The sequence below is a fragment of the Panthera onca genome (genome assembly GCF_046562875.1).
Source record: "Panthera onca isolate mPanOnc1 chromosome E1 unlocalized genomic scaffold, mPanOnc1 haplotype 2 h2.Chr16_ul_3, whole genome shotgun sequence".
NCBI lineage: Eukaryota > Metazoa > Chordata > Mammalia > Carnivora > Felidae > Panthera > Panthera onca.
Window position 1 is genome coordinate 119926 of NW_027675817.1, and position 60948 is coordinate 180873.

The 60948-nt window shown below is 42.6% G+C and overlaps 1 protein-coding gene and 1 pseudogene across 2 annotated transcripts; one reads left to right on the forward strand and one right to left on the reverse strand.

Moving 5' to 3' along the window:
• Positions 1-26264: 26264 nt before the first annotated feature.
• On the forward strand, positions 26265-49868 carry LOC144615419 (integrin beta-3-like). Of its 2 annotated transcripts, none has more exons than XR_013553798.2 (9): positions 26265-26380; positions 26806-26895; positions 27599-27733; positions 29180-29609; positions 35558-35780; positions 36945-37045; positions 39466-39585; positions 42727-42950; positions 45251-45314. XR_013553798.2 is itself a non-coding variant. In XM_078442371.2 (9 exons), exons 1-9 carry the CDS (start codon positions 26306-26308, stop codon positions 46814-46816), a joined length of 1407 nt encoding a protein of 468 aa, XP_078298497.1. In that variant the 5' UTR covers positions 26265-26305; the 3' UTR covers positions 46817-49868. The 2 variants fall into 2 exon arrangements, 1 of the variants encoding a protein (XP_078298497.1); XM_078442371.2 differs by lacking the exon at positions 42727-42950 and adding an exon at positions 46751-49868 and having other exon boundaries at positions 45251-45417.
• LOC144615420 (U2 spliceosomal RNA) lies at positions 38515-38669 on the reverse strand (annotated as a pseudogene).
• Positions 49869-60948: the final 11080 nt, after the last annotated feature.

Genomic DNA, 60948 nt, shown 5'->3' on the forward strand with positions numbered 1-60948 from the left:
GCCATCTGGACATAGTCCCTTCTCTCTGAGAAAATTTCCAATGCTTAATTTTCTTGTGTGTTACAACACTATTCAGATTTTCTGTTTCTTTTTTATTCCATTTTGGCAGCTTGTGTCCATTTTGGAATCTATTTCATGTAAGTTGTTTAATTTCTGGCATAAAGTTGTTCACAGTATTCCCTCTTTAGCCTTTAAATTACTGTTAAGTTCAATAGGTTAATCCTTTCTTTCATTACTAATTTTAGTCATCTGTGTCCTCTCTCTTTTTTTCTTGGCTAGTCAATTTTGATGATGTTTTCGAAGACTAAATGTTTGGTTGCATTGAGTTTCTCTGTCATTGTTCTCATATCCACTCTAATCTTCATTATTTTCTTCCTTCTGCTTGTCTTTGGTTTGGCTTGCTCTTACTTCCCTAGATGAAGATAAAGACTTAATTATGGATTTGAGATCTCTCTTCTTCTCTAACATAGTTATTTAAGGCTATAAATTTTACTTTAAGCGCCACCTTCACTGTGTCTCATGTATTTAATTTTTATTCAGATAAAAATACATTCTAATTTCTCTTGTAATTTCTTCTTTGACTCATGGATTACTTTGAAATGTGTTGTTTGATTTCAAAATATTTGAATTTCTCGGATTTCCTTTGGTTGTTCATTTCTAATTTAACTCTGTTGTGGTCAGCGAGCATACTTTGCATGATTTCAGTCCTTTGAATTTTGTTAACACTTGTTTTACGATTTAGCATACAAGACAATCAGACGCTCTTTGGAGTCTCCAAAAACTTCTAACAGCGTAAAGGGATTCTGTGACCAAAATATTTGTTTTAGAGCCTTTTTTTTTTTTTTTTTTTTTTTGATAATTCTAACACTTGAGTCATCCAAGGATTGGCATGTGTTGATTGCCTTTTCACTTGATAATTGATCTCATTTTCCTAACTTTTTGTATGTTAAATAATTCTGAATTGTATCCTCAACTTTGTCAACTATTTTGTTGTGTAGACTCTGGGTCCTTTTAAAATTCATTGAACAATGCTGGTGGGTTTTGTTTTAGCAGGTAATCAACTCTGAGATTCAGAACACAAATTCCATCTCCCATTTCTCTGGATGGTTCCAGTCTCAGTTCATTCTACAAAGCTTTGTTTTACTGCTGTGGGTCTGTCTGCATGTGCCACTTGGGTTAGTCTGAGACTTGGGCCCTGGTTTAAATCTTAATTCAGTTCTCAAAGCCGTTGCAAGAATGCTTTCTTTGTATCTGTCTCATGCATGCACAACTCAAAAGTGAGCCCAAGACTTTTACAGATTCATACACAGAATTAGGGGATCCCTTTCTCCATTGTTCTCTCCTCTCTGGAATTACGCCATATTTTCCAACCTGAAGGGGCCTCTTTTCCAGGTTTCCCTGGTCAAAGAGATGGAGTTTTTATCAATCTTAGCTTCCTGCTCTGCCTCGCAGTTCTGTGATTGGGGCCCCACCCTCAGGACAAAGACATTAGGGAAAAGAGAAAACAAAAACAGAAGGCTCACTCCCCTTGCCAGTCACTTCTGCAAGTTTTGGTTCTCTTCTACAGTCTAGTGTTGTTGCTTTTTGTGTTTTCTTTAGACTTTTAGTCTAATCATCAGGAAAAATAGATTGTAGAGAGCTGATACGGCCATGGCAGAATCAGAATCAGCCTCATATTTCATTATTTAAAAAATATATATTCTTTAAAATTAAAAAAAAATTAAAAAATATATATATGTAAATAATACTTTCACATTTTAGCATGTGAATCAGGATGCATCTTATAATTGTTACCAATCACATAGTAGAGTTATTACATTCTTGTCATTGAGTCTGCATTTGTGAATTTGGTTTTAGCCTGTCACTGTGGCACGTTACCACTTTAAGTTGTGTATTGTTGGTACCCCATGTGTGGAGTTTAATTGCTGTTTAAAAACTTCTCCAAAAAAATTGCGCTGTCATTAAGAATTGAAGGGAAAGTTGTGTCTACAGGAAAAGCATGGAAACAGTGGCAAAGTATAAATTTATGATTAGTGAAGAAAACATCTCACCATTGGAGGAAAGACCACAATTCTGTTTTTCAAAATTTTATTGCAAAGCTACAACAAAATGCTTTTTGGACCTAAGAAAGAAAGAAACCCACAAGTAGAAAATCTATACTACCTGTTGTTAATGATGCATACACAAAAGAATTGCCTATGATACACCATACAGTGTAAGTGAAGGCAAAAGAAACTGCCAAATCCCTCACAAAGGTAAAATAAAGTTCAAAGCAATGAGGATGGACATCAGACATCAACTTGTCAAAATTTCTTGTTAACTTTAATTGCACCAAAAAGAATGAAATGGGAATAAACTTAACCAAAGAGGGAAAAAAATCTGTGCTCTGAAAACTATAACACATTGGTGAAAGAATTTGAAGATGACACAACAAACAAATAGAAAGATATTCCATGCTTAGGGATTGGAAGAACAAATATTGTTAAAATGCCCATACTATCCAAAGCAACCTACAATTCAGTGCAATTTACCAAAAGCGCGTTCTACAAAACTAGAAAAAATAATCCTAAAATTTGTTTGGAACTGCAAAAGACCCCAAATAGCCAAAGTAATCTTGAGAAAGAAAAACAAAGTTGGAGATATCACAATTCCATATTTCAAGATCTACTTCAAAGCCATACTAATCAAAACAGTATGATGCTGGCATAAAAATAGACACATGGATCAAAGGAACAGAATAGAGAGCCCAGAAATAAACCCGTGATGACATGGTCAATTAATCTATGACAAAAGAGGCAAGAATATACAATAGAGAATAGACAGTTTCTTCAACAAATGGTATTGTTGGACCATTTGTCCGGAAAACTAGACAGCTACTTATAAAATAATGAAACTGGACCACTCTTTAATACCATACACAAAAATAAATTCAAAATGTATTAAAAACCTAAATGTGAGACCTGAAACCATAAAAGTCCTAGAAGAGAACACAAGCAGTAATTTCTTTGATATCAGCTGTAGCAACATTTTTCTAGATATGTCTTCTAACACAAGGGAAACAAAAGCAAAAGTAAACTATTGGGACTACCTCAAAATAAAAGCCTTTTTTGCACAGTGGTGGAAACTCAACAAAACAAAAAGGCAACCTACTGAATGGCAGAAAATATTTGCAAATGATATATCCAATAAGGGGTTAATATCCAAAATATATGAAGAACTTATACAACTCAACACCAAAAAAAAAAAAATCTGATTTTTAAAATGAGCATAGGATCTGAATAGATACTTTTCCAAAGAAGTCATACAGATGGCCAAAAGACACATGAAAAGATGCTCAGTATCACTATCAGAGAAGTGCAAATAAAAACCACAATGAGATATCAACTCAGACCTGTCAGACTGGCTAAAGTCAAAACAATGAGAATAATAAGTGTTGGTGAGGATAACAATTGTTGGTGAGGATGTAGAGGAAAAGAACTCTTGTGCACTACTGATGGGAATGTAAATTGGTACAGCTACTATGGAAAACAGTATGGAGGTTCCTCAAGAAATTAAAACTAGAAATACCATATAATCCAATAATTCCACTACTGAGTATTTACCCAAAGTAAACAAAAATACTGATTCAAAAAGATAGATGCACTCTATGTTTATTGCAGCATTATTTATAATAGCCACAATATGGAAGCATCCTAAGTGCCTATCAATAGATGAATGGACAAAGAAGACACACACACTGGAATATTACTCAGCCATATTCATCAAGAAAGATGAAATCTTGCCATTTGGGACAACACGGATGGACCTAGAGGGTATTATGCTAAGTGAAGTAAGTCAGAGAAAGACAAATATATCAATTCACTCACACGTAGAATCTAAAAAAAAAGTCAATAAACGAACAAAAAAACAATCAGACCTGTAAATACAGAGAACAAACTGATTGCCGGAGGGGTGGGGATGTGAGTATTAGCAAAATGGATGCAGAGGAGTAGGAGATGCAGGCTTCCAGTAATGGAATGAATAAGTCATGCAATAAAAGACACTGTATAAGGAATATAGTCAATTGTATTGTAATAGTGTTGTATGGTGACAGATGGTAGCTAGACCTGTGGTGCTATGGCATCACGTGTAAAAACCTATCAGATGACTGCGTTGTACACCTAAAACCAATGTAGCCTTATGTGTCAACTACTCTCAAAAAACATTTTTAATTTCTTGTTAGCTTTAAATAAAAAACTCTAGTGGAGCCCTCATCTAAGAAATGCTGTGTCACCAGTGCTGTTGATAGCACACTGGACAATATTTTGGAGACAAAAGCAGACACCAGTGATTCTGAGTTGAAGAGCTGAATGGCAATTTAAAAGAATTAGATTCTAAATATGAAATTATAGTAATTGCAAGTTTATCTCGCATATTTTTATGTTTACATAAGCATGACATTTTAATTTTTTTTAATTTTTAATTTTTTTTAATGTTTCTTATTTATTTTTGAGAGAGAGAGAGAGAGACTACAAGGAGGGAAGGGGCAGAGAGAGAGGGAGACACAGAATCTGAAGCAGGCTCCAGGCTCTGAGCTGTCAGCATAGAGCCCGAGGTGGGGGGCTTGACCTCACAGACTGCGAGATCATGACCTGAGCCGAAGTCGGATGCTCAACCAACTGAGCCACCCAGGCGCCCCTGCATAAGAGTGATATTTTAAAAATCGGTTTAACTCTAAACATCATTCAATGATATAAAATAAATATTCTAAATTATAAGGAAAAAAAAGCAAGTTAGCCGATTTCCAGGCCTAGATGATTTTCATATTCTTCTTACAGTTTGTAATCTATCTTTTACAATAGGACATATGTATATTTAAAATACTTTGCTTAAAGGCAACAACCTCTTTGACCTCAGCCACAGCAATTTCTTGCTCGACACCTCTCCAAAGGCAAGGAAATTAAAAGCAAAAATGAACTATTGGGACCTCATCAAGTTAAAAAGCTTCTGCACTACAAAGGAAACAATCAACAAAACTAAAAGGCAACCGATGGAACGGAACGGGAGAAGATATTTGCAAATGACACATCGGATAAAGGGCTAGTATCCAAAATCTATAAAGAACTTGCAAACTCCACACCTGAAAAACAAATAATCCAGTGAAGAAATGGGCAGAAGACATGAATAGACACTTTTCCAAAGAAGACATCCAGATGGCCAATGGACACATGAAACGATGCTCAATATCACTCATCATCAGGGAAATACAAATCAAAGCCACACTCACGCTGAGATACCACGTCACACCAAGTGATCAGAGTGGTCAGAGTGGCTAAAATGAACAAATCAGGTGATTATAGATGCTGGCCAGGATGTGAAGAAATGGGAACCCTCTTGCACTGTTGGTGGGAATGCAAACTGGTAGAGCCGCTCTGGAAAACAGTGTGGAGGTTCCTCAGAAAACTAAAAATAGAACTATCCTCTGACCCAGCAATAGCACTGCTAGGAATTTACCCAAGGGATACAGGAGTGCTGATGCATAGGGGCTCATGTACCCCAATATTTATAGCAGCACTTTCAACAATAGCCAAATTATGGAAAGAGCCAAAATGTCCATCAACTGATGAATGGATAGAGCAAATATGGTTTATATATACAATGGAATACTACTTGGCAATGAGAAAGAATAAAATTATGCCATTTGCAGCAACGTGGATGGAACCAGAAGGTATTATGCTAAGTGAAATAAGTAAGTCAGAGAAAGACAGATACATGTTTTTACTCATGTGGATCTTGAGAAACTTAACAGAAGACCATGGGAGTTGGGAAGGGGAAAAAAAAGAAATAGTTAAAAACAGAGAGGGAGGGAGGCAAACCACAACAGATACTTAAATACAGAGAACAAACTGAGGGTTGATGGAGGGTGGGGGAGAGGGGAAAGAGGGTGATGGGCATTGAGGAGGGCACTTGTTGGGATGAGTATTGAGTGTTGTATGTAAGCCAATTTGATAGTAAATTCTATTAAAATATATATATAAATAAATAAAATACTTGACTCAACAATAATAGATAATAATCTCCTAATTTAACTTGTTATTTATGGAAAAGGAAAATTACTATGTGGTGTATATGGGAAAATTTCAGGCAATTTGATCAGAGTCTTCCATAAAAGTACACTATCTCTGAATTTTATTTACTCAGCATACCAGTTTTTCTAAACTCTGAAGTCCTTGAAAGTAGAAAGTGTACTTTAATTATCTTTGTACCCTTAAGACCTAGCATATTTCAAATATTAGATATGTAATTTGAGGGAAATGGTTCTTCTCTAACAACTTTGCACATCTCCACCTAGGCCACATAAATATATCTTGACCACAATCTTACCAAAGTCTTTCTTGAAAGCGTCACACTTCCTCCTGGAATAAGGAGAAGTAGACAGCCTTGTGAAGAGCTGCCACCAAGCAGTGTCTCCATCTGTTTCCCTATCTACAGGAGACAGTCACAGGTCATTTCTCATTCATCTCCCTAGTTTCAGTTGAACACAACTTTCCGCCTCTCTCCCTTAGGATACAGCTGCAGATTTCTGTATAAGTCTATAAAACTTGCTGCGTACCATTTGAGTGAGCTCCCCAGCAGCAGAACAACTCATCGTATGTCCCACCAGTCCACTGTCCAGCTGGTTCCGTGTTGTACTCTGGGACTAAAGTGTCAGAGATCCAACACCATGCTGATCTTACTTCTTGGGTATAAGTAATAAACTATCTTAATCCATTTGGGCTCATTGTCTCATTACCATCAAAATCTGTGGAAATGTGACGAGCCAACCTAGCAGTTTCAGTGGCAATCTTTGTGATCCTGTTAAATACCATACCTCTTCTTAGGAACTTCTTGACCACTTGTCAGTAACTAATGTATGATGACTAAGTAAATAAAAGTAGTGGAAAATAAGAAAAAAAAAAAAAAGGGAAATTTGCCTATAATGAGATGAATGAAGTTTTTTAACAATTGCTTCAAAAATACACCAGTCATATGTCACTAGCCATTCCATGATTATCATAGTAATTGAAAAGACTTTTTTAAAAAATTATATTGGGAATATATGAAAGATTACTTCATTTTTCCTTTTATTATACAATGATAGGTAGGATTTATGGATATACCATAATTGAGGAGGGTCATAGAACATGGCCAACATCAATAATAGTTTCTTCCAGGTTTATAAAGTAGGGTGAATCTAAACAATTCAGGAGTATAAATTGCCTCTGAGTGGACTCTATCTTCTAGGGCAGGGTCAGCAATGTTTCTATAAAGGGCAAATAATAAATACTTCAGGCTTTGTGGATGATGTCATACTTCTCAATTATGTTGGTGTAGTACAAAAGCAGCTGTAAACAATGTGTAAACAAATCAGTGTGGCTGTGTTCCAATAAAATTTTATTTATGGACACTAAAATTTTAAATTTGTGTAAGTTTTATGTGTCACAAATAATATCCTTTTGGGTTTTACAATCATTTGAAAATGTAAAAATGATTCTTAGCTCATGGGCCATATAAAAATAGGTGGTGAAAAAATAAAAAGATACGTGGCAGTGGGCTGGATTTGGCCAATGGACGATAGTTGGCTCATGTCTGACAGGGAATAGGGCACGTCTTCTATCACAGGATTTCTGAAGAACTGGATTTATAAGTTGAGGATTGACATAGAGCACAACGAAGAGAAGTGGACTTTCACAATATAAGGTTTTCATACTCTGTTTTTCTGAGTCTGCATCATTTTATTATTTTTATCTTTACCTTTTTTTTTATAGATAATGGGAAGGTTGATCTTGATAAATTGATGGATGGAGTGAAAACTCTTACAGGTGAGAAGTTAATATAAATCTAAGAATATACTCAAAATTATATTTCAAAGACTTTTATTTCTTTGCTTATTCTACCATTTTATCCTTCATTTAATAGATCGTTTTTTATCTAATTTCTTAGAGTTAGACTTTTAAATCTCTGCATGTTAGTAATAAAATTTAAATTCTGGGGTGCCTGGGTGGCTCAGTTGGTTAAGCAGACGACTTTTGATTTTGCCTCGGGTCATGGTCTGAGGTTCATGAGATCAAGCACCACATGGGGCTCTGCCCTGAAAACATGGAGCCTGCTTGGGATTTCTGTCCCTCTCTTTATCTCTGCCCCTCCCTCACTCATTCTCTCTCTCTCTCTCTGTCTCTCTTTCTCTTTCAAAATAATAAATAAGAGTAAATAATTTCAATTCTGTGTCTTGGTAGCAAATTCTTTTTTTTTAAATTTGACATTAATATATGACACCTCTTCTATGTTGGGGAAAAATATTCTGTATTAAATCAGTGAATAATAGAGTTAGGACGGAGGGGAAGATGGCGGTGTAGGAGGATGCTGGGCTCACCGCGTCCTGCTGATCACTTAGATTCCACCTACACCTGCCTAAATAACCCAGAAAACTGCCAGAAGACTAGCAGAACGGAGTCTCCGAAGCCAAGCGCAGACGAGAGGCCCACAGAAGAGGGTAGGAAGGGCGGAGAGGCGGTGCGTGCTACGGACTGGCGGGAGGGAGTCGGGGCGGAGGGGCAGCCCGCCGGCCACGCGGAGCCCCCCGAGTCTGGCTGGCAGAAGCAGAAGGGCTGGACGGAGTGTGTTCCGACAGCAAGCGGGACGTGACATCTGGAAGGTTATAAGCTAACAGCTCTGCTCGGAGAATGGGAGGGCTGGAGGACAATGGGAGGGAGAGTTGCTGAGCCCCAGGACGACAGAGCTCAGTTTGGCGGGGAAGAAAGGCACTCGCCAGCGCCATCTCCCTCGCCCACCCCCCAGCCAAAATCCCAAAGGGAACCAGTTCCTGCCAGGGAACTTGCTTGCACCACGCAAACACCCAACGCTGTGCTTCTGCGGACCCACACCTCCGGCGGCGCACCTGACTCCCTCCAGCTGCCGCAGGGCCCCTCCCAAAGCGGATCACAGAAGGAGAAGCGAGCTAAGCCTGCCCCTCCCGCCCCCATGCACCTTGCCTATCTACCCCAGCTAATACGCCAGATCCCCAGCACCACAAGCCAGGCAGTGTGCAAGTAGCCCAGACGGGCCACGCCACCCCACAGTGAATCCTGCCCCTAGGAGAGCGAAAGAGAAGGCACACACCAGTCTGACTGTGGCCCCAGCGGTGGGCTGGGGGCAGACATCAGGTCTGACTGCGGCCCGCCTGCCAACGCGAGTTATTCAAGACAGCACAGGGGAAGTGCCCTGCAGTTCCGCACCACTCTAGGAACTATCCAAAATGACCAAATGGAAGAATTCCCCTCAAAAGTATCCCCAGGAAATAACAACAGCTAACGAACTGATCAAAAAGGATTTAAACAATATAACAGAAAGTGAATTTACAATAATAGTCATAAAATTAATCGCTGGGCTTGAAAACACTATAGAGGACAGCAGAGAATCTATTGCTACAGAGATCAAGGGACTAAGGAATAGTCAGGAGGAGCTAAAAAATGCGATAAATGAGCTGCAAAATAAAATGGAAATGACCACGCTTCAGACTGAAGAGGCAGAGGAGAGAATAGGTGAACTAGAAGATAAAATTATGGAAAAAGAAGAAACTGAGAAAAAGATAAAAAAAAATCCAGGAATATGAGGGGAAAATTAGAGAACTAAGTGATGCACTAAAGAGAAATAATCTACACATAATTGGTATTCCAGAGGAGGAAGAGAGAGGGAAAGGTGCTGAAGGTGTACTTGAAGAAATCATAGCTGAGAACTTCCCTGATCTGGGGAAGGAAAAAGGCATAGAAATCCAAGAGGCACAGAGAACTCCCTTCAGACGTAACTTGAATCGATCTTCTGCACGACATATCATAGTGAAACTGGCAAAATACAAGGATAAAGAGAAAATTCTGAAAGCAGCGAGGGATAAACATGCTCTAACATATAGAGGGAGACCTATAAGACTCATGATCGATCTCTCTTCTGAAACTTGGCAGGCCAGAAAGGAATGGCAGGAGATCTTCAATGTGATGAACAGAAAAAAATATGCAGCCGAGAATCCTTTATCCAGCAAGTCTGTCATTTAGAATAGAAGGAGAGATAAAGGTCTTCCCAAACAAACAAAAACTGAAGGAATTTGTCACCACTAAACCAGCCCTACAAGAGATCCTAAGGGGGATCCTGTGAGACAAAGTACCAGAGACATCGCTACAAGCATGAAACCTACAGACATCACAATGACTCTAAACCTGTATCTTTCTATAATAACACTGAATGTAAATGGACTAAATGTGCCAACCAAAAGACATAGGGTATCAGAATGGATAAAAAAAACAAGACCCATCTATTTGCTGTCTACAAGAGACTCATTTTAGACCTGAGGACACCTTCAGATTGAGAGTGAGGGGATGGAGAACTATTTATCATGCTACTGGAAGTCAAAAGAAAGCTGGAGTAGCCATACTTATATCAGACAAACTAGACTGTAAATTAAAGGCTGTAACAAGAGATGAAGAAGGGCATGATATAATAATTACAGGGTCTATCCATCAGGAAGAGCTAACAATTATAAATGTCTATGCGCCGCATACAGGAGCCCCCAAATATATAAAACAATTACTCACAAACATAAGCAACCTTATTGATAAGAATGTGGTAATTGCAGGGGACTTTAACACTCCACTTACAGAAATGGATAGATCATCTAGACACACAGTCAATAAAGAAACAAGGGTCCTGAATGACACATTGGATCAGATGGACTTGACAGATATATTTAGAACTCTGCATCCCAAAGCAACAGAATATACTTTCTTCTCGAGTGCACATGGAACATTCTCCAAGATAGATCACATACTGGGTCACAAAACAGCCCTTCATAAGTATACAAGAATTGAAATCATACCATGCATACTTTCAGACCACAATGCTATGAAGCTTGAAATCAGCCACAGGAAAAAGTCTGGAAAACCTCCAAAAGCATGGAGGTTAAAGAACACCCTACTAAAGATTGCATGGGTCAACCAGGCAATTAGAGAAGAAATTAAAAAATATATGGAAACAAACGAAAATGAAAATACAACAATCCAAACGCTTTGGGATGCAGCGAAGGCAGTCCTGAGAGGAAAATACATTGCAATCCAGGCCTATCTCAAGAAACAAGAAAAATCCCAAATACAAAATCTAACAGCACACCTAAAGGAAATAGAAGCAGAACAGCAAAGGCAGCCTAAACCCAGCAGAAGAAGAGAAATCATAAAGATCAGAGCAGAAATAAACAATATAGAATCTAAAAAAACTGTAGAGCAGATCAACGAAACCAAGAGTTGGTTTTTTGAAAAAATAAACAAAATCGATAAACCTCTACCAGGCTTCTCAAAAAGAAAAGGGAGATGACCCAAATAGATAAAATCATGAATGAAAATGGAATGATTACAACCAATCCCTCAGAGATACAAGCAATTATCAGGGAATACTATGAAAAATTATATGCCAACAAACTGGACAACCTGGAAGAAATGGACAAATTCCTAAACACCCACATGCTTCCAAAACTCATTCCCATTGTATATATGCCCCATATATACCCTCATATCCCATTGTATATATACCCCACATTTGCTTTATGTATTCCTCCATCAATGGATGCTTAGGTTTTTTCCATGTCTTTGCTATTATAAATTATGCTATAATGGATGTGAAGATGCAGTTATCTCTTCAAGACAGTGATTTTGTTTACTTTAGATATATACCCAAGTCATAATTTCTGGATCATATGTAGTTCCATTTTTAATTTTTTGAGGAACCTTCATACTCTTCACGTTGACTGCACCAATTTACACTTTCACTAGCAGTGCACGAGGCTTCCCTTTCCCCCACATCCTTACCAGTACTTTCTATCTCTTGTCTTTTTGATGATAGCCATTCTAACAGGTGTGGGGTGATACCTCATTGTGGTTTTGATTTACATTTCCCTGATGATTAGTGAGGATGAGCCACCTTTTAATGGACCTGTTGGCCATTTGAATATCTTCTTTGGAAAAATGTCTTCTCAGATATTTCACCCATTTTTAAATTGTGTTATTTGGTTTCTTTGTTATTGAGGTATATGAGTTCCTTATATAGTTTGGATATGAACCTCTTATAAGATATATGGTTTGTAAATATTTTCTTCCATTACATAGGCTGTCTTTTCATTTTGTTGATTCTTTTTTTATTATTATTATTCTCAAGTTAGTTAACATACAGTGTAGTCTTAGCTTCAAGAGTAGAACCCAGAGATTCATCTCTTACATATGACACCTAGTGCTCATCCTGAAAAGTGCCCTCCTCAGTGCCTGTCACCCATTTACCTCCCCTCCAAACCTCATCAACCTCAGTTTGTTCTCTGTATTTAAGGGTCTCTTATGGTTATTTTGCCATGCAGAGAAGCTTTTCAGTTTGATGTAGCCCTACTTATTTGTTTATTTTTTATGTTGTTGCTTGTGCTTTATAGGAGTCACATCCAAAAAATCATTCCCAAGAGCAACATCAAAGAGCTTTTTTCTCCGTTTCCCTTGGGAATTTTATGTATGATTTCAGGCCTTACATTTAATTCTTTAATTCATTTTGAGTTGATTTTTGTGAACAGTTTAAGACAGTGGTCTAATCTCACTCTTTGTCATATAAATATCCAATTTTCCTAACACCATTTAATGAAGACACTCTTTTCTCCATTGAGTATTCTAGGCTTGCTTGAATATTGTTGGCTTCTGTGTCAAATAGAAGTTGGCCATATATGTATGAGTTTGTATCTAAGCCCTTGATTCTCTTTCATTGGTCCAAGTGTGTGGTTTTATGCCAGTGCCATACTGTTTTGATTACTATAGCTTTATAATATGGTTTGAGGTAAAAAATTGTGATCCTCCAGCTTTACCCTTCTTTTGAGGATTGGTTTAGCTTTTGTGGTTCCAAATGAATTTTAGGATTATGTTTTATGTATGTGTAAAAAATGCCATTGGAATCTTAAGAATTACATTGAATCTATAGATGGCATTGCCTTAGTGTGGACATTTTAATGTTAATAATTCTTCTAATCTATGAACACAGGATATCTTTCTATTTGTGTCTCTTCCAAATTTACTCCTAAGTACTTTATAGTTTGTGATGCTGTTGTAAGTGAGATTATTTTCTTCATTTCTTTTTCTGATAATTCATTGTTAGTATATAGAAACACCATTGATTTTTGTATGTTGATTTTGTATCCTGCATCTTTACTGAATTCATTCATTAAATTTAACAAGTTGTTATTTTTTTTTTTTGGTTGAGTCTTTAGGATTTTCTATACTTAAAATAATGTCATCTGCAAATAGACACACTTTTACTTCTTTCTTTCTTTCTTTCTTTCTTTCTTTCTTTCTTTCTTTCTTTCTGATTCTGGTGACTTTTATTTCTTTTCTTGCCTAATTGTTCTAGCTAACACTTCTAGTACTATACTGAATAGGAGTGGTAAGAGTGAGCACTTGTCTTATTTCTGATTATAGAGGAAAAGCTTTCAACCTTTCACTGTTAGAGTATGATGTTAAGTATTGAGTATTGTCATACATGGCCTTTATTATGTTGAGATTCTTTCCTTCTATACCTAAATTAGTGACAGCTTTTATCACGAATGGATGTTGAATTTTGTCATATGCTTTTTCTGCATCAATTGAGATGATCATGTGATTTTTATCTTTCATTCTATTAATGCAGTATGTCACATTTATTGATTTGCACATGTTGAAATACCTTTGCATCCTAGGGATGAATCCCACTTAATCATGCTATATTATCCTTTTAATGTGCTATTGAATTTGTTTGCTAGAATTTTGTTGAGAATTTTTGCATTTATATTCGTCAGGGACATTGGCCTATAGTTTTAATTTTTTTGTAGTATCTTTGTCTGGCTTTGGTATCAGGGTAAATGCTACCTTGTAAATGAGTTTGGCAGTGTTCCCTTCTCTTAAATTTTTTGGGAAGAATTTGAGAAGGATTGGTATTAATTCTTCATTAAATGGTAAAAATTCAGCAATAAAACCATTTGTCCTGGACTTTTGGGGAAGAAGATTTTGATTATTGACTCAATATCCTTACTTGTTTTTGGTCTCTTCAGATTTTCTGTTTCTTCATGATTCAATCTCAGTAGGTTGTATGTTTCTGGGAATAATTTATCCATTTCTTCTAGGTTGTCAGTTTTGGGGTCTCTGCTCAGGCACCATTATAACCAGATCTGTAGGATGGACTATGCAACTTCCCAGGTGTTCTGGTTAGGCTTCTTGGTCAGATAAGGCTGGAAGCTATATTCATCCCTGGTCAGGGCTTTGAATTTCCTTCCCAGCCCAGTCTCTGTATCATAGGCTCCTTTGCTGATAAGGCTTATTGGCTGGGTACCTGAGTCAGGCAGGAGTATCCATCAATATCCCTGGCCAGATAGTGCCACTAGCTCAGTTCTGCAGAGAGGCAGAGCCAATGAGTGGGCTCTTCACTCAGGCACTGCTGTAAGAGGGGCTGTAGGGTAATCTACACAGTCTCTGGGATGCTCTCAATAGGTTTTCTGGTCAGGCAGGACAGAGGACTATCTATACTCAGCAATAGGCAGGAGCCATGAATTTGCTTCCTCATCTGGATGGGGTGATAGAAGAGGCTCCAAGGCCAGAAAGGCTTATTGGCTGGGGACCCAACTCAAGCAGAATGGTTCCCTGGCCAGAGGGACCACCATCTTGGCTCTGCAGATGGGCAAAACCACTGTGTCAGATATCTACTCAGGCACTGCTGCTAGGAGAAACAATCTGCCAAGATCCAAGTGCTGGTTAATGTTTCCCTTCTCCATCTCATTCTGATCTCAAATGGTTAAGACCCACGGATACCTCCCCCCCCAATACCTATGGGACAGGACCCAAGTGGGCCTTCCAGGAAGCAACCCCCAACTCTGGAGGAGCTGGATGTCTACCTTGGGCTCTCTTTTTCCCACCAGAGAAACCATAGCTCTGGGAAGCCCTCTCAGTGCAGCACTATACTAGCCTGGGAGAGGGGCAGTGCAGCCAGAGCATAGCTGATTGTCTTACCCTTCTAATGTGGTCCTTCTCAGTCTCTGTGGTTCAGGGAGATTCATCAGCCTCACAACCATATCCTGGGATTTTCACAATGGTGTCTTGTCTGTGGATACTTGCAAGATGGTCTTTTTGTGAGGGGGACTGAAGTCAGGAAAAACTTATGTCACCGTCTTGATGACATCACTCTCTATATATTTCAATATAAATGTAATTTTGTAATAATAAAATTAATTATAATTTAAAGTTAAAGAAAATTAAAATAAAATGCAAATTGGTCCATATCATTCCTGAACTTATAACCACTCAATGATTCTATATAACCTAGTAGATAAAGGCTAAGCTTCTTAAAATTACTTACAAATCCCTTAATAATCTGAGTCCAACCTACCTCTCTTGTATGAACTTTCCTTTCCCAAATCCATACTTTATTCTTCTGCAGTGCTGAACCGACTATAGTTCTCCATGCACTGCATATGTATATGTTGTATATGTTGTACCCAGGTGTGGTTTTACTTTATATTTCTCAGCCCCTCTTCCATGTAGAAGACTCTTTCTATGCATTCCCCTTTCCTTTAGTTAAAATCTGATATTTTAACTTGTCCAGGCACTACATACTCTATGATGTATACATTTAACAGTCTAGTTTGAATTAGTGGTTCCTATATGAGCTATGGCACTCATGGCTCACAGCAGTACCTGAAGTGCTACCAGAGAGCTGATAAATGCCAATGATCCAGAAACACTGGAAAAATAGATCAGCTTAAATCCTTGAAATTCACAGATTTAATATAAGTATGTATAAAATTATGATATTAATGGAATTTATGTGGAATTTTCCATCAACATATATCCTTTGTATATGTTTTTTGGAGCTCATGACATTGATTACATGTCTCAATTGTCCCTTCTCTTCATAGCTAATGGAAAAGTTGATCTGAATAAAGTGATGGATGGCGTGAAAGCTGTCACAGGTGATTGAGAAGTTAATGTAAACATAGGATCCTAATTTTTACAGTACTGTTTTTCTTCATGCCTTAATTGCTAGGCTAATTCTATCATTTTTACCTCCTATTTGTTTAAGGTTTTCATAGCCAGTAGCCCAGAAATTGGAGAATTTTCTGATGTATTCTTCACGAATACGCTTCATTTTCCTTATTTTAAGACAGCCAAAACGTACAATAAAGGGTGAAATGAATCTTTGGAAAAGACCCTGGTAATTACTTAAAGGAGAGGTGATACATTCTTCATGTCAATAGAATTATGAAGATAAGCCATCTGCAGCTTGAAAATTGGCAAAAGAGATCTATAATACCCACTTTGTGTCATTGTCATTTTGAGTATGTTAGTCCAAGCCTCCCAAGAAGCAAAAGCCGGGGCAGGGTTAAACATGCCAGGACATTATTAGGGGAAATGCCTGCGTAAGAGAAAATAAGGAGGATGCCTGAAAGGCTGGGAGGCTGTCAGACTGCAGGGCAAATCTGGCACCAGGTGAAGGAAAGAGGAAGAAATGTTTGGGCGGAAGCATCCTAGATTGTCATGCAGTCTGAGGAGGGCCTGGCAAAAGTGCTTTCAAGAATCCTCTGGTTAGAATCACCATTCTGTATCTTCCAGGAACAGGGCTCCCCTAGTATCTTGGCTGCACTTGTGATTGGCCAGTGCCAATGATACATATGGCATTAGTGCAAAAAAACACAGGTTAATTTCAAAGCAGAAGGTGGGGCCCTTGGTTAATTATGTTCTCCATAGTTGGAACTCCTGTGGATACATTCTCATGACCGCCGTTGAGAGTGCCATCTCTCTCTCTCTTGTTTTTTTATTAAGTATAATTTATTGTCAAATTGGTTTCCATACAACACCCAGTGCTCATCCCAACAGGTGCCCTCCTTGATGCCCATCACCCACTTTCCCCTCTCCCCTACCCCCGATCACCCCTCAGTATTGTTCTCAGTATTTAAGAGTGAGAGTGCCATCTCTTATTAGCCTTTAGAAAGCTGGGGCACCTGGGTGGCTCAATCGGTTAAGCGTCTGACTTCAGCTCAGGTCACGATCTCATGGTCCGTGAGTTCGAGCCCTGCGTCGGGCTCTGGGCTGATGGCTCAGAGCCTGGAGCCTGCTTCTGATTCTGTGTCTCCCTCTCTCTCTGCCCCTCCCCCATTTATGCTCTGTCTCTCTCTGTCTCAAAAATAAATAAACTTATTTTTAAAAAAGGCAATTATGTTTCCATAAATGACATTATCTCCATGTATTTGGGCAGAGCTCAGTGATCATTACTTTCCCCAGCTCATAATCCTATTGTTTTAGCATCATAATTTAGTTTAATTATTTGCAATAATTTGATTGTACTTAAATTCCATGTATGTCATTGTTTTGATCTTTTTGTTAAGGAGAAAATGTTGATGTCAGTAGCGTTAAAGCTGTTCTGGGAAACATGGGGATCGAGCTCAAAGGTAAAGAATGCTTGGAGCTGGTGAAAACTCTTCCTTTTAAGGGTAAGCATTTTAAATATTGATGTATTCAAAGAGTGGTTTTTTTTAAGTTTATTTATTCATATTGAGAAGGTGAGAGCATGTGTGAGTTGGGGAGGAGCAGAGAGAGAGGGAGAGCGAGAGAATCCCAAGCAGGCTCCGCACTGTCAGCACGGAGCTGGACTCGGAGCTTGATCTCACAACCCGTGAGATATGACCTGAGCCAAAACCAAGAGTTGGATGCTTAATTAACTGCGCCACCCAGCTGTCCCCAAAAAGAAGTTTTAGATTTCTGCGTCTGCGAGAAGCTCTAAAATTACCTCCATTTCCTAAGTTCTAGGATATAGAAAATCCATTTCAAAAAAAAAAAAAAAATGTTTTTTTAGAAAGTCCACTTATACCTGAAATGAATCCCTAGGTGGTTTTACTTTTAGATTAGGAAGCAGCATTTCCATTATGATGAGTCTTTTTATCAATAGGGAAAAACAAAAAAGGAAAAAACAAAGGTTAAACTGGGATTTGTGAAAGAAGAAAGGATTAATAATTGGAAGTGAATAAAGGCAGGATTGGGAAGAAGAACAGAGGTGTGCATGATGTGCTAAATTTCACCCAATTTTCTCTCAAATTTTATTAAAATAAGAGAAAACTCTCGAAAAGTCATTTTTCCTAATTTCTCTGTGATTTTCCACATTTCTCTGTGACTTAAATTCTGCCTTTTCTTACAGATGATGACAAGATCTTTCAAAACAGGTTGCTAGAAGTTGTGATGTCTCTAAAAGGTACGTGAGCGGCATAATGAGAGTGTAGACCAATATGGGATCCTTGCTTTTATACTGTTTCCAAGGTATCAGTGGTTGCTGCTATACTGATCGTATATACTGATTGCAAATTTATGCTCCCACTGAAGATCAAGCTTCACGGTAGCTGCTGATCTTTTACTTTATATCTAGGAAGAAAGCCTTCTACTTTCTCAAGATTCTTCCAAACTTTTCAAGAGAAAAAATACCAGATTTCAAGTTTGCATAGCAAAATGTGACAGACAAGAATTAGTACTGATTCAGGGAATTTAATCAGCTGCAGATAAATACTAAACTGGGAATTCAGTCATCAAAACCTATTGTTTAGAAGTAAAAAATGTTTGCCTCCAGAACTAGAATTCACTTAGCATTTATTCAATGATATTTAAAACTTTGTATTTTGTAGTCTGATCCCCAAGACAAATCTCACGAGAAGTGACCTTCGTTCTAATGTCATAGTTGACTTTCTCTATAGGCATAATAAGGTCCTTAGTCTCTTGTTCTAAAATTGCTGTGGTTTTTTTTTCTCCACATTTTAGAACAAGGATTATTAACCTTACTACTAAGGGGGGTCTGTGAATAGGCTTTAGAGAATATATGCCCCCCCCTGAAATGATATGTAATCTTTGTGAACACTAGCATATAGCTCATGAAATTCACAACAGGGCATGTGTCTCTAAAAGGTTTATGAACCTCTTTTTTGAAGTTACATAATTTTCTTCATGGACTCTCTTTCCTTAGATGGGAAAGTCAATGTCAACGACTTGAACGCAATACTGGATAATATGGGAATCAAGCTCTCAGATAAGGAACTTGAGGCTCTGACTCAAAATCTCCCTGGTGATGGTGAGCAAGTTTCCAGATACCATAGTTCCATGTTGGGAGAGCTTGGACAATAAAGGTTGAGGGGAAAGGGCCCTTAGGAATGGTAATCTACACTGATAGTAAGAAGCTATAAATATGGGCAAAGCATGTAAAGAGCATATAAGCAGCCAGCTACCAAGTCACCGTGAAAACATTGCCCTTTGTATGAATGTCTTTTATGTTCTTTACCCATATTATGGTCACTAGAAGACAGTCTTCCACATTTTAAAAAGAAAAATGCAGGCCACTTAGATGACAGTACTTCTGAATTTCTTCCCATTACTAATGCATATAGCTTTGAAATAGTATAGAACTATAAGTAAAATTAATATTTTTGAAATGGCATGTTGTTATGTTTAGGCTTTTCTTTCTAGTATTAATGAAGCCAATGAAAACTGAATAAATTAATAGCCTAGAAAGATATTCTTCAGTAAATAGTTCTTAAGTAAGCATATATAAAGTACTTAAGATAATGCCTGGCACATAGTAAGTTAGGATTTATTATATTTACTCCAACATTGTCTTTCACAATATTTCATGAGTCTTTTATATCTCATTATGACTTTAATTTTCTTCTACAGTTGATAGGAGGACTTCTCCTAAAACACCGATGAAGGAACTGCAAACTTTTACAGGTAAATGAGAAGTTGATGTAAATCTAGGGTTTCAGTCCTTTATAATAGTTTTTTTCAGTGGTATTTCTGGTATCTTATAAATTCTGATGTTTTATTTTTAAATATATGAATCATGGATTGACATTAGGAAAGTTTCTACACTAGGATACAAGACTATATGTCAATTTTAAATCCTAAGTTTTCTGTTACTTGTGCAAGTAATATGCTTCGGGTCACAAATGTTTAAATGAAAAATATCTAGAAATGTATAGAAAATGGCATGGTGAAGCTTAGAAATGATCAAGATAATGTATTCCTGATATCATCAATAATTCTTACCAAAGCAAATGTTTTTGAAGAATAATTTATATAAGAATCTGCGTTATCTTAATTCACTCATCAGATTTTATTCTGAAAGTTGTTTTTTTCCAGCTTTAGGAAAAATGGTCTTCAATTTATAATAAATGTGGTATTTTATTACCATAAGATACCATAAGATACGCTCATAAAGATATGCTTTATTACCATAAGATATGCTCAAGGGTTCTGCAATTGAGAATATCTTCGCCTAACACCTCATCTTGAAATTAGGATATCATTAAACTTCATAGTACATATTTTACAACTTGATATAATACCAGAGTTCCGAAAGCTTATATGTCTATTGTTCCCTCTCTTAAAAGATGAGAAGGTTGATTCTAATAACCTGAAAATTTTCCTGGGAAGCCTGGGGATTGAGCTCACAGATCAGGAAAAAGAGAAGCTACTGAAAACACTGCCAATTGATGGTGAGATTGATAGAGGTGTCATGGAGGTCTTTTGTTGGTCTTTAGGTCTGTGCAAATATTTTCAACTTTGTTTCTATTTATTTTTCCCCAAAAGTATAAAAGAAAAAATATTAAATTGAGTTATAAGTATATAGCAACCTGTCACTGTCGCTTAGAATTTATATTGGAAGTTAAATAACCCTTTAGACAAGAGTTGACATTAACAGATAAACATATTGTTACCTATCAAGCTACTAATTTGTTCATATCATGAGAAGAGAAAAAAAAAGAAAGATTGGAGATCCATGAAAAAAAAATAAAGATGGGAAGCAGAAATTTAAAAGCAAAGGGAAGCTATACTCATGTTTGAGCAAGGAGACTTCCTCAGGTACTGGAATAAAGAGGTTTGTCACAAGGAGAGAGGTTTCTGTTTCCAACCTTCATTATATTAGATGAAATAAACTAAAAATTAGAGACAACTCTTCTTAAAATGTTATTTTTGAAATTGTTTATTTAAATTATTATTTATTTCACACCATTTTTGCGATTTCATGTTAATTTCCCCATTGCATGAATTATGGCTTTTCTTACAGCTGCTGGAAAGGTATATCACAACAGGTTGCTAAAGGGTGTGAAATCTCTCAATGGTGAGTAAGACCTAATTAAAAGTCATACTGTCTGACATTCCCCAACTTGACAATTTTATTCCAATTATGAATCCTGGCTCCTCACTTTGGTATCATTCCTTATTTATGATTCTTGCAGTCTACCCACATTTTAACTGATAACAGCGTATATTTTATCTTGTAGGAAGTTCCATATGGAACTTGCATTTTTTTTCAACTCTGTACACCCCTTCTCTATGCACGAAAAAATCACTTCACCTTAAACAAACAAACATAATAAATAAATAAATAGAAAGTTGATATGCATGCAGACTTTTGGCATAATACACTTTTTTTTCATGTTCCTACCTTCTATCTTTCCTAAGGGGGAAAGGTTCATGTAAATAACCTGGACAACACCCTTAAAAAATTGGGACTTGAGCTCACAGAAGAGGAACTTGCAAAGCTGTCAAAAAATCTACAAGTTGATGGTGAACACTACAGATGACCTCAGGCCGTTTTTTAATTTTTCCTTTATATCTGATATGTTTGAAAATAGATTTAATTGACAGATACATGTTAGAAAGCTTGGAGGAGAGCCCAATTTTATTTTTTTTACTGAAGTCTTTAATTTTAATTCCAATATAGTTAACATAGAAAATTATATTATTTCAGGTATATAATATATTAACAATTCTATATATATGTGATAAGTATACTCTTTAGTCCCCATCACCTGTTTCACCCATTCCCGCACCCACCTCCCCTCTGGTAACTACCAGTTTGTTCTCTATAGTTAAGAGTCTACTTCTTGGTTTGTCTCTCTCTTCTTTTTTTTTTCTTTGTTTACTCATTTTGTTTCTTAAATTTCACATATGAGTGAAATCATATAGTATTTGTCTTTAACATTTCTCTTAGCATTATACTCTTTAGCTCCATCCATGTTGTTGCAAATGGCAAGATTCCATTCTTTTTTAAGGCTGAATAATACTCCATCATACACACACACACACACACACACACACACACACACACACACACACACATGTTCTACGTCTTTATCCATTCATCTATTGATGGACACTTGGAGGAGAGCCCAATTTTAAAGTCAGAATAAATCTTGGATCTTCATTACAATTAACCTAAAACAGCATCACCTCTCCGTAAATATACCAAAAACTGCAGAGGGTGCTGTCAGGACTCTAATAGTCTAAACAATAAGAAAGCAAAATAATAGGGATCTGAAAATCTATTTATAGAGAAGTCAACAAGCCATTCTTCTATCTATCCTCCTGTCTAATGAAATCTTCATTCGAAAACGTGTTCAAAGATTTTTATCATAGTGCATGAGACCTTCAAGCTCCATCTGCCTGTGTGGACATATCTTCTCTCATTTTTCTACTGTTCCAGCCATGTTGAGCTGCTTGTAGTTTTACCCACATAGCATGATGTCCCTGGACATTTTTCTCAACTTCTCCTCCATGTGAAGGCTCTTCCATCCTTCCATATTTCGTATCAACTGCTCTGATACATTAATGTAGTTCACACACATCTCCTGCAGGAAGCAATCTTAGAACATACCAAGCTGGATTAGTGGTCCCTTCCTCAGCTGTTTGTGGGTACATGAAGTAAAGTTACCAGAATACCTGGCCAACTCCAATAGTATCTTCAGCTATGGCTTATAATGGCATCCAAAATACTAGGAAGAGCACACTTTTCCTGACCCAGTTTCTAGTATACAAGAGACCTTTGTATTGATGGAGATCATCTTAACTCCCTGAGATCCAGGCATTTTCTAAATGGTCTCAGGTAAAATGAAGATGTAAGGAATTTTTAATGGAATTGTTTCCTTAAAATATATGTCTTAAATTTGTCTTCTGGGCTTCTGACATTATTTTCATTGTGCCTTTTCTTGTAGCTAATGGAATGGTTGGTCTGAAAGAGGTGATGGATGGAGTAAAAGCTACTACAGGTAAGAGAGAAATTATGAATCTAAAACATTTAGTATTTATAATAATTACATTTCATCATTATTCCTCAATTGCCATATTAGTTATGGCATTTATTTCTTGGTTCATTAAATTACTAGCAACTCATTTGTTTTCTGGTATATTTTTTATTTGTATATTTTGTTCTTCTCTTTTTTAGAATGGCCAAACTCTGTACTAGTGAAATAATATATGAAGTAAAATTTTGATAAAGACTACAGATAACTGACAAAAAATGAGACTAACAGATCTTACCTTATTTTATACATTTATTTGAATAAGTAATTTATAATATTCCAATTGAATAGCAGATACATAATGTAAATCTCACAGGGTTCAGAGTTGCCTTGCCATTGTCATTGTGACTGTGACTTCTTTTATTAGCACTTAGAGATCAAATTCTTTTTCTGTGAAAGTCATCGTCAGTATATTTGGAGAGGTCTCATTGGCCTATGCTCTTTATTCTGTACCGATTCAATCTATATAGCCATAGATTAATTTTCCCTGTTTGGAGTCATTAGATGATCCTTTAAATTCGTATATGTAATGATGTCTATTTTTTTAAGGAGGGGAGGTTGATGTCAAAGATGTGAAAGCTATTCTGAAAAACATGGGAATAGAGTTCACAGATAAGGAACGTTTGAAGCTGCTGAAAAATCTGCCTTTCAATGGTAGGCATTTATATACTGATGTGACCTTAAAGTGTTCTTTGAAGCTTTTAAAGATTTTTTAATTTAAATTCCAGTTAGTTAACATACAGTGTAATACTAGTTTCAGGTGTACAATTTGGTGATTCAACACATCCACACATCACCCTGTGCTCATCTCAAGTGCCCTCCTTCATCCCCATCACCCGTGTCACCCTTCCCTCACCATCTTCCCCTCTGGTGACCATCAGTTTGTTCCCTATAGTTAGGAGTCTGTTTCTTGGTTTGCCTTTCTTTTTTACCCCGTGTTTGTTTTGTCCCCTCTTAAGCTTTTTTTTTTTTTTTTTTAGAAACTCAAACTATCCCCATTTGCTAAGATGCAACAGTAAATAAACAAGCAAATGCCAAACAAAATAATTTAAATGTTCACTTATTGTAGAGGGAAATTTCCATCTATGCAGTTTAACTCTCTGTTTTGGAATAATCATCCCCATGATGCTGACTCATGCCATCAAGGGGACTACATTTCTGAGGCTACCCTTACCTTTTTAGATACCTATAGGCAGTTGTGGGAAGCAACCAAGGGAAAGAAGTGGTGTTAGACCGGAAGGGGATAAAAGGTCAGAGGTGATATTTTCCAAAAAAGCTGTGCATGTTATAGAGTGCCTTGTATGCTAAATTTTAGATAGACTTACCATATTATAAACTTTCCCTAATTTTCTCTCAAACTTTATTTTAATGAGGGAAGTTTCTAGGGCAAATCATGAAAATCTCAGTTTTACTAGAGTTTTAGTGAATAGCCACATCATTTCTCTATGACCTTAATTGTGTTCTTTTTTATAGATGATAACAAGGTCTTTAAAAACAGGTTGCTAGATGGTGTGAAGTCCCTTAAAGGTGAGTGAGAAACATAATAAGAATACAAATGAATATGAGATCTTCATTTTATACTGTTTCCAAGATATGAATTTGAATGCTGCCATCTGTCATATGTACTGATTGCAAATGTATGCTTTTTTGGACCTCAATCTTTATTTTAGCAGTTGAATCTGATGTTCTATCTTGGAAGTAAAGCACCACACTTTCTTGTCATATTCGAAATTTTCAGGAAGAGAAATATCAAATTTCATGTTTACATGGGAAAAAATATAAATGATTAGCAGTGATTCAGAGAACTTAATAAATAGAAAAAACTAAATTGGAAGTTCATTCATCAAAAGTCAACCTACTATTGTTTAGAACTACATAATGTTTGCCTCCAGTACCAGAATTCCCTAAGCATTCATTGAACATCATTTTTTTCAACCAGATTTTTTTTAATTCATTAAGAAAATTGAGGCTGGCAAGAGTGATAGCCCTCAGCTTTACATCTTCAATTCCTTTTTTTTAATTTTTTTTTTTTTTAATTTTTTTTTTCAACGTTTTTTTTTATTTATTTTTGGGACAGAGAGAGACAGAGCATGAACGGGGGAGGGACAGAGAGAGAGGGAGACACAGAATCGGAAACAGGCTCCAGGCTCCGAGCCATCAGCCCAGAGCCTGACGCGGGGCTCGAACTCACGGACCGCGAGATCGTGACCTGGCTGAAGTCGGACGCTTAACCGACTGCGCCACCCAGGCGCCCCCAAAAAAAATTTTTTTTAATGTTTATTTATTTTTGAAGGAGAGAGAGACAGTGTGAGCGGGGGAGGAGCAGAGAGAGAGAGAGAGAGACAGAATCGGAAGCAGGCTCCAGGCTCTGAGCCGTCAGCACAGAGCCCGATGCGGGGCTCGAACTCACGGACCGTGAGATCATGACCTGAGCCGAAGTCGGATGCTCAACCGACTGAGCCACCCAGGCACCCCTATGCTTATTTATTTTAAACGTTTTATTTATTTTTGAGAGAGAGAGGGAGAGAGAGCGCGCACGTGCGCATGCATGGGTGGGGTAGGGGCAGAAAGACGGAGACAGAGGATCAGAAGTGGGCTCTGTGCAGACAGCAGCAAGCCTGATGAGGGCCTTCAACTCACAAACCGTGAGATCATGACCCCGTCAACCAACTGAGCTGCCTGGGTTCTCTTTAATGTTTATTTATTTATTTTGAGAGAAAGAGAGAGCACACGCAGTGTGCAGGGAGGGGCAGAGAGGGAGGGAGGGAGCGAGAATCCCAAGTAGGCTCCACGCTGTCAGTGCAGAGCCTGATGCGGGGATCAGTCTCATGAACTGTGAGATCATGACCTAAGCCAAAATCAAGAGTCAGACACTCAACCAACTGAGCCAGCCAGGTGCCCTGAGATGCTTGGCTTTGACCAGCCTTTGCCTCTTCATCTGTCCCTGGAGTTCACAACTGGGTTTGTGTTGCCACTTAGTCCATTGCCTCACACTGATCATGGCGTGAAAAGGTTTCAGCACCACCACCGTCTGGGCCACAGCCCAAATCAGCCAAGTTCTAAGGTGTAGAATTCAGGTGAATTCTTAACTGACTTCCACATCCTCCCATTTTACAGGATTATCCCTCTCTGGGGCTGATGACCGAGAAGCTATCCCAGAAAAACATCAATTTGATCTTTGCTGTAACGGAAAATGTAGTCAGTCTCTACCAGGTGACTGTGCCTTCAGGGATTTCGGGAGTGGGGTCTGTATTGGGTGGAGCCGTCTCTGGGAACCCAGGCACACTAGCACGGGCCATGCTTCCCAACCAGGAAAGCCCCTCCTCCAGCCTATTCCCAGGGGCAAATGGTTCCTTTTTATGGTCTCTCTCCTCCAACCTTGAACCTCAGGGGATGGGTGTGTTGGTGTTTGTGGTGCTGGAGGGGAGTAATTTATTGGGGGAGAGGGGTGTGAGAAGTTCTTTATAATTTTTCTCAGGGCTGCAAAACTGCTAGGTTTGTTCCTGGAAGTGACAAGTAAAATATCCCATCCTTCCCTCAATCTTCGTTTCAAGACCCTCATTCTGATTTGGGGAGGGCTTTTGAGATCACCCTCTTCATTTAGTCAGCCTTGTACATCTCTCTGTCTTACCTTCTAGAACTATAGCGAGCTCATCCCAGGGACGACAGTGGGGGTTCTGTCTGCCAATTCCAGCAACGTCCTTCAGCTCATTGTTGATGCTTATGGGGTAAGTGTCTCGCACTGGGGTTGGGTCTGCTAAGAATCCACCTCACTCGGCATTCCCCAGGAGGGAACGCAGATTTTGGAGTCCTGGATGTGAGTCCACGATGCAGCCTTCACTGCCTTCCTCTTATTCTTCTAGAGGCTGGCTGGTGGCCAGCACTGGGAGGAATGCAGCCTTCTGAGAGGGAAATGGCTCAGAAAGAATTGCCAGGGAGTGTCAGGAGCAGTGGGTGGAAGAGCTTAGAGAAGGTGGAAAGGAAAGAGAGGTTGGGGGTGGTGATGAGGAAGGACAGGGTGAGGGATAGGGCTCCAACAATAGAGAGAAGAGGGAGCTGAGCCAAGGGGAAGATGAGGTTGGTTAAAAATTAGGTAAAAAAAGCTACTATCCAAGGTGACCAGTGCTAGCCCTCCCTTTTTGCATGTCTCTGAGGCTTGCAGGAGGGTGTGGCTGGTTTAGATTTTACCCAGATTCAACTAGACACCAGGGGGCACAGAGAGAGAGAGAGGAGCAGACCTTGGGCAGGAAATATTGTAAGAAATAGGCTCCTAAGGATGCTCTCCTCTGGCAGCTTCTAAGCAAACCCCAGCACCCAGCACTGCCGCGGTGAGTCCATGGCCACCTGGTATTTTACTTGGGGTGGAATTGGTTCCTGTCTACTTCCTCTCGGCTCATCTCCTTAACCTTCTTTTGCCCCCTTTCTGCTCAGAAAATCCGCTCTAAAGTAGAGCTGGAAGTGCGGGACCTCCCCGAGGAGCTGTCTCTATCCTTCAACGCCACCTGTCTCAACAACGAGGTCATCCCTGGGCTCAAGTCTTGTGTCGGACTCAAGATTGGAGACACGGTGAGGTGGGCTGGGCTGGGCAGGGGCTGAAGCTTCAGCTCTGGCCCTGGCCTTTGCCCCTGAGCGTCTGTGGGCACCCTTCCATTCCTCCCCTGCACCTTCTTCCCGAAGGTCATTACAAGTTGGATATAACGGAGCTGCCAACCTTTTCCTCTGACTCCTGTTGTCTAAACTTCTCCGCTACGTGGAGATCTTTAAAAAACTTGCGTTTAGCTTACCTCTGTTTGTTTATGCACAGCTGATTGCAAATGAAAATATTTCTTACCTTTGGCCCAGTCTCCAGCCTCCCCTAAGGTAATACCTGTCTTTCCTCTACAATGTGAAATGGCAGTCACATCTACCGATAGTTGCTGAGCGCCAACTTTGTGCCAGGCATCATTCGCTGCTGGAGATTCAACAGCAAATGGAACAGGCAAAAATACCAAATACCCACTGTCATAGACTTCCAGAACGCAAATGTTCATTTTGCCTCTCAGGTCCCTCTGTGGCCTCTATGGCTTTCTTTCCTTACTGGTTCTCTTCTGCTTCTGCCGATGGGGGGAGGGGTTGGTGAAGAGGGAGGGAAGCAGAAAGGGGGATAGCTATATCTCTATCACCGGTATCACCTGTATCTCTATCATTTCTGTATCTAGGTCCATCCATCTGTCCGTACACCTATCTATATTCTAGAACATGTGCACATATCCTGTCTAAGAAATATTGGCCGGAAAGGTGTTTGACTGCACAAGTGATGATGTACTATATGGAAATTAAACAGTAGATCCTGAGCCTTTGGTCACTGTGTGGCATCGTGTGGTGCCATATAGTGCTTTGTGTGTCTGGCTGACTGACCTTGTGTATAATCAGTCCAGCTGGCTTCATTGGCCAGAGAAGAATTTTTATAAGATCACAGGTTCTGTTCTGCTTGAGCTGGCTTATTTCACAGGTGGAATTAAAACACACACACACACACACACACACACACACATATCCAGGGGCACCTGGGTGGCTCAGTTGGTTGAGCATCCAACTTCAGCTCAGGTCATAATCTTGTAGTTCGTGAGTTCGAGCCCCACCTCAGGCTCACTGCTGTCAGTCTGTCAGCGCAGAGCCTGCTTCAGATCCTCTGTCCTTCTCTCTGCCCTTCCCCCACTTGCAGTCTCCCAAAAAATAGATATATATATAAAAAAAACCAAAACCAACCTCTCTCCTGACTGTAAATTATGTCTGTGCACCCAACCAGATACAACTGGACAACTGTCCCCAGGCTTTTCTTTTTGCTTTGCAGACCTTGGTCATTTGGAGGCTGAGGAACTCCAGGTTGCTGGGGGATGAGACACCCAGTTTGGATATTCCCGGGCAGGGCAGGGCGGGGCAGGGCGGGGCAGGGCGGGGCTTCTTTCCCTCCAGGGCTGGAGTGATAACAGGGTGCGCCTGTGTTTGAATGCGGTCTTCCTTTCCACCCAGGTGAGCTTCAGCATTGAGGCCAAGGTGCGAGGCTGCCCGCAGGAGAGGGAGAAGTCCTTCACCATCAAGCCTGTAGGCTTCAAAGACAGCCTCACCGTTCAGGTCACCTTCGACTGTGACTGTGCGTGCCAGGCCCATGCTGAGCCTTACAGCCGCCGCTGCAACAATGGCAACGGGACCTTTGAGTGTGGGGTGTGCCGCTGCGGGCCCGGGTGGCTGGGGTCCCAGTGCGAGTGCTCCGAAGAGGACTACCGCCCCTCGCAGCAGGAAGAGTGCAGCCCCCGGGAGGGCCAGCCCGCCTGCAGCCAGCGGGGCGAGTGCCTGTGTGGCCAGTGCGTCTGCCACAGCAGTGACTTTGGCAAGATCACGGGCAAGTACTGCGAGTGTGATGACTTCTCCTGCGTCCGCTATAAGGGGGAGATGTGCTCAGGTGAGTGAAACTGCACACCCTCCCGCCCCTGTACCCGCGCACGCTCGCTCGCACATCCACAGCCTCTGGAAACTTAGGCCGGGGCTTAGGTGGGCACAGGAAGGCCCAGCAGGCAGAGCCGAGTGGATGGTCCTTCCACTCCAACGGCAGAAGACAGGAAGGAGGTTCTCTGTAATTCCGCTCTGCTCCCCGCGTCCTTGCTCCTGGGGTACACAGCGGAAGGGAGCCTCTGCTCTCCTGGAGCATGGGAACGAGTGGGGGAGCCTGAAGGTGAAGACCGTTATTTTCTTTTCTTCCACCTGCCATCCTGCTAATACTTTAAATCACTGGCTCTTGATCATTTCAAGGATGCGGAACAACTCCCTTTTTAGGTTAAAAAAAAAAATCTCTGGCTGCTGGTAATTAGATTTTTAGTAGTTACAGATTCGGAAACTGCATGGTATCAGAATGCGTAGTAAAGTTGGTAGTAATTATTTTACATGAATTTGTCTTTTCATGACAAGACTTGGAAAATAGTAAAAAAGCAAGGCAATGGAGCACGTTTAACAGCCAATACACTCGGAACAATGAGTGGAAAATCATAAGCTCTTTTTACATGCTGGCACTATTTTGTTATCGCTATTGGCACTATAACGTTTTGGATTCTAGATCTGTGCTGTCAGATATAGTAGCCCCGTGTGGCTATTTATTTGTAAATTAGTCACATTGAATTATAACTTAAATAAAATTTAAATAAATTTAAGTTAAATGAAAAATGAGGGGCGCTTGGGTGGCTCAGTAGGTTAAAGCTCTGACTGCACTGCCAGGGTGTTGACTGCATAGAGCCCGCTTGGGATTCTCTCTCTCTCTCTGCCCCTCCCCCATTGGAGGTTTTTTTTTTTTTCCTCTCTCTCAAATGAACTTAAAAAAATTTAAAAAATAAATGAAAAATGAAAAATTCATTTCCTCTGTTGCTCAGGAGCTCCACGTGGCTCGTGGCATGCTGGACAGCACAGACATGGGAAAGGATTGCCATTGAGAGGCCCAGCCTGCAAACTGGGGGTTACGATTTTGGCTCCTTCTACCTGCAGGATACTTTTTGTCCTTCTCATTACAAAATTCAGTAAAGTCTTGAGGCCCACGGAAAATCTCAACCTGGTCTTTCCTTGCCCTAAAGACTGCTCCTAGGCTACTTCCCCAGCTAGACCAAGTGGAACTAATGTGAATGTCGTCTGTATGTGCTGACAATACTTGCAGAGGCAACTAGGCAGCCTGAGTAGTTCCTGGGGCACTGGGGATAGGTTTTCACTGGATTATGGTCTCTGAGGCTTGATTCCTCTTGTGACAGAGAGATCAAAGACATTTGCAAGTTGTTTAGGATTGGTTTATGGGTGTATTGTGTGGTTAATTAACACAGATTATAATTGGCTTCTTTGGTGATCAAATCTATGGCGGAGATTGGCTTCCTTTGCAATGGGGCTTAAAGGAGCCGAACTAATCCAACCAGATGTTCACTTTAACATCTGCCTTTAAGAAAGCTTGATTAGAAAGGGCTGCCAGTGTGGTTCAGATGGTTAACTGACTCTTGATTTCGGCTCAGGTCACAATCTCAGGGTTTGTGAGTTTAAGCCCCACGATGGGCTCCTCCCTGACACTGTGGAGCTTGCTTAGGATTCTCTCTCCCTCTCTCTCTGCCCCTCTCCTGCTTGAACTCGCTCTCTCTCTCAAATAAATAAACTTTAAAATTTATATATATATATATATATGTATATATATATATGTATATATATATATATGTATATGAAAACTTGATTAGAAAGGTAAATCTATGTCATTCTTTTAAAAAAAAATTAAAAAGGGGGCACCTGGTGGCTCAGTTGGTTAAGCATCCTACTTCAGCTCGGGTCATGATCTTGCAGTTTGTGAGTTTCAGCCCTGCGTCAGGCTCTGTGCTGACTGCTCAGAGCCTGGAGCCTGCTTCAGATTCTGTGTCTCCCTCTCTCTTTGCTCCTCCTGTGCCCATGCTCTGTCTCTGTCTCTCAATAAGAAATGTTAAAAAAACAATTTGATTCTAAAAAAACTTAAAAAATTTTTTTTAATGTTTATTTATTCTTGAGAGAGAGAGAGAGAGAGAGAGAGAGAGAGACAGAGACAGAGCATGAGTGAGGGAGGGGCAGAGAGAGAGAGAGAGAGGGAGACACAGAATCCGAAGTGGGCTCCAGGTTCTAAGCTGTCAGCACAGAGCCCGACATGGGGCTCGAACTCACAAACCTTAAGATCATGACCTGAGCTGAAGTCGGAGGCTTAACTGACTGAGCCACCCAGGTGCCCCATAAATCTATGTCATTCTAAAACATGCCCAAGTCACATAAAAAAGACTTCTTTTTATTATCTACAACATTGTTTCCTTTATTCATGTCAGCAAAATTTGACAGAGATTGGAAAAAAATGGTAGCAGGGAGATTAGGGGAGAAAGAGATCAGGCACGGACCCCCCAACAGCAGTTTGAATTAGAGGGTGAGGGAGGCATTTCAGCTCATTTTACTAGTGAATAGTACTTACATCATATTCAGAGTACCAAAAGGAATGGTAAGTTTGATGTGGGAGACCACGGGGAGTAGGGTGGGGCTGAGGGGAAGAGGGTTGTCCTACGTGAGGCCTACAGATAGCCCCTTGGGGGCACCAGGGACAGAGGGAGGGCCACTTGTCCTCCAAGCCTCCTGGTTCCTGGTCTGGTATGAGGCAGGGTGGGAGGGACCGCGGGCAGAGTGTGTTTCCTTCAGCTGCTGGCCCCACCGATGCTGCGAAACAAAGCCATCGGGTTCAGCAGCCTGCTTCCTGCCTCTCACTGGTGCAAGCACAGCTCGTCAGCAATGCGCTCCACCCAATTCAGGAGGGAACCCCAGGCAGCAGCTCAGAGGCCTCCCTCCCCCACTGCCAGCCCGGGTGTTGTGTGCCTACTGGCTGCAGGTCTGGATCCTGTGGTGCTGCCGTCACACTCCCCAGTGACGGATGCTCAGGGACACACACTTATTGAGCACCTGTTCTGTGCCAGGCGCTCAGTCCACACGGGTGAACAGGGGGCATGCGTGATTCCTGACCACTCAGTTTGTAGACCAGTTCACCATTGTCTCTTCCCTGGGCTGCTGGCCTGGTCTGTTCTTTGCTGCAAGCAGTGGCTCACGAGGGGGGCATGCTATGACTTAGCCATTTCCCCAGCCTCTGGCCTTCCCCCTCCCCGCTGGAGGCATGGTCTTTTGTGGTCATCTGTTATCAGCACTTCCTTCGGAAACATCAGGGAGTGCATCCTTCTCCCCGAGGGACTCCCCGAGGGACTCATCCTTCTCCCCGAGGGACATCCATGAGCATAGATTGATCAGACACCCCTGAGCCAGGTTCTGTGCTGTAGTGTTGTGGGATAGGGAGGCATGAATAAGACAGTTTTGCCCTTAATTAACTTACCTGAGGATAATTCACAACATGAGGCAGAACGTGCCAGATCTTAGAAGTGAGGCGTCCTTGGGGCGCCTCGGTGGCTCAGTTGGTTAAGCGTCCAACTTCGGCTCAGGTCATGATCTCGTGGTTTGTGAGTTTGAGCCCCGCGTTGGGCTCTGTGTTGACAGCTCAGAGCCTGGAGCCTGCTTCCGATTCTGTGTCTTCCCCTCTCTCTGCCCCTCCACCCACTCTCACTCTGTCTCTCAAAAATAAATAAAACATTTTTAAAAAATTAAAGAAAAGAAGTGAGTTGTCCCTGGGGAATGTTATAGGAGTCTCCTGGAGAGAGACCCAGTGTGAACAGAGGAGGCCTGGGTGGCTTCATGGAGGAAGTAGGATGTCAGACAAAGGGTCGGCTCATAAGGCAGGGAGGAGTGGGGCTGACATCGGCCTGGGAGTCACGCTCTATAGGGAGAGGTCATTCCCTCTGACCTAAAATACTTGCTCCTCCCTTACCCCTCCCCCTCCCTCATCTCCACCCCTCCCCTGCTGCCTTCTTTTCTATTTCCCTCCTCTTTCTTACACTCTCTCTTCATTTCTCACCCTCCTCCTCTGACTTTGCTGTGAACCCAGGCTCAGCCACCCTTTTGCTGGAGGGATGCCAGTCCTGTGACATTACCGCACTGTAGCTTCCTTCTGAGGGCTGACCCTGCCAGGGCTCGGGCTCGGCCTGCCGGCTCCGGCCCGCCACTCTACTTCCAGCCTCGCTCCGTGGCTGGCCTGGCAGACCATCTTCTCAAAGGTTACTTTGTTTGGCCTCACAAAGGAAACACTATGGGACAAGGGTTTCTGAGGAGGCGGAGGCCTCCGGGTGCTGCCAGACCTCTGTGGCGTCTGCCTTTCCCTGTTCGGGAGCCATCACTGAAAGCTGCTTGTAGTAGACACTGTGGGGCCCCTCCAGCTGCTGTTAGGGCTGCTGATAATGGCTCACAGCTGCCCCTTCCTTGGAATTATCTTCAGCTGACAGGAGCTGTCTTGCCCTCAGACCTGGGCCAATGACTGGTGGACAAAGGTTACACAAGACCATTCCCTTTGCCTCCGGGTGGAGCGGGCTCTACTCTCCAGATATTTGGAGCTGGGGCAGCTGACCTTATGTTTGCCATCCAGAAAGAAGCAGACATCTCTTTCCAAGGCAGCAAAGGTGTGTCTGAGTCTTGAATAGAGGATGGTGCTAGGATCACTGGCAGAGAGACTCATTGACCAAGGGCCTCTAGTCAGACCCACTGGGGTCCCTGGGGAGCAGAAGATGCCAGCTAGTGTCTGTTTGAGCCTATGCACCTCGCTCTCCTCCACCATCTTGGGGCCCATCCGCTCACACAGTGACATGATTTTGAGACCCGTTGAGGTTACTTCCCCTTGGCTCCCTGCCTTTCCTCTGATTAACAGTCAGATTTTTATTATTCATCCACTTCTTCCTGATTCGGAATCCTTGAGAATGAGTCACCCTTTCTTCTGAGTTTGGGAGAGCCAAGTTTTCAAGCCTTGTTAAGTGATTAGGGGGATGTAGCACTGAGAGTTAACACCTGCATTTAACCAATCTACCCCCTACCCCAATCTCTCTTTCCCATTCCTACATTCATGCAGTAAAGTGAGTAGGTCTTTCCTACTAGGGCTGATGGCTCTCTGCAGTACTGTGATGATACAACACAGGGCACATGCTGGTGAATGTGTGTGTGGTTCCCAGGATTTTTTTTTCTTTTTTAATGTTTATTTACTTATTTTGTGTGTGAGAGAGAGAGAGAGGGAGAGAGAGAATCCCAAGCAGGCTCCAGGCTGTCAGCCCAGAGCCTGATGCAGGGCTTGACCTCACTAACCAAACCGTGAGATCATGACCTGAGCTGAAATCAAGAGTCAGATGCTTAACCAACTGAGCCACCAGGCACCCTACCCAGGAACTTAACTAGGACACAAGCTCCACGGTAATAGGGACCTTTCCTGTCTCATTCACTGCCGAATCTCCAGTGCCCAGTGTGAGCTCAATAAATATTTGTTGCATAAATGGATAAAGAAACATTAATTGCATGCCTACTGTATTTCAGACGTTACGCTAATCCCTGCCGACGGACAAATTGATATGTCCTCTCTCACTGTGGAGCTCAAAATCTAGAAAGAGAAACAGATAGGCAAGCAAATGGGCTGGTCATGAGGGTTAAAATAGAGGCATATGTAAGTGCTGGGAGAACACGTAGTAGACAATTTGCTCCGGGGAGGTCAGAAAAAGTTATGGAGGGGAAGGAACTTTTGAGTTGAGCTTCGAAAGGTAAGTGGGAGTTTGGTAGCGATCACAGGACGAAAGGGCGTCAAGGCAGAGCTAGCAGCATGAGGCTAGAAGGATAGAAGGTGGTGACGCTTCCGTGGGGTGTTAATGAGTGGCCGTGGGAGGAGGGTGGATGAGGGTAAAGCTGGAGAGCAGGCTGAGCCACGGGTTGGGGCCCCTCACCTGCTGCCCGCCCCCTCGGGCTGTGTGCTTTCAGGTCACGGCCAGTGCAGCTGTGGGGACTGTCTGTGTGACTCCGACTGGACCGGCTTCTACTGCAACTGTACCACGCGCACCGACACCTGCATGTCCAGCAACGGGCTGCTGTGCAGCGGCCGGGGCGAGTGTAAGTGCGGCAGCTGCAAGTGCATCCAGCCCGGCTCCTACGGGGACACCTGTGAGAAGTGCCCCACCTGCCCTGACGCCTGCACCTTTAAGAAGTGAGTGGGCAGAGAAGTGAGTTGGAGCCAGTCGGGTGCTAGAAGGAGGGAGGGGGTCCCCCAGGCTAGAATCCCCAACCCTCCAGGTTCTTACTCACCAAAGCTTCAGGAGGAGGCGTCCGCTGCAGCTAAGAGGCTAGCTTTCCTCTTCCCACGGAAAAGTTTGGGCAAAGAGGGAGGGAGAGCCAACCATGCAGGGGCCAAAGTAGCACCCGCTGGACTCCAGTTGGAGAAACCCCTCTCCTGGGATGGCATCCTGAATCCCTGAGTTGGGAGGAAGGCTAAACCAGGGAACTTCTGGGGAACGTTCTCATGTTCCGATCGTGTGGGAGAGTTGGGCTGGAGTTATGAAGGATTCTGTGAAACAGGAGATGTTCGCTAGTACAAACTCCACTCATCTGGGGTCAGGGGAAGCTCCTGCCATTTCTCTTGCCACTTTCAGCAGGGCTGGGCTCATAGGCATGCAACCTGTGCATTTGTACAGAGCCCTGTGCTTAGAAGGGCCCCATGCTTGGTTTACCGCTCTGCTGGCACTGTCTTGTAATGCTTAGGGATTTTTGAACAAGGGGCCTGACATCTTCTTTTGTGCTGGGTCCCCAGATTACATGACCGGTTCTGCCTTTAAGGCTCCTCGAAGTGGCACACGCCTTACCTCCTGTCACACTCTCGGATGGGACATGAAGAAGTTTAATGAGGGGACTGGGGCCTTCTGCCTGCCAGGCTCTGCCTCTGGGTGAGGAGGAACTCCCACCCCTGAACTCCAGACCCGACCCTCTGGGTCCCCCAGAATTGTCTTACAGGGGTTTTTGTTTCGGTGTTTGTTTTCCAAGGTGGGGCAGCTTTCTGGTGTGTGGATGTCAGAGCTGGACTGACACACACGTAGGTTTGCTCCTCTCTCGTCTTTTTTGTTTCTTTATTTTTGAGAGAGAGAGAGAGAGACAGAGTGCAATTGGGGAGGGGCAGAGAGAGGGACACATAGAATCTCAAACAGACTCCAGACTCTGAGCTGTCAGCGCAGAGCCTGACGCAGGGCTCAAACTCACAGGGCTCGAACTCGAAGACGGCGAGATCATGACCTGAGCCGAAGTCGGATGCTTAACTGACTGAGCCACCCAGGCGTCCCTCTCCTCCCTTGTCTTAATCTCTGTGTCGTCTCTCTTTTAGGAAGTGTGTGGAGTGTAAGAAATTTGACCGAGGAGACCTACATAAAGAAAATACCTGCAGCCGTTACTGTCGTGATGAGATTGAGCCTGTGAAGGAGCTCAGTAAGCTCAGCATGTCTTAGAATTGTGCACATATGCGGCTGCTGAAGTTTTCAGTTGATCCCAAAACGTGTCTATGTCTCATCAGTAAAATGGAAGAGTAATCCCTGCCTCAAAGGCATGTTGTACAGACCTGATGCACACTAGGCACTTAATAAAGGCCAGCTTCCCTGAGTCCTCTTGTGCCCTCTGCTAATTTGTTCCACAGTCCCTCCCCATTCTGCTGCTTCCCAGCACCCACAGACTCAGCAAGACCCTACAGATAACTTTTAAAGTATGTAGAAATCAACCCTAACTTGACCTCCCCAGGGAGAGGAAGACAATGCATCCCATTTTACGGATGAAGAAACCTAGGCTAGGTGATGTCAGTTTAGGAGGCTAGTAACCATTTACTGAGTTTACTTAACTGAGAGTGTTCAGCAATGCCCAGGCATACTGCTCTGCTGGTTTGGAGGGAAACCTTCACCCTTATGGATTTTAGCTAAAATCATAATGCTGTAGCCTTTTTTGGCTCTCTGGAGCCCTTCCTAGAATAAGACAGATAAAAATACAGTGGTGAGCAAAACTCTTGCCTGCAGTCATTGTAGTTTGAATTTCTTTTTTTTTTTTTTTTTTTTTTTTTTAAATTTTTTTTTTTTTTCAACGTTTATTTATTTTTGGGACAGAGAGAGACAGAGCATGAACGGGGGAGGGACAGAGAGAGAGGGAGACACAGAATCGGAAACAGGCTCCAGGCTCTGAGCCATCAGCCCAGAGCCTGACGCAGGGCTCGAACTCACGGACCGTGAGATCGTGACCTGGCTGAAGTCGGACGCTTAACCGACTGCGCCACCCAGGCGCCCCTGTAGTTTGAATTTCACCTTGACCAAAAAGGGGATAATCTTTGTTGCTGTCAGCACATCTGATGTTATCTGGGTCAGCTAGGCATTGGTTGGTCTAGGGAGATGGCAATCTCTCCTGAGATAGCTGTCTCTCACGAAGGCAGGAAACATGTTTTCAGTGAGAGCCACAGTGAGACACAGCCAGTCAGTCGGCTTCTGGCTTGGGGTGTTACAGAAAAGGGTCAGCTCTCTGGATCCTTTGGCTAATATCAGAAGTGGGGCTGGTGGGGGGGGGGGGGTGAGGGGCATGATTTGGGGATTGAGTTTGAAGAGACGGCTTTTCCTCCTGAGGAGAATCGGTATGCTGTGATTAGCTCAGGCGGGCAAGACTGCTGAGAGAGATGTGAGATGTTTTTATTACCTAGACCAGAGGGGAATCTCAGGTTAGTTGAAAGTATTTCTCTTACCCCCACCCCCGTGCCATGATAATCATAAAGATAAATGCTTGTTTGTATGGAATTGTGTAACTTATAAAAGTTAGGCAAGTATCTTTTCATACACATGATCTTGTCTTTTTCTCAGCCACCTAGTAGAGTAGAACTGTGGTACTGTTGTTATCTTCATTTTGCAGATGAGGAAACTGAATCTCAGGAAAGCTACATAACTTGCCCGAACAAGTTAAGCTTAGAATGAATCTGGAAATCCTTACTCTTTCCACTGTACTCTTATACCACTAGTTTTCGGGCGGCTCATTGAGTTCAAGTCTGATACTACACTTGATCTTAGCCAAAAGGCCGAGAAACAATCATTGAGTTCAAGTCTGGTGTGCTCTGAGACTCCTGTTTTAGTTCTGTTCCATCACGTACTTGTGTTGTGATCTTGGTGCATTTGCTTAACATCATCGTGTGTCAGTTTTACCTGTCTGGTTGCATCACTATAGGACGTGGTGCAAATGATAGAGGGGCACCTATAGTTTCCCTGTCAGAATAAGAGGCTTCAGAATTAGAAGGGGTGAAGCCTACAAAAAAGTGATGGGAGTCAGAGAAGAGAGGCTGGCTCTGGAGAGGAACACTGGATCAGACGCAGAAACGGAAGAAATGTAAGGGCTTTGCCAACAAACTATTGAGAATAGTTGAGCCAGGAGGGAAAGGAAAGAGAGGGAAGGGAACACCCTTCTCTATTAGGTACTGTTCACTTGACATCATTTAGTTCTCTACCAGTGTTGTGAGGTGGGTTATCCTTTTCCTTTCATAGATGAAGAAAGAGCCAATGAGGTCAAGTAACTTCCCCAATATTACGCAGCTGACAGGTGGTAGAGCCAGGCTTTGAATCACACTGTGTCATGTGTTCTGTCATGTCCCTTCCAAGGGAAGGAATACGAACCAAAAAGGGTCTGGGAGGGACAAAATTCAGCAGCGAGGGTCATCTAGAGGCAATTGCCAGGCACAACAGCCATCTCAAGTCTAGGCATCTTGCCTAATGTCAGGCATAGGGTTTCCTGTTGCATACTTTCTCAGAAGTCCCATGACTGGGGTTTGGGGATGGCCCCGTCTTCCAGGAATTGCCTTGTTTTTCACTCTCCCATATTTTCCCCTTCCTCAGAGGATACTGGCAAGGATGCAGTGAACTGCACGTACAAGAATGAAGATGACTGTGTTGTCAGATTCCAGTACTATGAAGACTCCAGTGGAAAGTCCATTCTCTATGTGGTAGAGGAGCCAGGTACGTGAACCGCCAGGGCCCCTGACACTGCACCTATAGGGAGAGGGAGAGCCACGTTAGGCAGCAATTTCCACCCATTACGCCTCTTACACAGAACAGCCAAGTTAAGACTACCTTACAAGTGGTAAGTTAGGGCCTGTCATCTGGGGGTGGGAGATATTTAAATACCAATCTTTGTGAGAAAGTGACTTGCTAATTGAGGAGGCAGAAAAAGAAGGTGAGTAAGGAAAGGAAGAAGGTAGATATGGATCCCACGAAGGGACAAAATACATCCTGGCATTTTTTTGAGGTGACAGTATTAAGAAGTGAGGAATTTAAAGTCTGGGACTCTTCAGCATCCGCTCCACTTAAGGTCAGGTGGTTGCCAAGGGCAACCTGTTCGCTGCTTCAGAGGAAGGCCTGATGCTTTGAGGTGTTGACCTTACCAGGGTCACCATGAGACACAGTACTGGCTTTGAGGCACCAAGCCAAGGTGTTCTGAGCACTGAAAAGATAGTGCTTGCTCTCACAGCCTTCTGGAAGCAGGAGGAGCTCATCCGTCATACACAGACCAACCACAGGTTTGTCGCCATCCAGTGTAGTAGATTAGCTCTCTTCCCCTTACCACCCCCGTCTCCTTCCTTTCTCTTACACAACAGACGAAGCGATGAATCACTAGAAAATATTTTCGAGTACTTATTGTATATCAGCCAGTAGACTAGGTGCTGGGAATATAACAATAAATCAAGCAGATGTGGCACTCACAGGCCAGGGGGAGAGGGACATGTAAATTGATAGTGATACTGCTGAGGGACAAGGGCTGTGCCAAGGCGGGGGGTAGACAGGAGCTTCTATGAGTGAAGGAACAATGTCTGAAGGCAGAGACTAAGTCAGTTGGTTGCTCGTCAGTTGATTCCTACAGCTGTAGAAATTTCTTCAAATCCTCCTTCAGACCAGGGTCCAGCAAACACTTTCTGTTCAGGGCCAGGGGTTAAATATTTTAGGCTTTGGCGGCACCTGGGCGGCTCAGTTGGTTAGGTGTGTGACTCCTGATTTCAGCTCAGGTCATGATCTCATGGTTCATCGGTTTGAGCCCCACATTGTGCTCCGCACTGACAGTGTGGAGCCTGCTTGGGATTCTCTCTCTCTCTCTCTCTCTCTCTCTCTCTCTCTGCCCCTCACCCACTCGTGCTTTCTCTGTCTCAAAATAAATATTTTAGGCTTTGTGGGCCTTGTGGTCTCTGCCATGACTACTCTGCCATTGTAACAGGAAGGCAGCCATAGTCTATATTTAATGCACAAGCCTAAGTATATTTAGAAAGACAGGTGGCAAGCCACATTTGGCTCCCAGACAATAGCTTGCTGGCCCCTGCTTTAGGAAAGTGGGTCTCCAACTTTTCTATGTTCCCCTTGCTAAAAAATCGAGAGTCCTGAGCCCCATGCTGCTTCCATGAGCCTCTATGTTCTTTTTATTTGATTTTTTATTACATTTTTAAATGTTCATTCATTTTTTGAGAGAAAGATGGAGCACGAGTCGAGAGAAAGATGGGAGGGGCAGAGGGAGAGGGAGACACAGAATCCGAAGCAGGCTCCAGGCTCTGAGCCCAACGCAGGGCTCGAACCCATGAACTGTGAGATCATGACCTGAGCCAAAGTCAGACACTTAACCGACTGAGCCACCCAGGTGTCCCCAGCCTCTGTGTTCTTGAATAGTGCTCCTGGCAGTTGTGAGACGCCCCAATATTTGAGTGCCTCTGCTTTGGACACATCACTTCCCCTAGTGAGCCTTCTCAGACCTCCTCCATCATCCTTTCTTCTGATTCGGTTGGGTGCTCCTGTTTGAGTCCCAGAGCAGCTGTGTTTCCCTTAGATGGGCCTTCATTCCACCATTAACTTGCTTCTTTAATCACCCATCTCCCTCAGTAGATCACGTGCCCCACGAACACACGAACCATCTGTCTTATCTATCGTTATATCTCCATACTTGGCTCAGTCATCTACAGAGAAGATACTTAGTAAACGGGTTTTGAATGAGTTACTAGGACTGATTATTCGAGTTGACAGGCAGGCTTGCATACATGTTGATAACCTGCTCGGAGAACTTTGGCTGCTTGGAGAAGGAAGCGGGTGACAGTGGAAAGAAGCTCTACTACATCCGGGTCAGCCAGGGTGTTGCTGGCTGCATGGGTACCGGAGAGCATGGCGCCCCCTACCGTGATATTGTTCACCTGCCTTTCCCAGGGCTCTCACCCTTCAGAAGGGAGAAGGAAGGTAAAGGAAAGGGTATGACCTTAATTTTATTTAGCGACTCAAGGGAAAGCTGACATGGGAAGGGGAGAGGGCAGAGTCTGGGTATGTATCTGTGGGGGAGCACATGTGGATTATTTGGCCATGACCCCTCACACTTTCCCGCCCACCTGTGTTAACACGTTTCATGGATTTTTCCACACCCGCCCTATTTGCACCTTTGTGCTTTCTCATTTTTGAAGGGCAGTACGTTCTTGCTTTGGGGTTTAACGTTACTTCATCTCTGCTATAACAATCCTTGCAGGTGCTTCTGCTGTAACACCAAAATCTTTTGGCTTGATATTCTTAGATGGAATCCACTACTTGGAATTATGGGGCAGAAAGATGGTGATAACCTGAGCTGGTACAAATAACCCCCCAGGGTGGGGGGTGGAGTAGCTTTTCTGATGTAGATTCCATCCTCCACATGAGGAGATGGGACCCCAGACCCATATTCCCTATCTTGTTGCCCTGGAATTCTGAATTTGACCTCTCTTCTCACCTACCGCCCCCAACTATTTTCAGGGGTTCTGGCTTTGTGCAGAATGTGTCATCTGAGGTCCCAGAGCATAGGAGGGGATTATTCTCATTCTCTTCCCCAACTCATGCCTTTGCGGATGGTCTCCCTGAAGGGCTGGGCCACTGCAAGGCAGTAGAGACAGCACTGCCAAAGGGCTTGGCCTTGACTGGGTGGTGTTCAGCCTACTATGTGGAGTGGGCTCCGCTGAGCTGGGTCCTTATCACTCCCAGATAGAGTTGCCTCGTCGAATACAATATGTCCCATTCAACATTTAGTACCTACTTAGGCTGAAAAATTATTGTTTATCTGAAATTCAAGTTTAACTGGATTTCCTGTGCTTTTGTCAAACCTGCCAGCCCTGCCCAGTCTTTCCTGACCTTGGGTCTCCACGATGGGTCCTCATCACCGTGGCTGAGAGAGCTCTCTAGAGACTAGCTGATCTCATCATCTTCTTCCGGGAATCCTGCCATCTACTCCTTTCAGGACAAATGCTTAATAGATGTTTTTGCCTGAAGACCTCTTGACATTCTACTTGTCCTGCCCATACTGACATGCAGAATTGAAGAGATTTCACTCTGAGGTTTGAGGGTCAGCCCTCTCTTCCCAAGAATTCATAATTGTTGTTCCCGGAAAAGCTGGTGCCCTTCACTCCTGGGAACTCAGACACTGGAACCTCACAGCCTCTCTCCAGATGCTCCTTTAATTATAGACAGGTTATAATTTGGTAGCTTGGGAAATAGCCAGCTTGGGTCTGCATCGGTGGTTGTTTTTGGGTCATGTGTGGTGAGCATAGGGTGTATGTTTAGAGAAGAAGGTGGGAGACAGTGTGGAAAGTAGGCATGACCACCTCTCCAGACCCATCAATACCCGTATATTCAAACACCTAATTACATAACACCTGAGAAGTTACTGGAGTGAGGTCACCCATCAGACACCTGTGGTTTATGGGAAGCAGAGCTCTGCAGAGCACAGTCAGCTTGGTCTTCAGAGGGGTGATGCACCTCTGTCTGTGTTGGTTGTTGACTAGGGTTGAACAGGAAGTCGGCTTTCAATAGGGTTAGGATTAAAGATGACGAAATATTTTGGGAAGGAACCCAAAATATTGTCTGGGTTGGCAGGCTTCCTGGTCTCTGTGCTAACAAGGACATTAGGTTCCCAGCCCTCAGAGATGTACATATCCAAACCAGAGAAACAAATACAAATGCCTAAGGAGCTAGGTAAATAAATTAGTGAAAACAGGTGTAACAAGAACACGAGTAATAATGGTAGCTGATAGTTATTGAGCACTGAGTCTGTGCTAGGCAGTGTTCTGAGTTCTTTAAATATATTTAACTTATTTGTTTATTTTTACAGGTTTCTTTTTTTTTAAATATTTATTTTGTGGGAGGGAGAGAGAGAGAGAGAGAGAGAGAGAGAGCATGCACGAGTTGGGGAGAGGGGCAGAGAGAGAGGGAGAGAGAGTCCCAAGCAGGCTTCATGATCAGCATGGAGCCCGATGCCTGGGTGGCTCAGTTGGTTAGGCGTCCTACTTCAGCTCAGCTCACGACCTTGCAGTTCGTGGGTTCAAGCCCCTATTGGGCTCTGTGCTGACAGCTCAGAGCCTGGATCCTGCTTCAAATTCTGTGTCTCCCTCTCTCTCTGCTCCTCCCCCACTCATGCGCACTCTCTCTCTCTCTCTCTAAAAAAGAAATAATCCTTAAAAAAATAAATAAGTTGGGGTGCCTGGGTGGCGCAGTGGGTGTTCGACTTCAGCTCAGGTCATGATCTCACAGTTCGTGAGATCGAGCCCCGCGTTGGGCTCTGTGCTGGCAGCTCGGAGTCCGGAGCCTGCTTCGGATTCTGTGTCTCCCTGTCTCTCTGCCCCTCCCCCATACATGCTCTGTCTCTCTCAAAAATAAATAAACGTTAAAAACAATTTTTAAAAGTATATATTTAACTTAACTATGCTTCATAAGTTTTGGAATTCAGTGCTATTACTTTCTCCATTTTAAACATGGAGAGATAGGAAACAGACACCCAGAAAGGTTAAATAGTTTATCAAAGGTCACATAGCAAAGTAAGTTGTCAGCCAGGATTCGAACCCTGGCGGTCTAGCTCCAGAACCCACAGTAGCACAGCCTCCATGACAAGTTAACATGTTGCCTCTGTTTAGTGGAGAAAAGAGGGTGGTGACAAGTCTGGCAAACTAGAAAATGTGTCCCATCTAAAGGGGACAGCAGCTACTCACATCTAACCAGAGCTGCCCTGTGGGTGCAGTGTTTCCAGACCTTTTTATTTATGTTTAAAAAATTTTTTTTTACTTTTATTTATTTTTGAGAAACAGAGTGAGACAAAGCGTGAGCAGGGGAGGGGCAGAGAGAGAAGGAGACACAGAATCTGAAGCAGGCTCCAGGCTCTGAGCAAGCAGTCAGCACAGAGCCTGATGCGGGGCTCGAACCCACAAAGTGTGAGATCATGACCTGAGCCGAAGTCAGACGCTCAACCGACTGAGCCACCCAGGCGCCTCTATTTATTCATGTTTTTAAAGGGAAGAAGAAGAATCTGAAGTTTTAGGGGGATAATCTCCTGATTATTCCATGCTGCCAACAAAATAAAAATTTAATCAAGCTTTTGTTTTAAATCCAGTAGAGTTAACATAAAATCAACTTTTTAATAAACACTTGAGTAGGTTAGATTCTACCGGGGGTGACCTGCTTATGACCTCTAATTTAAACTACTCAGGACAGATTATTGCTGTCTTAAATATTGGTGCTCCCCCCCCCCCCTTTAAAAATTTTGATTTATTTTGTAAGCCCTGTTTCCCTCAGAGAGATTTCTAGTAATTTCTTACTTGGTCAGGTTGCCTTTACAACGTCCCTGCTCTGTGCTCTCTCCTGACAGAGTGTCCCAAGGGTCCTGACATCCTGGTGGTCCTACTCTCAGTGATGGGGGCCATTTTGCTCATCGGCCTTGCTACTCTGCTCATCTGGAAGCTCCTCATCACCATCCATGACCGGAAGGAGTTTGCTAAATTTGAGGAAGAGCGAGCCAGAGCAAAATGGGACACAGTAAGAGTCGGGGCTGGGCATTTTCTTAAGTCATTGGTTTGAGAGCCTCAACTGGAAATAGTAGGTACTTAGGGGAGCCAGGTTCAGCCAGCACCATAATTTCCCAGTTAGTCTCTGTTGTGGAAATTGGGAGATGGTCCTGTTGTCTTTATTATTCCTGAAAACCACCTGAGTCTCTCACTGCCACACAGTGACCATAGGTCCCATAGGTGAGAACTGACTGAGTACAGGTAGGGCCCAGCTCTGCTCTGGACACTGACATAATCAAAAGGAAACATATTCTCTAATTGAGGAAGACAGGACAAATGATGGGGGGTGGGGAACGTTATTATTGCCAGTTTGTAGATAAGAAAACTGAGCACAGAGACGTTCAACAGCTTGCCCAATTGTGGGAGAGAATCAAGTTATGATAGAAATGACTCTTTGGGCCAGCCTCTTAAAACATATCCTCTCTGCAATTTATTCTGATTGCATTCAATCAAGCATCTATTGAGAACTTTCTATATACTTAATTTTGCTCTGTTCTCCTTTGGCTCATCTTCCACATTCTGACTTTTTTTTCTGGACCTTCCAAAATGGCTGTTTGAGTCCATGAATGTCTAGCGGGAGGCTGAAAGTTTGTTCTCATTTGATGGTCACCTCAGGCCTTGGTACTCAAGGGTCCCAAGAAACTTGAGATGTTTCTGTTCGTACAGTGTAGAAATCTGGAATCTCAGCGGCACATGAGAATGTGTTGTATTTCTTGAAATGGGACTCCTAAAGACGGCCAGATCTTATGGGATTTATCACTTTTTGTTAGAAAATAATTTGGGCAACCCAGTGAGGGTCTTATTTTTTCCTGCTAACATGACAGTGGGTAGCGCTTGGAAGGATGAGATGAGAACAAATTAAAATTATTTTGAGTGAAAGCTATCCTCTCTGTTTCAGCTACCACCTGCTACATTTCTCGTCTCTGCCCGCATCCGCCAGCATAGTCACAACAAAAGAAAAAAAAAATTGGAGAAGGGCAAAAGAGAGAGTTCAGGAGAGAAGCAGGAAATAGATACTGGCTACAAGTGGTACTGAGGTGTTTGGGGATCACCAAAAAGTAATGGGTTGAATTCAACCCCTTCGAAACAGCAGCACAATGGCATTCCACTTTCTCTCTCCTCTTATTTCCTACCCACTCCCATCTCAGGAGCGAATATGGGGTTACAATGAGCATTAAGCGATTCATGGATGGTGTAGCCCGGAGAAAGGTGTCTTGGGTAAACTCTTCAGGCGAAATGTAATCATTGAGGGCAGGGAACAATTGAGGAATTCACTGTAAGACACATTTCTGTTCTCTCCGCAGGCCAACAACCCACTGTATAAAGAGGCCACATCCACCTTCACCAACATCACCTACCGGGGCACTTAATGACAAGCAGTCATCCTCAGTTCACTGTCAGGCTGTCCCAGAATTGTGGACACATCTGCTGTCATGTTTACAGGGAACGAAATCCGTGGGGCAGGATCGGGGGCTGGGAGTGGGGTGGGTTACAAGAATGTCAGTATGTGGAGGTGTGGGTCTCTGTGCGTGTGTGCGCGTGAGTGTGCTGCATGTGGGGGAGTGTGTAATTTAAAACTTGAGGTGTGTCCAGACACGTGGAGCTCCTCAGCCTTTGTCCGCAGAATGCCTCCTTCAGGGATCCTTCCTGCTTAACCTTAGGGTGACCCACGTAGCTGAGCAGGTACTGTTCATTACCTCACTGAGAAGCCAGCTTTCCTTTTCCGGCCATTTCTCCCGAAGAGAAGGGCAGGGCTGAGCCTCTCGTTCCAGAGGAAGGGGCCTTGACTCTGCCTTGAGTTGACGGTTCTTGGGTCCGACGCTCAGCAGCTCTGATAGCAAATGCTGGGCTCCGCAGCCTTGTCGTGTCATCTGGACTTTGATCTCCTTTGCCTTCCCTCAGGCTGACGGAGAAATCAGAAGCAAGAGCAGCCATCGGAGTTGCCTATGTCTTTTGCTGTCCCCTCAATCCAGTATGGTTCTCTCACAAGGGGAGCCCTTGCCAGCAATTCTGTTGGGAGTGAGGATGGGAAGGCCACTCAGGGGTCATGCATGGCCTGGATGAATGTGCCAGAGTCCCCCAGTTCATAATCATCACCCTTCACATTTGTCTCCTTGGCACCCCACCCTAGAAGTTCGATTGGAGGACGCGTGTTACCCTTAGACCAGCATCACCTCTTTACCTGCTACGTCTACACTCTCACTGCTGTAGACATTTGCTACATACTGGGAATTTCTTTCATGACCGGACGCTTTTCCTCCCAGGGAGAGTGCTGTGATGAGAGCCAGAGATCTGGCCCCACCCTTCAGGCCCTCTGCCCCTTGTCCAAGGCACCCCCCCGCCCCTACACCCAATCTGGTGCTTCTGTGTGCTACATCCATCCATGGGGCTGATTGCACTTATCTACCTCTTGGCTGTCTTGTGAAGGAATCATTCCCATGGGTCTCTGAGTCTGCTGGGCATATGTGCCACATTTAGAATGATGGGCCAGTTGTATCAGCGTGTGTGGCCTATTCTCCTACGGGCTGGGCAACCTCATTTTAACTCAGTCTTTAATCTGAGAGGCCACAAGTGCAATTTTATTTTATTTTTCTCATTGGGTCACCTGAAACCATGATGAGGCTTGCTTAATCTAAAGGAACATGTACAGAAACACATTTGCATTATATTTTGTAGTTTTATTTGAGGAGGAAGGAGCATATTTAAAAACAAACAAACAACCCCACATAGACTTGGGATGGATACAGACCCTCCCACTTGGCATCATTCATAGGGAGTTGCTGCCCATTTGCTGGATCTGTAGGGGCTCTCTCATCCTGGGAGCCTGTGGGGATGGCCCCACGGGCATGCTGGGCCATTCTGAGCAGGAGGGGTACAAGTGGTTCTTTTCTCCTAGCAGTTGCTTCCTTGGTGTTCACATTGGTCTAAACATTAACAACCACCCTCACCCCCCATTCATCAAGAAAAAGGAAAGAGCTATAGACGATCTGTGGTCTGACGATCAGAAAATGTAAGTCCTGGCCTCATTGTTGCAGCTGAGGAAGTTTTACCCTTAATTAAGGCAAGCCTCTCTTCCTTCCCTTCGGGGCTCAGTTTTCTAGTTTGAAAAATGATAGTTTGGACCAGCCAGTCTGGAAGGTGTCTTTCAATATTGATAATCTGAGATGCTGGGATTTACTGTGGCATCAGACATACAGTCAAGATTCCATGAGATGTTGATACTACTTTTTTTGTTAAGTTGGGAGATCTGAGAGACCAGCTTTTGCAAGAGCAGATGTCATTCCACATCACCTTTCTCAATGAAAAAGCCTCATTCTGTCCTCTCTTAGAGCCCCTTCTCCAATGTTTGTTAGCAGTCACATTTCCTAATGTAGCACTTAAGCTCCACTTAGTTTATTATTCCTTAGCTCACTTTGCACACGTTTGCATCCACATATAAGGGAGAGGAATCCATTAAGAAGTAGCTGAAATGTGTATTCTGTATTCGTGTGTTAACACTGAGAATAAGCCTTGGAATTAGGAGTAGGGCAAATGACTGAGCCTTGTCTCACCCATGGATTACTCTTTACTGAAAGGGATGGTAGTACAGTAGAGGGGTAAATGGGGGAGGGGAGGGTCGATAATGAATCCCAGAAGTTTAGAACCTAACTATACCCTTTGGCTACTGAGACAAGAGTCCATTAAAGCAGTAGTTGGACCTTTTCTTTAGATAAGATGGTTTATATGAAGACACTATATCAAAGGAGGAAGAACATATATTTAAAGGATGAAAAAATCAGTAGGACTCTTTGAGCTTCTGGAAAGAGACTCCTAGGCTTTAAAAAGGCGCCGGGTGGTTCAGTTAGGTGTTTGACTTTGGCTGAGGTCATGAACTCACATTTCGTGAGTTCCAGCCCCACATCAGTCTCTGTGCTGACAGCTCAGAGCCTGGAGCCTGCTTCGGATTCTGTGTCTCCCTCTCTCTCTGTTCCTTCTCTGTTCACGCTCTCTCAAAAATAAATAAAGATTAAAAAAAAAAAAAAGACCAATACTCTTTGTATGCGGGGAGAACCTGTAGCTGCGTTCGCAAGACAGCAAATGGCAGTCAGTTTGGGCATCACGTAGGGTGAACATCTAAATAGTATTTTGGTATCAGCACAGCCCAAAGAAGTTATTTATTTGTGCTCAGCTCATCTGGAGAGAATGTATGTTCAGTCTCAGGGTGTGTGGATAGTAATGGGAAGCTTGGGATGCTCCTGACAAGTTGTCACATAACGAATCCCTTCTTTCTCTCTCAGATATTCCTAGACCATCCATGATTTCAAGATCCCTCTCTTTGTTAGGTATTCCTGGTTGAAATGACTTAAGTGCCTTCCTGACTTCCTAACCACCCCCTCTGTTTGAATTGTGCAACAGTAAATTAAATGTGCTTTCCAAAAAGAATTGACCTAAGGCTGCCCAGTTCTTCCTGTGTTGTTATTTCTGTTTTCTTTGGGTGAAAAGAGTAAATGTCATCGCCTCAAAAATGATTATTTTAGAACAAGCCTGTTTCCAAATGTAACCAAATGATGACCACCACGGGGACTGAAGTTTACTCCAGAACCCAGAGCGTTTCTTTAGACTTTCATAATGTTTTCAAACTGAGTAGGTTATTGCTGTTCTAAGAGTTGGAGTTTTTTGTCTTTTAATTGGGGATTTTTTAGGAACTTGTGCAATCTCAATAGAACAGACTGTCAGTTTGGCCTAGGTTTTGTTTGCAGGAGGCATAAATCAGTACAATAAAGGCTTGATGGCAGATTATTGACAGGATCATTTAAATGCCCAGCTTTAGGGGGAAAAATGCCCAACTTTTATTTAAGGAATTGGGTCTCAAAATGTGGTTTGAGGACCAGCAGCCTCCATATCACCTGGGAAGTTGTTAGGAATAAAAATGCACAGGCCACGCCCCAGGGCTACTAACTCAGAAAATCTGAGATGGGGCCGGGCCCGGTGTTCTGTTTCAGCAAAGCCCTCCCTGTGATTCTGCTGCTTACTCAAGTTTGAGAACCACTGACTTAAGAAGTCACTTACCTGTCCTTCTGGCTTACTAAGTTTGCAGTTAAATCATCTCAGTTACTAAAAGATTATGAATACAGCTTGGCGGGTATATTAAGAGAACCAAATATCTACCCACACAAAATGAAAATGCACTTTTGATCCATTTTCCAAATTAAGTGATCAGAGGCTTCTGGTTCCCTCACAGCCACAAATTCCCATGAAAAACTAAAAGAAGTACTAGATCAAAATCACAGGGAAAGAAACCCAACTAACAGGATACTTGGCAGGCATCTAAGAAAACCTTTAATTCACAGGAGATGGGATGAATATCGAAATTATTAGCATTATCACTTTATAGGGTAAGACTCTAGAATTTGCAACTTCACTTTTTGCTATTTAAAATGTATTGAGCATTGACAGTGTGGGGTTGAAGTACTTTATGGCACACTCATCATCTTTGCCTTTGGGTCTTCCATTCCTTAAATAACGTGCATTTTTAAAAAACATGACGGTGCATGACGTCATAAAAGGATTATGTGAACACACACTGAGACCTTTTATGGTGAAATTTTGTAGGTACACTGTGTTTTATTTACTTCATGGTAACTGATGACTACATATCTGGGTAAAATGGAGGACTTTATGTGAAAATGAAATGAAAAGCTATATATCAAATCATATTTGTAATCCCCTAACTCTTGGCCTGTGTAGTCTGAACTCTATAGTGACAGCCATGTAATGACCACCGGGATCAATTACAAGCAAGTTGCCTTGGAATTATAGTGCAACTATAATTTTCATTTTTCACACTGATGTAAGGAAACAGTAACATATGCTGTGCAAGAAAACCATTTAATGCTTGTTGAAAAATAATTTCTATTTGGTTTTGTAACATATTTCTTGAAATATCTATTTCTGATAGTTTGTAGTTTGACTAAAGCACACAGGCAGTTTTAAATGCTTGTGATTGGGGTTATCTATATTGTTAAATTTTAAGGGGCGCCTGGATGGCCCAGTCGGTTAAGTGTCCGACTCGGTTTTGGCTTAGGTCATGATCTCACAGTTTGTGAGTTTGAGCCCCACATTGGGCTCTGTGCTGATGGTGCAGAGCCTGCTTGGGATTCTCTCTCTCTCCCTCTCTCTGCCCCTCCCCCACTTGCTCTGTCTCTTTCACAAAAATAAACTTAAAAAATTTTTTTAAAAATCCACTTAATGAGACTATCCAAGAATAGTTAGCATGTGAAAAGAAAATTATAGGTCAGTTAACATGATTGTGTTCCTTGCGATTGCTGCCATAGTGCTGTCTCTCTAAACTTTTGCACAGAGAAGACATTTTCCATCAGCTGTGTATTTTCTGACAATACACGGGAGAATGCTCACAGAATAGAAGCATTTAGAAAGCAACATTTAGGAGATTTAACAGCCTTCAGGCAAAATCTCCACAGTAAATTCTTTATCAGTGTCCCTGAAAAGAGCTTTGTAAGAAAAAAAAAATTTCGCAATTCATTGTGGGTTTTTTTTTTTTTTTCTATTAGTTGGGTTTTCCTGTGACTCATACAATTGGCATGATTTCTTTGGAGAGATCACAGTGCTGGGTGTGTAAATATCATTCGGTGGCCAATGAAGAGATTGGTTAGGAAAAATGTTAATGGATCTATGCTCAACTTTGCTTCTCCTGACCCTTATAATCCCCCATTGTGACAGAGGTTGCTAATTGTGCCCCCATATGTGTTTTCCTCTTCTCACATAGTCAGAACTCCTAATTTCCCGTTGGACACATGGCTGCCTGGAATAGATACTATGTCTCCAAGCTTCTCCTAGGCTGCCCTGTCCATCTTGTAGACAGATGTGAATGGAAGAGGTTCATACCACTTCCATCGCGTGCCATTTAAGAAGGGAGCATGCCTCCCCTCTCCCCTTCCTTCTTCAGGTAGGCCGACTGTAGAGACAATAGCTAGAACTTAAGCAGACCTCACGGAACAGGATGGGACCTGAGGGATTGTGGTAGTTATCTATTGCTGCATAATAAATTACCCCACGATTTAGCAGCTTAAAACCACAAACGCGATCTTGCAGTTTTTGCGGCATGTTAGCTGGCTTCTCCCAAAGTGCGGAAGCCAAGAGAGAGCCAGGAGGAAGCTGCAATATCTCTTGTGACGTAGTTTTGTACGTGTCACGTCAGCATTTCCACCATACTCTATTCGTTGTTAAGCAGCCCGCTACAACTAGTCCACATGCAAGAAGCGTGGACCAGATGCCACTTTTTTTTTTTAAATTGTTTTAAATGTTTACGCTTTGAGAGAGAGAGAGACAGAGACAGAGTATGAGTGGGGAAGGGGCAGAAAGAGAGAGAGGGAGACACAGAATCTGAAGCAGGCTCCAGGCTCTGAGCTGTCCGCACAGAGCCTGACGCGGGGCTAGAACTCATGAACCTAGATGCCACTTCTTGAAGGTATGAGCGCCCTGGTAGATAAAATTGTTGCCCCTGCCCATCCCCCTCTCCCAAAGGCACCCATGTTCTAATCCCCAGAACCAGCGGATATGTTACCTGGCATGGAATGAAGAATTTTGCTGATGTAATTAAGGGCAGAAACAGGGAAATTTCATGGATTATGTGGATAGCCTTAATACAATCATAAGGGGGTCAGAGTGAGAATAGGAAATGTAATGATGGAAACAGGTCAGTGTGAGGTTGCCACGAGTCAAGGGATGCAGAAGCCTCTAGAAGCGGGAAAAGGGAAGGAGTAGATTTTCCTTTAGAGCCTCCAGAAATGCAGCCTTTGTAAGGCCAATTTTGGACTTCTGACCTCCAGAAATGTAATACATTGTTGTTGAAGTTTGTGGTAAGTTGTTACAGTAACAAGAAACTAATACACCAAAGAACTTGTGGACATAGTTCAAAACTGCCACAGTCCACCCTCTGGTCACTCCTTATTCCTAGTTCCCTCACTTGCAACAAGTGCTCCCCCTTCCCAAGGACCCCGGGTCTTATCTCATTATAGCATTCACTCAAAGTCCAGAGTCTTGTCCTCTAAATAGGTCCTGGGGCAGAGGAGTCTTCTTGGATATAGTTCCTTACATTTGGCTACTTGAGTATAGTGCCTCTTAATCTGAAGTCCTGTGAACTAAAGGAAAAAGCTATAATGCTCTCTTCCTGCAACAACCAATTAAAATGGCAGGACAGATAGGGTAACTGTTATAGACATTCCAGTTTCAAGGGGCAGAAAACAGGTTTGCAGAAGCCCCCAGTCCATAGCAGTTCTGAAAGTCACTTGGGTATAGGCTGGCAGTTCCATATGAAAGGCCTGGGAATAATTCTCCACGGATTTTCATTCTATCTTCTAGGCTTTTGGTTTTACCCTTTAAGCCATCTTTATTCCATTAAAGGTAGCATATATTTACATGGAAATAGTTTTCTCAGCCTGCTTCCTGCTTATAGAGCTTGAGGGTCCAAAGACCTCTTTCCTTTTCATGCTCTGACTCCTTCAGCCCAAGCTGGCAGTGTTTCTGACAATTACAATACTCTTTTAAAAAAATTATGAATCTCCTGCAAATCTTAATTGGGTTTCAGTCCCATAAAATAAAAGCCCTACCCATAAATATCTTTGAGCTAAATCTTTTGCTACCTCGGGCTTCTGCAGAAGGACAAAAGCCTTAAGCTTCTTAGAAGCCATATTATTTGAATGAGAGGATCCAAGAAGCATAACCTTAAAATCTTTTGAGAGTCTTTTGCCTGTGATATCTCCCTTAAGCCACCACTGGAAAAAATGCCAGTGGAGCAGTAAAATAGAAGACTGTGTCCTTGCAACTATGGTTAGCAATATTCACCCTTGAGTGACCATCTCTGAACCTCTTGAATGTGAGAAATAAAATTGTATCTTGCTTAGGCCACTGTTATTTAGGGATTTTCTGTTAGGTGAAAGAATCTAATCCTAACTACTATACTCTTGGTGCTATTTGGTGAGCGTCTCTGAAACTGACTAATACAGTAACTAACTCATCAATAGACTCAGTACTAACAAACTACAAGTGCTCAAGATTGTGAAGCGTCCACAATCTGGTGATCAGACAGACTGAAACCATTATAATCCTTACACGTTAGAAGTTGATGTCTTATGAATAGATGGAAAATGGGCTCAGCTCATTAATAGAGGTGGACTGTAAACAGTGTGTGTGGGTAGGTGGGGAAGTAGGGAATGGAGGGTGGGGTGTTTACAAAAATAAAAGACATGGTCTCAGCACTCATTACTTACAGACTGTTTAGGGAGATAAAACACATACATGTTAAAATACTAAAGAATACTAAAAATACTAAAGAATACTAAAGAATGCCTACACAACAGGATTTGAGATATAAATGGGCACAAGTATCTCTGAAGTAATTAAATGTTTTAACATTTTTTGAGCACTGCATAAACATTTTTGAATTATCACAATTCTGAACGAATGAGAAAACTGAGGCTTAGAGAGCTTAGTTTGCCCCACTGCATACAGTAAATAATTAGGATAATTGACTCAATAATTGAATTTGCATAGATCCAGCTCTAAAGCCCACGCTGCTCACCACAATGTTAACAACGGAGAGCTCAGGTTGGCTCAATCAATGTGAATTTTACCTTTTTGAAAATTTACCTTTACACCTCAAATCATGAGCTTTAGAGGGAAAATATTTGCAAAACGCTCTCCGCTTGACAGAACATTACGACTCTAGTGTAGCAAAAACCTTAAAAATGATTAATTTCACTGTCTTGGATTCGTACAACGTTTTAGCGACATAATATTTGGGGCAAGCCGTGAAAAATCGCTTTGTTGTCTTTTACCAGTAACATTTCATCTGCAGCACGCACACACACAAGAAATTGATCTTCGAAGAAACACAAAGCATCTCTTCCCAAAGAGAGCGTTAGTCCTCTGAAGGGCAGCCTGGAACAGATTTCAGCAAAGTGTCGGGACAAAGAGCTCTGCGCTGTTGTCCGGTACAGAGCGGTAGAAACCAAGAAGGATGGAATGTTTTCGAAGGCAGGGCGGGAAGTATTCAAAGGATGGATACAGGATAATCCTGAAAAGATGTCAGACTGGGGCGGGACACTGCACCAGGGAACGAAGACAGCTGCAGGAAGGGTAGGGAGTGCGGGATGGACGGCGAAATCCAGGTGCCGGGAGGACAGCGCGCGGGGAGGAGCTCGCGTCTGGGCCGCCGAGCGGGGCCGGGTGAGGTCACAGGCCCTTGTGAGGTGGGGTGGAGCCGCGGGGCCGCAGCGCCGTCCAGTCGGCGCGGAGGCGGCGGCGAGCTCAGCCGCTCCCGGCTGCCCCGGAGCCCCTGCGCGGTGGCGGAGGCGGTGGCGGTGGCCGTGCCCTGGGTCCCGCGCTCTTCCAGCGCGGGCCTCTCAGTGGGCGGAGCGTCGGCCTCGGTCAGGTGACCTGGGGGCGGGGCTTCGTCGCGTGGGAGCCCGGGAAGGCGGCGCAGCGAGAGCGCCGGGCCACGCGGGGGGGCTGAGCGGCCTGCAGCTAGGACCTTCGGATCCCGTTGGGCTAGGGCCTCGGCCCGTGAGGCGGGAGGACGGGGACACCCTTGGGAGCCCGAGGGGGTTCACGGTGGGACACCCCCCCCCGCCCCCCCCGGGGGGACACAGGTGGAGAGGCAAGACTTGCCGAGGAGCGTGCCACCCGGTGCGAGGGACAAAGTAGAACAATTACGGAGATGGACGAAGGTTCCAGAAGGGGCAGCGATGTGACTGGGCGGGCCGGGCACTAAAGGGGCAGACGCGGCTGGATCCCGTGGTGCCTCGGAAATGGTGGTGGTTCTAGAAGGGTGGAGGTCATGGTGGCTGGGACGCTTCCCTGCTTCTTGAGCAAACCCTCAGACCTCTAGTAGAGCACTTGTTTTCATCTGGTGAGTGGTTTAACGTGTTCACAGGTCTACTCACTTTCTTCGCCAGAAGGCTAAACGAGCAGGGCCTGTTGGAATGTTCCACAGCACAGGTTCTTCCATGAAGTGGAAGTTCAGTCAGTATTGTTAAAGGTGGTAGTTGGGGGTGGTGCCGGTCATGTGTGAACGTTAAGGGCAACAGGTGCGGTGAAGAGGTGTCTGCAGTTGCTGTTAATGGACGTTTGCGGTCATCGCTGCAAGGGAAGTGAGGGAGGAAGTGAGGGGCGGTTTGGAAGGGAACCCAAATGGAAAGAGTAGAAAGTACTTTGCAGAAGTGGTGGGTGATGGGAGGGAAGCAGATGTGGAGGTGGTGGTAACTCAGCAAGTGAGAAAGTGCAGTTGTGAAAGCGCAGTGCAAACATCAGAGCGCTAAAAACAAAATAAAGTTAGATTCTCCATATTTCTGCCTAGCTGTGCCTCTGGGTTTACTAAGCAGCAGTGTAAATTTAGTGAAAGTATCCCTGGATTTGGGAGTCAGGGACCTGAATTTTGCTACTATTTTGTGTACGTTGTGTGAGCAAATCACAATCTTTCTGTGTATCAGCTTCCTTATATATAACTAAGGTATTGGACCAGAAAGATTTCTTTTTTTTTAAATGTTTATTTTTGAGAGAGAGAGTACAAGTGCGGCAGGGGCAGAGAGAGAGGAAGACACAGAATCTGCAGCAGCCCCCAGACTCTGAATTGTCAGCACAGAGCCCGATGTGGGGCTCGAAACCCCCCGCCCCGTAAGATCATGAGCTGAGCTGAAGTCAGAAGCTTAACCCACTGAGCCACTCAGGCACCCCTGACCAGAAAGATTTCTGAAATCATCCTAGCTCTGTTGTGGATTCTATGATTTCATGTAACAATAAGCACTCCTCCCCGACTTCATTTACGGCTTTTAAAGTTTGTTTATTTAAATTTCAATATAGTTAACATAAAGTGTTAGTTTTAGGTGTACAATATTCAGCAATTGTATACATTACTTAGTGCTCATCATAAGTGTACTCTTAATCCCTTCAGCTATTTGACCCATTCTCCACCCACCTCCCCTCTTGTAACCATTAGTTTATTTTCTATAGTTAAGAGTGTTTCTTGGTTTGTCCCTTTTTTTCCCTTTGTTTCATAACATATGAGTGAAATCTTGTGGTATTTGTCTTTTCTGACACATTTCACTTAGCATTATACTGTCTAGCTCCATCCGTGCTGTTGCAAATGGCAAGATTATTCATTCTTTTTTATGGCTGAGTAATATTCCAGTGTGTGTGCTTGTGTGTGTGTGTATATGTATACCACCTCTTTATCCATTCATCTATCAATGGATAGATGGGCTGCTAACACTTGAGCTGCTTCCAAAATTCGGCTATTGTAGATAATGCTGCAGTAAACATAGGGGTGCATATAGTTTTTTGGGTTTTTTTTGTTTTTTGTTTTTTTTTTAATATATGAAATTTACAGTCAAATTGGTTTCCATACAACACCCAGTGCTCATCCCAAAAGGTGCCCTCCTCAATACCCATCACCCACCCTGCCCTCCCTCCCACCCCCCATCAACCCTCAGTTTGTTCTCAGTTTTTAACAGTCTCTTATGCTTTGGCTCTCTCCCACTCTAGCCTCTTTTTTTTTTTTTTTTTTCATTCCCCTCCCCCATGGGTTTCTGTTACCTTTCTCAGGATCCACAGAAGAGTGAAACCATATGGTATCTGTCTTTCTCTGTATGGCTTATTTCACTTAGCATCACACTCTCCAGTTCCATCCATGTTGCTACAAAAGGCCATATTTCATTTTTTCTCATTGCCACGTAGTATTCCATTGTGTATATAAACCACAATTTCTTTATCCATTCATCAGTTGATGGACATTTAGGCTCTTTCCATAATTTGGCTATTGTTGAGAGTGCCGCTATAAACATTGGGGTACAGGTGCCCCTATGCATCAGTACTCCTGTATCCCTTGGATAAATGCCTAGCAGTGCTATTGCTGGGTCATAGGGTAGGTCTATTTTTAATTTTCTGAGGAACCTCCACACTGCTTTCCAGAGCGGCTGCACCAATTTGCATTCCCACCAACAGTGCAAGAGGGTTCCTGTTTCTCCACATCCTCTCCAGCATCTATAGTCTCCTGATTTCTTCATTTTGGCCACTCTGACTGGCGTGAGGTGGTATCCGAGTGTGGTTTTGATTTGTATTTCCCTGATAAGGAGCGACGTTGAACATCTTTTCATGTGCCTGTTGGCCATCCGGATGTCTTCTTTAGAGAAGTGTCTATTCATGTTTTCTGCCCATTTCTTCACTGGGTTATTTGTTTTTCGGGTGTGGAGTTTGATGAGCTCTTTATAGATTTTGGATACTAGCCCTTTGTCCGTTGTGTCATTTGCAAATATCTTTTCCCATTCCGTTGGTTGCCTTTTAGTTTTGTTGGTTGTTTCCTTTGCTGTGCAGAAGCTTTTTATCTTCATAAGGTCCCAGTAATTCACTTTTGCTTTTAATTCCCTTGCCTTTGGGGATGTGCCGAGTAAGAGATTGCTACGGCTGAGGTCAGAGAGGTCTTTTCCTGCTTTCTCCTCTAAGGTTTTGATGGTTTCCTGTCTCACATTCAGGTCCTTTATCCATTTTGAGTTTATTTTTGTGAATGGTGTGAGAAAGTGGTCTAGTTTCAACCTTCTGCATGTTGCTGTCCAGTTCTCCCAGCACCATTTGTTAAAGAGACTGTCTTTTTTCCATTGGATGTTCTTTCCTGCTTTGTCAAAGATGAGTTGGCCATACGTTTGTGGGTCTAGTTCTGGGGTTTCTATTCTATTCCATTGGTCTATGTGTCTGTTTTTATGCCAATACCATGCTGACTTGATGATGACAGCTTTGTAGTAGAGGCTAAAGTCTGGGATTGTGATGCCTCCTGCTTTGGTCTTCTTCTTCAAAATTACTTTGGCTATTCGGGGCCTTTTGTGGTTCCATATGAATGTTAGGATTGCTTGTTCTAGTTTCCAGAAGAATGCTGGTGCAATTTTGATTGGGATTGCATTGAATGTGTAGATAGCTTTGGGTAGTATTGACATTTTGACCATATTTATTCTTCCAATCCATGAGCAGGGAATGTCTTTCCATTTCTTTATATCTTCTTCAATTACCTGCATAAGCTTTCTATAGTTTTCAGCATACAGATCTTTTACATCTTTGGTTAGATTTATTCCTAGGTATTTTATGCTTCTTGGTGCAATTGTGAATGGGATCAGTTTCTTCATTTGTCTTTCTGTTGCTTCATTGTTAGTGTATAAGAATGCAACTGATTTCTGCACATTGATTTTGTATCCTGCAACTTTGCTGAATTCATGTATCAGTTCTAGCAGACTTTTGGTGGAGTCTGTCGGATTTTCCATGTATAATATCATGTCATCTGCAAAAAGCGAAAGCTTGACTTCATCTTTGCCAATTTTGATGCCTTTGATTTCCTTTTGTTGTCTGATTGCTGATGCTAGAACTTCCAGCACTATGTTAAACAAGAGCGGTGACAGTGGGCATCCCTGTCGTGTTCCTGATCTCAGGGAAAAAGCTCTCAGTTTTTCCCCGTTGAGGATGATGTTAGCTGTGGGCTTTTCATAAATGGCCTTTATGATCTTTAAGTATGTTCCTTCTATCCCGATTTTCTCAAGGGTTTTTATTAAGAAAGGGTGCTGGATTTTGTCAAAGGCCTTTTCTGCATCGATTGACAGGATCATATGGTTCTTCTCTTTTTTTTGTTAATGTGATGTATCACGTTGATCGATTTGCGAATGTTGAACCAGCCCTGCATCCCAGGAATGAATCCCACTTGATCATGGTGAATAATTCTTTTTATATGCTGTTGAATTCGATTTGCTAGTATCTTATTAAGAATTTTTGCATCCATATTCATCAGGGATATTGGCCTGTAGTTCTCTTTTTTTACTGGGTCTCTGTCTGGTTTAGGAATCAAAGTAATACTGGCTTCATAGAATGAGTCTGGAAGTTTTCCTTCCCTTTCTATTTCTTGGAATAGCTTGAGAAGGATAGGTATTATCTCTGCTTTAAACGTCTGGTAGAACTCCCCTGGGAAGCCATCTGGTCCTGGACTCTTATTTGTTGGGAGATTTTTGATAACCGATTCAATTTCTTCGCTGGTTATGGGTCTGTTCAAGCTTTCTATTTCCTCCTGATTGAGTTTTGGAAGAGTGTGGGTGTTTAGAAATTCGTCCATTTCTTCCAGGTTGTCCAATTTGCTGGCATATAATTTTTCATAGTATTCCCTGATAATTGTTTGTATCTCTGAGGGATTGGTTGTAATCATTCCATTTTCATTCATGATTTTATCTATTTGGGTCACCTCCCTTTTCTTTTTGAGAAGCCTGGCTAGAGGTTTATCAATTTTGTTTATTTTTTCAAAAAACCAACTCTTGGTTTCGTTGATCTGCTCTACAGTTTTTTTAGATTCTATATTGTTTATTTCTGCTCTGATCTTTATGATTTCTCTTCTTCTGCTGGGTTTAGGCTGCCTTTGCTGTTCTGCTTCTATTTCCTTTAGGTGTGCTGTTAGATTTTGTATTTGGGATTTTTCTTGTTT

Bases quoted from the DNA above. Each gene is read 5' to 3' on its own strand.
- LOC144615419 (XM_078442371.2), top strand. From the start codon at position 26,306: ATGACCGAGAAGCTATCCCAGAAAAACATCAATTTGATCTTTGCTGTA. The intron at 26,381-26,805 runs GTGACTGTGCCT...CTTACCTTCTAG, and splicing joins ATGTAGTCAGTCTCTACCAG to AACTATAGCGAGCTCATCCC. The intron at 27,734-29,179 runs GTGAGGTGGGCT...CTTTCCACCCAG, and splicing joins GACTCAAGATTGGAGACACG to GTGAGCTTCAGCATTGAGGC.